The following is a 72,089-nucleotide window of genomic DNA, read 5'->3' as shown; positions in this document are numbered from 1 at the left end:
CTGGAGCAACCCACCTGGTATAAGTCAAACCGAAGAGAGCAATCCGTCTGATCGTTACCATGAGAAGCAGACAGCCAGAGCCATAAAAGGAAGGTCAATCTCGGAGGTCTTGAAGAAACAAGTAGAAGGTGGAAGAAGGAACTGGAAGGATCGAATGAATGGGAAAGGTTAACTAAGCTTGCAGCTGGACGCCACCTTCAATCAGGATCAATCAAAGATCAAGCTAATTAAGGAAAGAAGATCCCGGCGAAGATTTGGAACCGGCGCAGCTAGGGTTAGGCCTCTACCATCCGGCAGTATAAAAGACTAATGTGGTGCAGCGTGAAGAACTTCTTGGCACCTTGAAACTCTTATTTTTACTTTTAGTATTCAATTAAGTTCGCCGTGTGTGGCATCCAAAACAATTTACATTTTCGTGCTTTTCCGTTCCCCGTTGTGTTTCTACTTTTGAACAAGTTCGAAGGCTTGAAGCCTAGGTACTATTTATCTATTCCAGTATTTCTTTTCGTTCTATAATGTGTTTAATCCCTTTTGCATTTATGAATTGCGTCATGTGTGAGTAATTCCCTTGGTGAGGTTTTAGGGGTGGAAATAATTGTTATTAACATGTAAACATTCGTGAGGCACTTGTTCTTTCGGTTGAGTCTCGTGGTTCCAGACGGATTTGTGCCAAACCATGGACAGTAGGGGCCTAACGGGTGATCTCCGTTCGGTAAAACGCTGTTCGTGTTAAGTAAAGGCCAGGGCATACCAGGGTGTGACAACCGGTATACCCACGACCGAGTAGCTGAGCAGCGTCAACAAAAGGCGTTGTAGATCCGGAAGGTGGGGAAAGGATTGATGGGATACACTGTCCTTCCTCAGTCTTGGGCTTCTCTAGAGACTATCCATCAACTGTGACGAGGCATAAAGCCATGGTTATCAAACGAGGAAAGCAATCTCGGCGCCGTAGCATGTCTATGACTGGTCGGCTGACAAAGCCGGAAATAGTTGAGTCCAGGAGGCATGTGTCACTAAAAGCGTGGAGTTGGGGACCTCGGGAGAGAAGGTTGTTGAGGGTCATACTTGGTGAGTAACGGGTATGACTACTATCTACGGAGGAGTGAAGCACTGCCTTGTGACCGGGGATTGTGTGACCTTCGGACCAAGTGACCACAATGAGAATCAACCATCCTATATGTGAAGTATAACCCCTTGAAACGCCCCAATGTCTTTGGGCCACGCCTTGGGCTTGTACGGATCGTAGAAGGATCATCAGTGTGCCTATGACCGAAACGAATGTTAACAACAGTTATGACCTAACCGAATAACCTCACCCCTTTGTTATTATTGATCTTGTTTATTTCTTGTGCAGAGTATACAGATTGAGAATTGTGACACCTCAGTTTGTCGTAGGAGAACAAAGTGGTTCCTCACTCCCTGTGGGATTCGACCCTACACTTACCGCTAAGGCTAAGTTCTTATTGCGAGAAGTAGGAGCGTGTATTGTCTGTACTGGGCATACACAGGTATTTTGTCCGCACCGCACGACGGGTGTGTGTCAGTCATGCTGTTGCACCGTCTCAATTATTTGCCTAGCTTTTATGGCACTCTCTAACTTTTGCTGTTGCTTGTCAATTGCCTCTTGAACCTCGGAAGCACCAGATTCCCTGTATAGAGAAGCAGCGCTCTTCCCCTCATCCAAATCGACCTCCTCAACCTCATTCAACTGGTTGTTGTTCTTCCCATCCATGTCTTCATCCTGCATGTTCTCCTCAGCCGTCTCGAGATTATCCTCTGCCGTCTCCTGATCAACTTCAGTAATCGGAACAGTTATGAGCTGAAGGATGTCAGGCCCCGAAAGAACTCTCTCTCCCTCAAAAATCTGGGAATTCTCTTGAACCGAAGTTTCTTTTTCACGTTCCTCCTCTTCCACCACATTCGGCGTCTGAATGATCTCATTAGCCTCTTCTTCATGCTCAAGGGCCGCGAAAGAGTTTTCCATGCGAATAGGAATCTTGGTATGTTCCACCGCCTTATTTCTTCCACCACCCAACTTTTGCGTCCAATTCTTATTCATCGGAGCTTTAGTCGTCCCATGATGATAAATCTCCTTACCCTTAGTAACCAGATTTTGTTGTGCCTCGCCCTCCTTATTATTGCCTTTCTGTTTAATTTTGTTGCACTTATCAATGGAATGTCCCGTAATTTTACACTTCGTGCAGTACGCCGGAATTTGTTCAAAGTCGAATTCCACATAAAATGAGCGCTCATCACCATCCACTAAAAGAGTTTCAGGAAGCGGTCTTGACAGATCAATCTCTAGAAGAATACGCGCATAATTCCCCATAGCTCCATGTGTCGAGGCTCCATCAACCCTAATGGGAGTGCCTAATGCTCGTCCAATACCAGTGATAACGTCAAGAGTCCAAAATTCTAACGGAAGATGATAGATTCGCATCCAAACTTCACAAAGGGAGGAGATTTCCATATAGGGATCGAAAAATCTAACCCACTGCCGAAGACGAATCGTGCCAAACGAAAGATCCCAAGCAGTGTTAGTTTGAGCCGCCGCCGTATCCTCCGCAGTAGCAAATTTGATCGTGTAGAAACTTTTTCCCATGGGAATAAGCTGCCATTCTTTCTCAACTTTCCATATCTCATTCAATTCTCTTTTGAGATCCAGCAGAAGACGTGGTTTCTCGCCCTTTCCCACAAGAACACGACCTATCAAAGCATGTTCAAATTGACTGATCTTGTTTTGTCTTTCGGGACACGAAGCGTAGGGATTTCACCAGAAAAATCAGGTTGGAGGGCTGTGAATCTATGAACGAGCACGTTAGGTTTTCGTTCAATCTGCTTATTTCTTAAGGAAGACGCGTAAGTAGTGTGCTTCGGCCGGTTAGGCTCCGTCGCCGAAGTTCCTACAGCAGTTGTCGTAGTATCCTGAGAAACCCTAGCCATCGAGTTCTTGTTGGAATCCTTAGCAGTTATATCTGGTGCCCCGACTGGAGAAATCCCTTGATCTGTCAAACTATTCCCCGTAGAATTCAGCAATCCATTGATCTGTCAAACTATTCTCCGACTGGAGAAATCCCTTGATCTGTCAAACTATGTTATTATAATTCTATGTTATGCTTTATTATATAAAGTTAAAAAAGTTCAAATGATTTAGTTTTGTTATTTCTTATAAAATTAAATCAACCAACTTCAGTATCAATTATTACTAATTTTTTCAAAACCAAAAACAGTACTTGGTTTACTTTGTCCGAAAGCTGCAATGGTTTGTGACTTTATTTTGAGCTGGCTTGGAGTTACAACGGTCAGATCGAGGGATATTGTCCAGCATTATACTTCGTTTTGCCATCTCGGACGAGGAAGGACTAGTAAGAAGATTCTCAAGGCATTATGGACATGTACTATTTGGCTTTTGTGGAAAAAAATGAATGAGAGTAGATTTGATGGAAAAGCTTGGGATGTTAAAAAAATGGTGTCGGAGGTGACAGGAAGGTTGTGGAGTTGGAATAAAACTTTTAATATTTTTGACGTTGACGTTAGTTTTGATATTTGGTGCTCCCGTGAATTTTCGATTTCGTCTTGTATTAAGTTCTAGGTACCTCTGGTACCGGTGAAGTGGTTAATAAAATTTCTTTTCTGATCCAAAAAAAAAAAAGATTAACCAATAATCGGATTAAAAAATTCAATTATTTGATGTTGGCTCGAAGGGATGTGAAAACTCTAAATTTAAGTTATCTAATTAAATTTTAAAAAATAACGAGTTTACCACGGTACCAACATTGAGAAAGTTGGAAATTCTAATTGTCTGGTAAGCAAAAGATGATTTTCTAAACACTAATATTTATATATATAAAAAATTAAAATATAATAAAATTTGGATTAATATATTTAAAACTAATTCATATTGACATGTCTTCATAAGTTTTTAATTGGTTTAACGTGACAAAATTATTTATCGTATTAAATTAATGACAATACAAATTGACCAATTAATTGATAAGCATCTCTGCAAGGTATATGCTTCTTTATAACTCAAGACAAGATAATTCTTAAAATTCACTTTTGGCGTTTCAAACTCCATTCGAGATAAACATTCAGACGTGGTCTATCAAGCTCCATGCGAGATGTACTTTGGCTCCAAACAATATGATGTTCACAAATTAGAAGTGGTTTGTCAAACTCCAAACGATATTATGATCATAACTTAATTCCGACCTTTTAAGCTACAAATGAGATAATTCTTAACACTCCGCTCCGGTCTTTTAAGCTCCAAATGAGTGATGCTTAGAACTCAACTTCGATCTATCAAACTATAGATGAAAAGACATTCACAATTGCAAGTCAGTTATGACGTTTCAAGCTCCACACGAGATGATGCTCACAAGTCAATTATGGCCTTACGAGCTCCAGATGAGATGCTGCTCACAAATCATTATCTTTCAAGCAGCAGATGAGATGATGCTCAAAAGTTAGTTATATTCTTTCAAGCTCCAGATGGTGACATTCATAAGTCAAATGTCATATTTCAAACTTCAAATAAGATGATACTCAAAAGTCTTGTAAGGTTCGAACCAGATGATATTCACATATAAGATGTGGACTTAAATTTTACCTATCAATTTTAAAAAAAATATACTGCTACAAAATTAGTAAATCTTTTCTATATACGATTAGCAAGAAATATGATGTATCGATCCTCCATCATATCCTATATTAAATCATATACTCCATCCGTCTACAAAAAATAGTCCTAATAAAGGACGACACGGGTTTTAATAAAAATGATTATTGTATTAATGCGAGTGGAAAAATGATCCCACTTAGAAAGTAGTGTTTATAATGATAATTAATTGTATTGTGAGTGGAGAATAAGGCCCACCATGTGATAGAAGTTTCCAAAAATAGAAAGGAACTAATTTTTGTGGACATCCCAAAATGGCAAAAAGAGACTATTTGTTGGGAACTTAATGAAATATCTTAATCCTAGTTTTGATGATACCAAAATCCTTAGGTTTTCCTTGTAATAGACTAGAATTGTTCGAACTCAAGTGTTAGAGTTCTTTTTCTAGTTTAGATACTGTTCTGAAAACTGAAGACTGAAGATGCCGACTGATGTAACGAATTAAGGCAGAGTCAAATACTGATATTTGATTGATCAGTCCAAGAATCAGTTACGACTGATCACTTAATGCAGGCCACGTGGATTCAGCGAACTGATACTAAAGTCAAGTATCAGTTAATATTCTTCCTCGGACTGAACCTCCAAAGCATAAAGGAAGCCACGCACTCCTAGAGTACAGCCGCATTAAATGCAGAGATTTCAAGGATCGTCCTTTCTCTGCAAAGCCTTTCTTTTTTGTGATTACCTTTTTCAGAGATGTCATATCTCCTGCTCCTTAGTAGCCGTTCTCACCAAACAAGGAACCTCGAAGATTGAAGCCTCAGCAAAGTTCAAATCTATCTCCAACGGATGAATTCTTGAAGACCTTCTCCGCCAACGGATCTATTCAAGACCTCTCCTATAAATAGAGCTCGAGGATCACTTCAATCTTCACCGATTCAAATACATAAGCTGAAACACTGCCGAATTCGTCACTCAGCAAATCAAAGTCATTCCAAAGTTTGAATCGAAGAAGAGAATCACAAAGCCAAAAATCAGTCTCTACTGATTACAAACATTCTCTTAGAACTTAGGCAAATATTGTATATCCAAAGTCTATGTATAACTGATTACAGAGAGCCTGCTCTTTGTAATCTAGTTGGCAAGTTTTCGAACCTCATTTCAATCGACCGAAATGAGTGTTTGAGCCGAAAGGAGTTCAGACCAGTGTTCTGACTCCGTGAGATCTTAGTCTTTGCGGAAAGGCATAGTTTTGTCTCAGTGAAGCTAAGAGTGAGAAATCCAACCCAGATTGTTGGTACCAAAGATTGGATCTTTGGTTGTTTAGGTTTGCTGTGCACTCGTAAGCATAAGCCCAGTGAAGTTTGTCAGTGTGATCAACTGACCGTGGATGTGGGAATTGGATTCTGAACCACGTAAAAATCCCTTTGTTATTTATCGCTTTCAGTATTTATCTTTCTTATCTGTGCACAAACCTTTTGTAAACTGAAACTGATTAACAGCAAAGTGAAACATAAATCTTGATAACGTGCTTAATCACTAAGGCTATTTCTAAAGAAAAAAAAATTCGCTGCCAGTATTATTAGTCTAACGGATAAATCTTCGGATAGTCAGTAAGATTCATAACACTCCTCTGTTTTACAAACCCGACTGAAGCCTAACGTGTATCGGTTAAAGTCTTTGACTTAACTGATAACTCTTTACTGAAGAGATATTCAGTATCAGTCGTCAACCTAAGTTTTGTCAAACTCTTTTAACTGAAAAGGTTGTGTTGGTTTGTTTCAGTTTCGTTTAAAATAGCCTATAGGTGTATTCCCCCCACCCATACACCTATTCGAGACCTTTCGGGACCCAACATTATTTTTTGTGGACGGGGGAAGTATTTGTTTCTTCTTATTTTTCTAAAATCTTAAAGCCACCTCAATTTTTTTATGAAATTTCATCAAATAAAAATTTATATAAAAGGACAATCTATTATATCTCTCAACAAAAAAATAACATATAACTGGCAAAGATTATTGAAGTTATTATATTTTGAATTGTACCACCAATTTAATTTTGGTCAATAAAATTAAATAAAAATAATTTATATAAAGGTATTTCATATGTTATGACTATAAACAATATACAATGATAATTATGATGTAAAATGATTCTTCGTCGAATTTCAACACGTTGAACGCTATTAGTTTATATATAATTGGGTTCCATCAATTCTCTAGCAATTGGCTGTATCTGCATGTGCAATTGTAAATTTGTAAATCATATATTCGTGTTTTTTCCAGAGAAATGTTATCAATGTTAATGTTAGAGTTTAAAGGATGTATGTATAATATTAGAGGATTGTCGTTGTATTTATGTTTTATAGGAGCATTATTGATGAGTATTATCAAATAACTTCATACCTTACATTTTTAGGCCGTTCACCCAAATAAATTTATATCCATTTTGGGACACTACCCCACCACTAATAATGCCTCATTTATTCTAACTTTTCACCTTTTCACCACTCTCAGTACTAATTATAACATTTTTTTTAACACTTTCAATGCTAATTATAACACATTTTCATCACTTTCAATACACTCAACAACTTTTTCTTAAAACATGTGTCCCTCCCTCCTATGAAGTTATTTGAGGGACGGAGGGAATATATTTTAATTTTAATATTTATAAATTGTTATTATTGTTATTAATTTCATAAATTATCTAAAAATCAAATATAGATTTTTATATAATTGTTGGGGTGTCGGAGGCATTATTCATGGTTGATCGAAAGGAGTTAAAAGGTTGTCGTAATAACTTTTCTCTTGGTAAGCGCATCCTTAATGGGCCTTCTCCCACTACGAGAGAGTGACCACTGTATTGAACTACAACCGAGGGCAAGTCCAATCTTGATGAGCTCATATTGCTATAACTATCTCCAAAAAAATTAGATGGAGTGTTTAGTGGAGGAGATGTTAGTTGTGGACAATATTCAGCCAATCATCGGTCCCTATTCTAGTCTCGTTCTGTTGGTACTGAAGAATGATGGTTAGGATGATTCTTGGCGATTCTACATCGATTATCATGAGCTTAATAAGCTCACCGTTCCTGATAAGTATCTGATCCCGGTCATTTAAGAATTGTTGGACAAGCTGCATGGTGCTCAACATTATAGTAAACTGGATTTGCGGCCAGGTCATCATCAGATACGAGTCGCGAGTGCAATCTTACAAATGCCCTAACCACTTTCATAGCTTGATGAATGACATCTTCCGTCTCTTCCTGTGAAAGTTTGTTTTGGTATTTTTTGATGACATACTGATATATAGTCGCACGTTGAGCGATCATTTGCATTATCTTCGTTAGGTTTTACAAGTGCTTCACAATCATGCACTCGTGATAAACCCTAAGAAATGTCTCATAGGCAAAATAAAGGTGACTATGTTGGACATATTGTTTTAGGCCAAGGAGTCAGAATGGATCCCACCAAAATCTCAGTCGTTATGCGGTGGCCCACACCGATGTCAGCCTGTGGTCTCCGATGATTTATAAGTCTGGCAGATTATTATTGATGATTTATCCAAGATTATGGAAAATCGTTGCCCCACTTACTACTTTCTTGATACTCCACGTCCTTGGACGTGGACAACTAAGGCAGAGGAGGCGTTCCAAGCCCTCAAAGGTGCTCTAACCTCGACTTCTTTGTTGCGTATGCTCGATTTTACCAAAGACTTTGTTGTAGAATGTGACACATCGGGCTGGGGAATTGGGTAATTTTGATGCCGAATAAGCAACCTATTACTTATTAAGTAAAAGTTTATCCACCAATTTATTAACCAAGTTAGCATATGAGAAGGAAATTATGGTCTTCGTTTTAGCTGTGCAACATTGGCGTCCCTATGTTTTAGGTCATCGATTTATCATACGAAATGATCAACGCAGTCTGCGCCATTTATTGACTCAGCCCATGACCACGCTGGCACAACAAAATTGGGCGGCTAAACTATTGGTGTTTGACTTCACTATCCTTTTGCAAAGAATGAAACCTCAATAGAGCAGCTGACCCGTTGTCAAGTCGTGAGGAGGAGGTTGAACTAGCGGAGGTTTTCCTGCCCCAATGAGTGGAGTGGTCAGCGTTACAACGTGACGTTCGGGCCAATCATAGACTAGGAGTGATAAGGAGTGAAATATACATGAACATTGATAATACTCTTTTATAGAGAATAATCGATTATATTTCTTTCTTGTATATAGATAAGTCTTAGAAAGGGAAAATGTCCACGCTGACTATCTTCTAGCGAGTGAAAATGCCCACGCTAGCTTATCTCTAGCAAAGGAAAAAGCCAACGCTAGCTGACTCTAGCAATGGTGAAAACGCCCACACTGACTATCCTCTAGCGAGGGAAAATGCCCACGATAGCTTATCTCTAGCAAAGGAAAAAGCCAACGCTGGCTGACTCTATCAAGAGTGAAAAGCCAACGTTGGCTGACTCTAACAAGGGTGAAAACGCCCACGCTGGCCATTCTCTAGCAAGGGAAAATGTCCACGCTGGCCATTTTCTAGTAAGGGAAAACACCCACGCTGACTATCCTCTAGCGAGGGAAAACACCCACGCTAGCTTATCTCTAGCAAAGAAAAAAACCAACGCTGGCTGACTCTAGCAAGGGTGAAAATGCCTACGCTGGCCATTCTCTAGCAAGGGAAAACTCCCACGCTGACTATCCTCTAGCGAGGGAAAAAAAGGCCACGCTGGCTATCTTCTAGCAAGGGAAAAATGCCCACGCTGGCTATCTTTTAGCAAGGAAATGCCCACGCTGACTATCTTCTAGCAAGGGAAAAAAGACCCACGCTGACTATTTTCTAGCAAGGAAAAAAATGCCCATGTTGGCCATACTATAGGGGAAAACGCCTATGCTTGCTTAATCTATAGTGTTGGAAAGAAGCTCCGCGCTAGCTCACTTCTAGCAATGGAAAAAGTCCATGATAGCCAACTCTAGCAAAGGAAAAATTCGTGTTGGTCGACATTAGTAAAGGAGAAGGTCCACGCCGTCTGACCGTTTGTAGGAAGATGAAGACCCAATGTGGAAGTCCGGAGCCAGATCGCACCAACTCTAGATCGCAACAAAGATAACGACACCCGACAAAAAGCTGATTATTTGGTTCTATTTAGTGCTCCTGAAGAATGTAGTTAGTTAGAGGTCATGCAGTGTACGTGAATGTTCATAAAATTACTGTTATACCCTTTGTATGTTTCATATAAATAACGCATTGTACTTACTTCAGAGAATATACAACTTTTACTTGGAGAGAAAGACTTCACAATGTGTTCTTATTTTTCAGTGCTTTAAGTTCTTCATCATTTTTCGATTTACTTTTGATCATACATACTCAGGTTAAAACTTTATTTTCTTTAATAATTATAAATTTGTTTGATAAACACTCATCAACTGGCGCCGTCTGTTGGAAAAATGAGTTAAGGCGTGATTATGCTTTGAGTTCTTTACTGTGTTGTTCTTCCCTATTCTATTTTTGAAATTTTTGTTGTTGTCACCCATGAGATTCATGTTTTATGTTCATCGGTACATATGCCAGTACATGGGTTTAGTTTTTCTCATGTTTTGTTGAAGTTTGCAGGATTCATGTTTTATGTTCATCGGTATATGTGCCAGTACATTGATTTGGCTTTTCTCATATTTTGTCAAAGTTTGCGAGATTCATGTTTTATGTTCACCGGTATGTGTGCCAGCACATGGATTTGATCTTGTTGTGTTTCGTGATATCTATGATGATATGCCATGAGAATTTAAGAAGGAAGAATTAGTGAATTGTTCATGTTTTGTGTGTTCTTGTTAGATTTTTGTGCTCTGTTTTGCGATATTGCAGGGATTATAAATATGGTAATATGATCTCTTGCAAAGTTGTCCGTTAAATACAACAATTTATGGTCCGCAGTTCATTATGCGGATACTCGGTGTTGAAATCACTCATGAATATGCGAAATTCTTGATCGGAATTCTTCTCAACCGTTGAGGATTATTGTGGTTTATTTTATCCGTTTTCTGGGTTTATTTCCCAGAAAATGGCTTATCTCCTTGAAGGATGTTTTTGAAGGGAATCTTTATTTGACTTTTCAAACTGGTCAGTCCGTACATTTAATCTATATTTGGTATAAGGCTTTTCTGTTCACGGATTTTACATTAAGCACGTTAAGGGAATTTCCGAAACGACAAGGGAGTAGGCAAGGTCGACATGCATCAGCTTACTTTTCTTTTTTGCAGGGAACTACTATGGATACCAATAACACTAATCAGGACCTAAGTAAGGACCTTGAAGAGGAGGCATAAACTTTGTCCAACCTCAAATGTTAAGACTTTCACGTCTTTACTTTCAGCAGGGCTGACTTCTACGCCGACTAGAACTATTCCTACTATCACCGAGACAAGCGCTCTAGGCACGGGCATGCAGGGAAGAGGGTTAGTCAGTGTGACCATGCCAGAGTCAATGTTAACCATGTTAAATTATGTCGTTCTACGCCAAATGATAGGAACTCCGTTCACTCCTGCACCACTGAAGGTCCCAAGAATTGATCAACTCATGCATAACTCAGCGTCGCCGGGACTCACAAAATCTCCAGAGGGCCCAACCATGAAAGTTGTGGCTGAACCAAGGGATCAAGCTAAGCTAACGACCTTTACTAAAAATGAAGGGAGGCAAGTTGGGAAGGGAGTTTTCGTGACCAATAGTGTGGAACTGATGGAAGATGTGGGTGATTCAACAAGTCAAACTACACCAGCAGAACACCCAAGTGATCAAGGTAAGGCTGCTAAGCTGCAAGATAATGTCTCCTTTTTGCGAGATCAGCTAAGGGGTCTCGAATCTGTTCTCGAAGAAAAAGCTCAGGCTACAGAGAATCTTTTAGTAAAAAGTGAGGAATCGTTGTCTGAGAAAACAACAAAGGGATGCAAAACAGAGGATCATTTAAAAACATCTAGACGAAAGTTTGGCGAAGCTCCCAAAAGAGGGAAATTCACAGTCCTAACTGAACCCGTGCGAGTGCGCCAAAGCCCATTCTCTGAGAAAATACTATCTGATGTGCTTCTAAGAAATTTCAAGCCTATCAATCTCGATTATGACGGGATAAAAGACTCTGAGGCGCACATGGATGTGCGAATAGCACCAGTCACAAGCTATCTGGAACATGTAGATCTTGTTGGATTTGTATACTGAAAGCAAGAACGTTTTATGCTTGTATACAATGATTCCTGTGTTCACTATTTAATTTCCTATCTGATTGGGTTCATGATTGCATATGTATGTTCTTTATCTCTATATAAGTAGATTATATGGTGTGTTGTAGATCACAGAAGACCATATAATTGGATTAACCTTAAGAGATATAATATGATCACAGCCGAAATAACTCTAGGACAAGTTATTGGTTTAGGTTGCAGTATAGATGGAAGTAGTTTGTCTTGACTACTTATCTATACTGGTACGTTATACGTATTGATAGGACCACAGTGAGATATATTCTTCTATCTGACTTAAGTGAAGAATTAGAGATCTCGGTGACTTATAAGATCTTAATACTAATAAGATGTCAGATATATATGTTGATTCGTTTATCACTTTGACTTACTATGAGCAAGAGTTATATAGTAACTTGTGTACTCTGTATCTTGGGTGATAGCGGTCAATATATGATATCTGATTATCTGTATTAGTAATCGTATCCAGTATAGGATAATGACATCCCCTTAAGGAGTTCAATAATGTTTATTGCGCTAAACCCGGCAGGTTGATTAAGTTCAGGCGCAATAATAAGGTTTGAGTGGTACTACTTAAGGATTACAAAGAGATTAATTAATTTAGGCTGTCAGAGCTCTAATTAATTAATGGATGTCGGATATTTTAAATACGAGGATTTAATAAGTCTAAATACAAGCCCCGACTCATCACCGGCAATAAAGGGGTAAGTCAATATTGGTTCTCTAGTGGAATGAACTGATATTTATAAATTAATTATGGTCTGGGCTGACCATTGATAAATTAATTTATTTGAGGCCCATCTTTATTCCTTGTATCTGGTCCCTGGACTGGCCCAATGTCTCCTAGCCCAAGTAGGGCTAGAAATCGCCCCCTACACCAGAACTGGCGTTTCCCCCTCTTTTCTGTATTATATAATACAGCTGTCAGCTCTCAGGAAATACACACTCATAATTATTAGGGTTTGAGAACTGAGAAGGGGCGCAGGAAACGTTGGGGATTTCTAGCTTGGGATTTCTCACAGTTCGTTGTCCATCCAACGGTGAGACTTGAGCGGGATACAGTCGAGAAGATCAGAACTGGAGTCTTTCGACACGATCATCAACCATCTGTGCATCCGATTTACAAGTAAGTAATTCCTAACACCTATGTGCAGCTGTTAAATTCATATGAGCATGTTAGGATTAATCGTTGTATGATAAATTAATAATAACCAAGAAACGATCATTGGGCAAAGCGGAACGTTAATTCAGTTTAATATTCCTTCAGATCTAGATCGAGTTGCTTGGAATTTCGTGAACCGGGCCTGATTTTTTCAGATCTCCTTTGACGGCGATTGCTTTGGGGGTGAGATTGGGGGTTTGTCGGCTATGAACAATGGTTTCTGGTGGTTTTTTAGAAAATCTCTTATGAGCTTAAGACGAAATGCTAATTTCTCGGGGAAGATCCTCTACCCACTTCTTGAATCTGCTGAGAAGGCCTGGCACCATCTTAGGTCATCACTGGGAAGGACCCTTGCGTTTTACATATTCGATGTTTGCTGCCAGCAGTGTTGGATTTGTATACTGTAAAGCAAGAACGTTTTATGCTTGTATACAATGTTTCCTGTTACCACTATTTAGTCTCCTATCTGATTGTGTTCATGATTGCACATGTATGTTCCTTATCTCTTTATAAGTAGATTATATGGTGTGTTGTAGATCACAGAAGATCATATAATTGGAATAACCTTAAGAGATATAAAATGATCACAGCCGAGATGACTTTAGGACGAGTCATTGGTTTAGGCTCCGGTATAGATGGAAGTAGTTTGTCTTGACTACTTGTCTATACTGGTACGTCATAACGTATTGATAGGACCACAGTGAGATGTATTCTCCTGTCTGACTTATGTGAAGAATCAAAGATCTCGGTGACTTAATAGAATCTTAATACTAATAAGATTTCAAATATATATGTTGATTCGTATATCACTTTGACTTACTATGGGTGAGAGTTATATAGTAACTTGAGTACTCTGTATCTTGGGTGATAGCGGTCAATATATGATATTTGGTTATCTGTATTAGTACCCGTATCCGGTATAGGATAATGACATCCCCTTAAGGAGCTCAATAAGGTTTATTGCGTTAAACCCTGCAGGTTGATTAAGTTCAGGCGCAATAATAAGGTTTGAGTGGTACTGCTTAAGGATTATAAAGAGATTAATTAATTTAAGCTGTCAGAGCTGTAATTAATTAATGGATGTCGGATATTTTAAATACGAAGATTTAATAAGTCTAAATACAAGCCCTGACTCATCACCGACAATAAAGGGGTAAGTCAGTATTGGTTCTCTAGTGGAATGAACTAATATTTATAAGTTAATTATGGTCTGGGCTGACCATGGAGAATTAATTTATTTGAGGCCCATCTTTATTCCTTGTATCTGGTCCCTGGACTGGCCCAAAGTCTCCTTGCCCTAGCAGAGGGAGAAATCGCCTAGCACTAAGAAACTGGCGCCCCACACGTATTTATTTATTTAAATACAGCTGTCTGCTCTCAGGAAATACACACTAATTAATTAGGGTTTTGTGAGAGAGCATAGAGGCGCCAGACGTGTAAGCAGTTTCTCTCTTGGGACTTTCATAGCTCGTTGTCCATCCAACGGTGAAAGCTGAGCGGGATACAGGTCAGAAGGTCAAAGCTGGAGTCGTTCGATTCTGCCATCAACAGCCTTTGCGTACAGTTTACAAGTAAGTAATTCTAACTCCAACGTGCAGCAATTAAATTCATAGGAGCATGTTAGGATTAATCGTTGTATGGTAAATTAAGATATCCAAGAAATAATCCCGTTGGGGCTAATAATCCTTCAAGCAGCACGACGACTACCTAAGTTAAGGGACGACATAACTGACTAGGCAACTGTTGTGAAGAAAGGCGCAAAGCATTATTCTCAGCACTGCTTGCGGATGCAAGTACCATAATTGTAAAGGTTAAATAGTTGACGGCAAAGCTGTTAGCTCTGGGGTCGATTGACAGACTTGTGCACTGCCACTCTAGCTGGCATTGGATGTGTCATCGTGACTTAAGTTCCAGAGTGACCTGCTTCTCAAGAAAATTTTACAAGAGTAGAGGTGATGTTGGGGTTAGGGTTCAATTGGGACAATATGCAACATGATAATCAGTGATGACAGAGCTAGTAAAATATGAGGGATATCAGGGCAGTGCTGCCGAACACAATCCACATGGCTATTATTCGGCCATGAAGGCTAGACTTGGGAGCCGAGTTGCGCGGTCATTGCCAGCGCTGCCGAACATAGTCAATAAGATGGAAGGTTATTGCTCAGCTATGAGGGCTAGACTTGGGAGCCGAGCTACGCGATCGTTGCCAGCGCTGCCTACAATTGTGGGGAAAAGAATAAAGGGAAGTACATTCAGAGCTGATGTTCAAGAAAAAAATTCGCAACCTTTACCACACCTTGAACGTGGAGAAAACGTTGAGCGCTTTCAAATCCAGCATTAGCTCTGCCAATCTTGGGCACATAATTTACTAAAAAAATAATTACGGGGTTGCTAAAACCTGATTCTCTCGTCTGCAGCGTTGTGAAGATAATGTAGGAGATATTCCATGGGAGATGTTCATTGCTTCATATAAGAGACTCTAAATTATGAAAGGGTCCGATGCCATTGGATTAGCTCCCAGGGCTGTGGAGAAATCTAAGGACCGACACTAAAACTTAATAAGGATGGTTACTTTTTGTTGGCATTATTAGGAATCACTTCGAGGACGAGCAAAATCACATCGAGTTTCTCATGATTTAGGGAGTGATGTACCAGAATATGGTTTGTCAGCTCTGGCATATTTTTCACAAGCAAGCACTTACGCATGCACGACATGTTTATTTAAGTCATGCACATGTCACCAGGGGGAGTGAGATATATACCCTCATATGCCTATGAGAAAAACTTTTTTCATGAACACGAGGGCAGAGCTGATAGAATTTTTAAGAATAGTTGGTGCGGGCATAGTATAAGCTGCTTAAGTCGTGAGCTATGCAAGCTACCTTAATTGCGAGCTACGAGTAGGGAATAAGCTGCTTAAGTCGTGAACTAGACAAGCTACCTTAACCGCAAGCTACAAGTAGAATCAAGGCTGCTTAAGTCGTGAGCTAGACAAACTACCTTAACCGCGAGCTACTAGCTAGTAGGAATAAAGTTGCTTAAGCCGTGAGCTAGACAAGCTACCTTAACCGCGAGCTACTAGTGGAAACAAAGTCGCTTAAGTTGTGAGCTGGATAAGCTACCTTAATCGAGAGCAAGAAAAGGGAAACAAACTGCTTGGGACGTGAGCCATGCTAGCTACCCTAATCGTGAGTTATAATCATTAAACAAATTGATCAAATTGTGAGCTGCAAGCCATAAATAGGGTTTGAATCATTTCAAATATATTCTAGACTAAAAACGACTAAGTCTAAACCAAGGGTTGTCAACGCTGAGGGGACAATCATGCCAATGCTAAGAATTGCCAACGCTAATAGGACAACTAAAGCCAATGCCAAGGATTGTCAATGCTGATAGGACAACCAAGCCAATGCTAAGAATAGCCAACACTGGCAGGACAACTAAAGTCAATACCAAGAATTGTCAACGCTGACAGGTGACAACGCGGATCAATGAATATGGAGTATAGGGAGAAATTCGATGCTCTCACGAATAATACTAACAGAACAAATCATTGGTGCATGATTCAATCAATCACAAGTTTCGATAATCATACCAAGTATGATAAAATTACTAGAAAATAAGAACCCATGAATAAGGGGAATCACAGTCGAGTTGGCTGGAATGAAGTTTTCCAACGCTGATGCAGCAACAACGTTGAAGGGTATGTGGGGGAAAAAGAGTCAGACTTGATAATAGGAAATTATTAGACAAGAAAGTCAAAACACTTGAGTATGCCTGGACGACAGCCTTATTAAGGTCATCCCTGACCGATCAGATTTGCCAAGGTCACCTTTGATGGGGCATGACTGAAAGAATTCTTAAAGAATAATCAACAGGGGTCTAAGCTGCTCAAATCGCTAGCTATAAGCTGCCTTGACAGCGAACTATAAGTTATCTTTGACATATCCTAAGCTGCTCAAACCGCGAGCTATAAGCTACTCTAACCGCGAGTTATCGGTCACTTCTTAGTGTGCTCTAAGCTGCTTTAACCGTGAGCTCTAGGTCACTTTTAGGTGTACTCTATGTCACTTCTTAGTGTGCATTCGCTTAATTCCCGGCAAGGGTTATTTCACAACACTTCTTAGTGTTCACTCGTTTTTCAACGATGGTAACTTCACGACATTTCTTAGTCTGCATTCGTTTCTCAACGATGGTTATCTTAAGCCACTTATTCTCAGTGTGCTATTCTCTAAATCACCCAGCGGTGATGGTTATGTATTGTTCTTCTCAAGCATGGGCTTTCTTTTGCACTCAAAGAAACGATAGTTGATCATCTTTGACAACATTCAAGAATCCAAAGAGAAATCAAGTTCGTGACCACGACTCTAAAATTAAGAAAAAATCTTATCTTTATTTTTTACACCGCTGATGATAAAAGAAAACACTAAGACAAAATTTCGTTGTAACAACTCATTTTTATCACCAGGGGAGGAGTAGCTGATGAGGAGTGAAATATACATGAATATTGATAATACTCTTTTATAGAGAATAATCGATTATATTTCTTTCTTGTATATACATAAGTCTTAGCAAGGGAAAATGCCCACGCAGACTATCCTCTAGCGAGGGAAAACGCCCCCACTAGCTTATCTCTAGCAAAGGAAAAAGCCAACACTGGCTGACTCTAGCAAAGGTGAAAAGCAAATGCTGGCTAACTGTAGCAAGGGTGAAAATGCCCACGATGGCCATTCTTTAGCAAGGGAAAACGCCCACGCTGACTATCCTCTAGCGAGGGAAAATGCCCATGCTAGCTTATCTCTAGCAAAGGAAAAAGCCAACACTGGCTGACTCTAGCAAGGGTGAAAATACCCACGATGGCCATTCTCTAGCAAGGGAAAACGCCCACGCTGACTATCCTCTAGCGAGGGAAAATGCCCATGCTAGCTTATCTCTAGCAAAGGAAAAAACCAACACTGGCTGACTCTAGCAAGGGTGAAAATACCCACACTGGCCATTCTCTAGCAAGGAAAAAGGCCCACGCTGACTATCCTCTAGCGAGGGAAAACGGCCACGCTAGCTTATCTCTAGCAAAGGAAAAAACCAACGCTGACTGGCTCTAGCAAGGGTGAAAAGCCAACGCTGGCTGACTCTAGCAAGCGTGAAAACGCTCACGTTGGCCATTCTCTAGTAAGGGAAAACGCCCACGCTGACTATCCTCTAGCGAGGGAAAAATTGCCCACGCTAGCTATCTTCTAGCAAGGGAAAAATGCCCATGCTGACTATCTTCTAGCAAGAAAAAAAAGACCCACGCTGACTATCTTCTAGCAAGGGAAAAAATGCCCATGCTGGCCATACTCTAGGGGAAAATGCTTATGCTAGCTTAATCTACAGTGTTGGAAAGAATCTCCGCGCTAGCTCACTTCTAGCAATGGAAAAAGTCCATGATAGCCAATTCTAGCAAAGGAAAAATCCGTGTTGGTTGACATTAGTAAATGAGAAGGTCCACGCCGTCTGACCGTTTGTAGGAAGATGAAGATCCAATGTGGAAGTCTGGAGCCAGATCGCACCAACTTTAGATCGCAGCAAAGATAACGACAACCGACAAAAAAGCTAATTAATTGGTTCTATTTAGTGCTCCTGAAGAATGTAGTTAGTTAGAGGTCATGCAGTGTACGTGAATGTTCGTAAAATTACTGTCATATAAATAACGCATCGTACTTATTTTTAAAAGATCAGAGAATATAGAACTTTTACTTGGAGAGAATATATAACTTTTACTTGGAGAGAAAGATTTCACAATGTGTTCTTATTTTCCTGCGCTTTAAGTTCTTCATCATTTTTCGATTTACTTTCGATCATACATACTCAGTTTAAAACTCTATTTTGCTTTAATAATTATAAATTTGTTTGATGAGCACTCATCAAGGAGCAACCGTAGCAATATCAGAGGGGGGACAACCCACCCCAAAACAGTATTCCTGAGTGCATGAAACATTGTTCTATAAGGGTTTTCTCGTGATTCCTACTCAATCTCCGTGGATTTCTAAATTCATCATTGAATTCCATGCGACATTAACGGACGGCCATGCAGGGGTGTACAAAACTTATCAGTGTTTGGCTGCTAACGTCTATTGGCCCCTATATGATGAGGCATGTTACTCCATTTGTAGCCTCATGTGTGGTCTAACAGAAGAACAAATATAAGACTATGTTGCCAACGAGGTTATTTACACCATTGTCGATTTCTTCTCGTATTTGGAAAGATATCAGTCTTGATTTTATTTTACGATTACCGCACTCGAGAGGGATGGATTGTGTATTGGTCATAATGGATCACCTTTTAAGGTATGGTCACTTTTTGGCCCTAAAGCCCTTTTTACGACTAAGACAATATCTGAAGTTTTTTCACTCGCAAAGTGGTGAGATTGCATGGTATTCTGAGCTCGATTTATCTCATCAAGATCTTATACTTGGCTCTTTTTGCTAGGAACTATGTCGTACGAGCAACACTACTTTGAAAATGAGCTCAGCATATCATCCTGAAAGTGTCTAGCATACGGAGGTAGTTACTCATTGTTTTACGACTTATCTTCGTTGCTTCACTTCTGAATGACCTAAACATTGGAGTAAATTGTTGGCTTTGGCGGAGTACTACACCTTTTAAGGCGACTTATGGTCGCTCCCTGCCAATTTTGTGTTGTTTCTTACTAGGTGAAGTTCGAGTCTAGACTTTGGCGGATTCCTTATGTTCTCGTGATGATATATTGGCTCATCTGCATTTTCATCTTAAATGTGCCCAATGATGTATGATTCGCGAGGTCAACAAGCATCCTCGGGATTGGTGTTTGATATCGGCGATCTAGTCAATCTAAAATTTTGGCCATATCGTCAAATATCTTTATTCTTTACAGCAAATCACAAGTTGGTACCCCATTTCCTTGGCCCTTTTGATGTAGAGGCCTGAGTGGGCAACATGGCCTATCGTTTGTAGTTGTCGCCGAACTCTCAGTGCATACTGTTTTTCATATTTCATTGTTAAAGAAGGCTATTGGGGTTGCAACAACTAATTTGACTCTTTCGACTGACTTATTGTTAGTTGATCCTCCCTTCTTGCCTGAGCGCGTGTTGGAGCAATGGACGGTGAGTCGTGTGGGTCAGCACGTTGACCATGTCTTGATTTAATAGCGTGGGTTGAGTTTAGAAGAGGCATCTTGGATAGATGTTATCGATGTTCTTGCTCAGTTTTTGTATTTTCGCCTTAAGGACAATGCTATTTCGGGTAGGGGGCAATTGATAGGGTGCAACGGCCGTGGATTATCTATGTTTGTGACAGGCGTGGAGTTGTTAATTATTGAATTAGTTACTACTCCTTCTGTCCCACTTCACTTGGCCTAATTTTCTTTCAGGTTGTCCCACCTAACTTGGCCTATCTCCATTTTTAGTAATAAATTTGCACTACAAAAAATATGGGCCCACATACTTTACTTTACACTACAATCTTACTCTCCTTAATAACTATGTCGAAAAGAACTAGGCCAAGTGAAGTGGGACGGAGAGTATATTTATTATTTCCCTATTCCAACGTGTGTGCATGGGCTTTATTTGGGTAAAGTTTAATATTTATAGCTGGTAGTTGAGTATTTTATTTATCTTAAGGGAATAACTGAATTTAGACGACTTGTTGTATGCCTTGTTTGAGGATTTCGTAATGTAATATCAGTTCTTGTTTCTCTACACAACTTTACCCTATCAAAAGATGAATTGAAATTTTGAAATATTACAAAATCCTTGATAATATATATAATTTGAGCTAACTTGTTTAATTTATATCTACACAACTTTACCCTATCAAAAGATGAATTGAAATTTTAAAATATTACAAAACCCTTGATAATATATATAATTTGAGCTAACTTGTTTAATTTATATCCAATTAAAATGTATAGAAATAAAGAAATTAAAATAATTGAATATAAATATATTTAATGATATATATATATAGTAATTATAAAAAATTAATGTCTCATACTCGAATTAGGTTGATGAGAACGAAAATTGTAAATTAACTAAGTTTTCCATTATTCAATCTTAAATGTCATAAAATACCATAATAGATAATGGGGTTAATGCCTCTATATACCCTAACTATTTTTGTTTCGCATTTTGCATTTGTTTCAAAATTTATTCCCCAGTATACTTGAACTATGTTACTTATCTAATTTTACACCCGACGTTAAATTGCCCCCAAGTTCAAGATGACTTGGCAGTTGGAATAGTCGATGTGTCAGCATCGGCCGATGAAGCGAACAACGATGTATTCTTTAAAATAAAACGTCGATGTTTTATCTTAATTTAAAGTGTTCATTTAGAATTAGGGTCCTTATGCCCTTAATTGATTTAGGGATTTAGAGTTCATTCAAATTAGTATATAGGTTATCTTCTTCGTTCTCAACGAGAAAATGAATAATTTTAATAGGAAAATGGTATGCGATTACAAGACTTCACACATGGAGAAGAATCCAGAACGTAGGTTGTAATATTATCATGTTCCTCAGGTAAGGTTTATTACTCCCTCCGTCCCATTGGGCTTGTTCCATTTGGTTTCGGCACAGTTATTAAGGAGAGTATTATTAGTGATTTAAGTGTGTAGGTAATAAAAGTATAAAGTTTTTTCTTTTAACCAACTTCTCTCACTTCTAACCAACTTCTCCCATTATTCTATAAATTTAACCAACTTCTCTCACTTCTAACCAACTCACCGTCTCTCTCTATATATATATATTTTTCTTTTTCTTTTTTTCTTTGCAAGTTTTCAATTTTTATTTTCTTTTCTTTAATTTTTTTTACATTTAGAATTTTTATTTTTCCTAAAATTTATACAGTTAAATTAATTAAAAATTTAATACGCATATCAAATTAAATATCATGACATGAGCTTTAATTTAATTTATAAAAGCATATTAAAAAACATTAAAATAAAAAGAAGATATTCAAATTAAATTTTTTAAAATTAATCTCTTTCTCTCTCTTATTTTATAAAGGAAGTTAGTTTTTCATCTTTTTTGTTGTTGGGAACTTAATGTAATATCATAGCCCTTGTTTTGATGATACCAAAATCCTTAGGTTTTCTTTGTAATAGACTAGAACCTTTCGAACTCAAGTGTTGGAGTTCTCCTTCTAGTTTGTTTAGTGTTCTAAAGACTGAAGATTGAAGACCGGAGGACTGAAGACTGAAGACTGATGAACTCTACTGAAGTTGCAATGAAAGGCCAAGTCAAATACGGATGTTTGACTGAACGAGTTTGTCAACTGAAGAATCAGTCATAAATGATTCATCAATGCAGGCTACGTGGATTTAGCGGACTGATACTAAAGTCAAGTATCAGTTGACATTCTTCCTCGGATTGAATCTCTAAAAGTCTAAAGGAAGCCACACACTCCAAGTACAGCCGCATTAAATGCAAAGATACAGAGGATCGTCTTTTCTCTGCAGAGCATTCCTTTTTGGTGATTACTTTTCAGAGGCGCCTTACCTCCTGTACCCGAGACGCCGTTTCTCACCAAACAAGGAACCTCGAAGATTAAAGCCTCAGCCCAAATTCAAATTACTCTCACAACGAATGAATTCTTGAAGACCATCTCCGCGAACGGATCTATTCAAGACCTCTCCTATAAATAGAGCTCGAGGATCGCTTCAATCCTCACCGATTCAAAAGCATAAGCTGAAGCGCTGCCAAAATTGCAACTCAGCCATTCAAAGCCATCAAAGTTTGAATTGAAGAAGAGAATACACAAAGCCAAAATCAGACTACTGATTTCCTACATTCTCTTAGATCCTTAGGCAAATACACTGTATATCCAAAGCCTAAGTTCCGATTACAGATAGCCTGTTCTCTGTGATCTAGTTGGTATTTCGTACCTCCTTTCAACTGAGCGAAAAGAGTGTTTGAGTAGAGCGGAGTTCAAACCAGTGTTCTGACTCCAAGAGATCTTAGCCAGCGCTAGCAAAGGCTTTGTGGTGTCTTAGCGTGCTAAGAGTGAGCGAGAAATCCAACCCAGTGTGTTGGTACTGAAAATTTGATTTTCAATTGTAAGGTTTGTTGTGCACCCATAAGCACAAGCCCAGAGGACGTAGGAAATTATTCCGAACCACGTAAAAATTCCTTTGTCTTTTATCGCTTTTAGTTCTTACTTTCTTATTTGTGCTCAAACTTGTTCTTAATTGAAACTGATTAATCACAAAGTGAAACCTTAACCTGACAACGTGATAATCACAAGGCTATTTCAAAAGAAAAGTTTTCCGCTGCCAGTGTTATTAGGCTAACTGATAAATCTTTAGATAGTCAGTAAGATTCATAACACTCCTCTGTTTTACAATAAGACTGAAGCCTCACTTATATTAGTTAAAGCCTTGCGCCTAACTGATATCTCTTTACTGAAGACAGATCCAGTATCAGTCTTCAACCTTTGTAACTAAAGTTTTCTTTAACTCTTTCAACAGTCAAAAGGTTGTACTGTTTTGTTTTGAAAAATAGCCTATAGGTGTATCCCCCTCCCCCATACACCTATCCTGACCTTCCGGGACCTAACATTTGTTATTTGCATAAAATATTTTATGAAATCATGAAAATTATGTACATTTTATTATGCAAGACTGCAATTATTTTTAGGGTTAAATGCATGTAATATCACGAACTTAGGCCGAATTCCAAATTTAGCACGACTTTTAAAAGTTTCAAATAATATGGCCACCTTTTCTTTGTGTTCAATTTTAGCATCGATTTGTTTTCCGGCAGAACCACGTGGCAATGACGTGTCTTCCGGCGGACACGTCATACTTTTGTTCTCCAGAGAGATAGAGTGTGTCTGGTGGCGCTTGTCTCCTCTCCTCCGCCAACATCGCCCAAAAATCGAAGAAGAAGAAGAAGAAGAAGAAGAAGAAAGTGGAGACGGCGCGCGGTGGAGGAGGCAGCGCGGTGGAGGAGACAGCGCAGTGGAGGAGTTAGGGTTTGACAGCGCGGCGGTGTCTTGAATTGGGGGTCGGATTTGTAGAGGCGGTGAGTTTGGGGAGTTAGGGCTCTGATTGGCTGCGGTGCTTGTCTCGTCTCCTCCGCCAACATCAACCCAAAAATCGAAGAAGAAAAAGAAGAAAGTGGAGACGGCGCGCGGTGGAGGAGGCAGCGCGGAGGAGGAGGCAGCGCAGTGGTGGAGTTAGGGTTTGACAGCTTGGTGGTGTCTTGAATTGGGGGTCGGGTTTGTAGAGGCGGTGAGTTTAGGGAGTTAGGGCTCTGATTGGCTGCGGCCCCTTTGTCGTTCGGAATTGGAGCAGAAACACGGTGGCGGGGTGTTGTCGTCGAAGGTCGCGAAATGAGCCGCTGTTGTCGCCGGAAATCGGAGGGAAGAGAGATGACAGATGGGGGAGGTGTGAGGGCGGCGGCGGGTTCTGTGAGCAGAGGGCGTTGCTCGTCACCGTTGAAAGAGGAGGAGGTGAAGGCGGAAGAGAGAGAGAGAGGTGGGGCCGCCGACCGGAAGATGAAAGCAGGGCGGTGGAAGAGGTGGGGGTGGAGCTGGCGGAAGAGAGAGAGAGAGGTGGGGCTGCCGATCGAAAGATGAAGGCAGGGCGGTGGAAGAGGTGGGGGTGGAGCTGGTGGAAGAGAGAGAGAGAGGTGGGGCCGCCGACCGGAAGCTTGTGCCGGCAAGCCACGTCAATGACACGTAGGATCGAAGCGTGTGCCGGCAAGCCACGTCAAAAAACGGTGCTAAAATTGAACACGGAGCAAAGATAGCCATATTAATTGAAACTTTTTAAAGTCGTGCTAAATTTGGAATTCGGCCTAAGTTCATGATATTACATGCATTTAACCCTTATTTTTATTACTCTTTTATTTCAAGTTTATATTTTATTTTTTCACTATATTCATGTTTTAAACTTTCATAATTTCTTTTTGTGTTATACTTATGTTTTTTTTTTTATTGTTATTAGTGTAGAGAGATACGGATCATAGTGCATTTAATTATTTTTATATGTTTTTTCTTATGTTTGGATTGCTTCAATAAATTATTTCGTATTGGTTGTATATAAAAATATGAAATTTAATGATATATAATTGAGTTTTACATGAGTTGTAATTTTAATATTTTTTTTAAACCCAACTTGGTGTAGGAATTTATATTGGTTTATTTTAGAATTCTTTAATCTAATAGAAAAAAAAAGAGATAAATTCATAGATCTGTAATTTATTTTTCATGTAAAAAAAGTAGAATTGAACATATGATTTATATTTATTTAATCTAACAATAATTTTTTTTGTAATATATATTTCTTAAATGCAATAACTTTATAAATTCAATACAATATTCTCACATTCTTACGAAAATTATTATTTTCACAATAACCAATCCATATATAAACTAGGCGCATGTAAATAATTTTCATACAATATTTGAATCCCCTACATTATGAAGAATGTGTATTAAAAGATTTTTCATAAAATTATGTGTATTAAAAGATTTTTCATAAAATTTAAGGATATTTTTATTTAAAATTTACCAACCTTCTTAAATTTTATAGTCTGAATACCTCTTAATTTCGATGTCCATCGTGCATCGCACAAATGGGCGTATACTAGTTTTTAAAAGGGTTAAATAGCATATACAACCTCAAGGTTTGCCCGTGTTTTTCAATTTTGTCCCTCACGTAACGTAAGTGGCATGACAAACCTTATTGTATTGTTTTTTAAAATTTTCCGTCCACGTCTCAGACGTCCGTTAACGGTCCGTCCAATAATTCATTTTTTTATTTCAAACGGGCCCTATTAACTGTTTAAACCCCGGGAGAAGCAATATGTCTTCAATGCAGAACAACACACCAAAAAGAACCCTTACGATTTCTCATCTTCTCCACTTCGTTGCCCCTGAATCTCGTTGGAGTTTAGGGTTTTTTACATGCAATGGCCGGCAAAGATAAGGAAAACAAAGGTAAGATATAAAGTTCTTGTTCCCTGTTTACGTCTGTTCTAGAGTCTTTATGTGTTTTCATTGATCATTATGAACAACTCGATATAGAATGGCACAACGCTTATGATTTTATCTTATTTTTTATGGTAACAGTATGATTGATGCGAAGGAATTTAATTTTCATTTTGGTGTCAATTGGGAGAAGAAAGATAAATGGCTATTTGAAACTTATGAGTTGGAGAAGGTAGTTTCTTGTGTAGAGGACATGTCATTTGAGCGTATCCGAAATCAGTTTAGTGAACTAGGATTTTCAAATCCCAAAGGCATATACATTTGGGATCCTGATAGAGAAGTTGAAGAGGGTATGTTTTTCTTGAAGGATAAAGTTTATTGTAGGAGGGTGATTCAATATCTAGATGCCCTTGGTTTCAATGAAATAGATATGTTCGTTGATGATGATGAAACCCCCATGCCTACATGTTTTACTAGAGCTCTATTGCCGACAGAGAATGAAACTGAAAGAGAGAATGGTAGATAAGCCACTACTTTACCAGACAATGAAACTGTCAATGTCAATGTTGAGAGGGCTACTAGTGTTGAGAATGAGGGTGGAGCTGATGTTGATGGTATTGTGAGGGATGAAGGTGTTGTGACAAAGGAAACTAAGATGCTTGAGAGAGTGGTGGCAGAGGGAAGTGAGAGGGATGAGGTAGTTGCGACAGAGGGTATTGAAAGAGATAATGGTTTTGGGGCAGAGGGTATTGAGAGAGATGATGGCTTTGGGGCCGAAGGTATTGAGGGAGATGATGGGTTTGGGGCAGAAGGTAATGTGAGTAATGAGGGAGAGGGCATGGAAACAGGATATGTGAATCCAATTGGATATGTGAGTGAGGAAGATGAAGATGAACAAAGTGAGGATGGTGAAGAAGATGAAGCTCCTGTACAGATTAATGAGGATGAAACAGCCGAGCAACTTGAAGAGAATTTAAGGAATGAAGGCAATGGTGATGGAACATTCCATTTAGGGCAGTCATTTGCAAATGTAATTGAAGCAAGACAAGCCCTAAATGACTATGGTGTGAAATATGGATATAAGTTGAAGTTTGTGAAAAATGAGACAACAAGACTTAGAGTTATTTGCAGGAATGATGAGAATTGCCCGTTCAAGATGCTAGTTTCTAAGGATGGTGAGAATGGTGGACTAACTATCAAGACCTTGTTCATAGAGCATAGCTGTTTCAGATAAAGAGAAGTTCCAAGTCTCAACCAATCTTATCTTGCTAACTACTTCAAGGACCAAATCTACAAAAATCCAAAATTCACAACCAAGGATATGCAAAGTGAGGTGAAGAAGCATTTGAAGTTGAATGTCAGTCATTACAAGTGCATAAGGGCAAAGCACATAGTGGTTACACATCTGAAGGGCAGCTTCAAGCAAGAGTTTGCTAATCTACCTGCCTACATTCAAGTGGTCAAGAGCAGTAATCCAGGATCAATGTGTGAGGTGCAGTTGAGTGAAGAAGGGACAGAAAATGGGATTAGAGTGTTTAAGAGAATATTTGTACTATTTGAAGCTTGTAGGAGGAATTGGATATAGGGTTGTAGGCCTATTATAAGCTTAGATGGGTGCCATTTGAAAGGTGTTTGTCAAGGAATACTACTCACTGCAGTTGGGAGAGATGGAAACGATGGTGTAGTGCCTATAGCTTGGGGAGTTGTCAGCAAAGAGAATAAGAACAATTGGAATTGGTTTCTTTGTTGGTTAAGACAAGAGTTGAATCTTAGTGATGGTGCTACTGTAACCATCGTTTCTGACATGCAAAAGGTAAATAGATAGGCATCTAATTTTTGTTTAATTCATATCTTACAACGCATCTAATTACTCATTTGTTTATTTACAGGGCATAATAGATGCAGTGTAATCTATTCTACCTAATGCCGAGCATATATGGTGCGCTAGGCACATCTATGCAAACTGGTCAAAGAAATGGAGAGGGACTGAGCTCAAGAAGCAGTTTTGGATTTGTGCGTGGAGCACATTTGAGGAAGAATTCAAGGAAAATTTGAAAAAGCTAGGTGACATCAAGAAAGAAGCCGTAGAGGACTTGATGAAGTATCCTATCCAAACATGGTGCAGAGCTTACCAAAGTTCCAGGTCTTGCACTTATATGGTAGATAACAACATTAGTGAAAGTTTTAATGCTATATTGTTAGATGCTAAACATAAGCCTATTATAAGCATGCTTGAAGACATTAGAACTGTGGTAATGAGTAGGATTAGAGATAGAAGGAAGTTATCTGATGCTTGGATTGGGGAGTGGTCTCCATCTTGTATGAAGTTGTTTCAGGATGCTAAGTTAGCTTCTATAGGTTGTAAGGTCTTATGGAAATGGTGATGAAGGGTATGAAATTGGGGATGGGGAGGATAAGCATACTGTTATTGAAGAAAAAAGACTTTGCACTTGTAGGATTTGGGAGCTTACATGAATTCCTTGTAGTCATGTTGTTGCTGCTATGGACCATTCGAAGCTAGATCCAATGTCCTTCATAGCTCGTTGGTAACATAAATCCACATACATGAAGTCTTATGAATTATCCATTCTACCTGTCCCTGGAGTAAAATTCTACAAAACAGCCAACATCAATCCAATAGAGTCACCCCCGGTTGAGAAGCAGGCTGGTAGGCCCAGGAAGAAGAGGATTAGAGCCTCAAATGAGCCTTCTTCTTCAACTCATCTCTCCAGGAAAGGCCAAGTACAAATATGTGGGCGTTGTAAGAGTATTGGCCATAAAAAGACAGCTTGCAAAGCCAACACCTCTGAGGTAATTCAACTTATTTTCTATCTTCAAATTTTACTGAAATTACATGCTAACTCTTGTGATTGTTAGGAGCCTCAATCTAATGTGAATGAAACACAAGCTTCCCAATCAACAATCAATGCTACTGAAGCCTCCCAACTAACTGTCGATGCAACTCTGCCATCCCAAACATCTGTGAATGCAAGAGAAGCCACTGGACCAACTAATGTAAGGCCTCAAACTGCAGAAGGAAAAAGGCAAACTAGAAGAGCCTCAAAAGGCCTGACTGGAATCGGTGTTCATGTGAACACAACCACTGGACAAACAACTGTTAATGTAAGAGCTCTTAACTTGCTTTATTTCATCTCATCATTCATGGATTAATTTCAGAAATTGTTGTGCAGCCTGGTATGAACTATGAAAGGATTGTAGTGCCCCCTCAAGAAGTGATTTCACATGAAGTTGATCCCAATGTTAGATTCCCCATTCCAAATAAAAGAGAAATAAGGAAGAGTACAAGAACAGGGCGCCAAATTCAATTCAATGGAGAAGGCACTTAAGTTAGAATGCCAACTCAATTGCCATTCAAAGCTCCGGGATTAAAGTGGAAGGGAAAGAGATCAGTGATCACACAACAACTAATCGATGAAAGCATATCAAAGAGAACAAGAAGTGGAGGGGGGACGAATGCAACTACATCCTTACAAACTGCATCCACAACTACGCAGGGCCTTTGAACTTGAATTGGCTATTTTTCTTTGTGAATCAGTGTTTTGAACTTGAAACAAGATAGTCCACTAGACGATGCCTTGTTAAGGCTTTGTTTTGCATTTGAAATTAATGGTGTTTTTTGTGATAGCAGTTGAACTCATTTGAGAGTCATATCAGTTTGTTTGATTTTGGAGAAACAATATAATGTTATGTTGTCATTTTGTTTTGTTTATGAAGAATGAATATATTAGTTTCACAATCTTGTTTTGCACTACATTTTTCAATCTTTTTTTGCAATTCCATGTTGATAAAAGCAAATCCTTTTATTGCATTCAAAATATAGGCTACAAGAACAGGGCCTAACACTAATAACAAAAGAAATACATGAAGATCAACCAAGAAGAAATTGCAAAAACATATGCTAGTCTAATCTTCTTTTTTCCTTAAATTTTTGGATGATATTCAATAGCTCTTCCATTTCTTCCTCCAATGCAGAACTCAAATTTTTCTTTGCCTCATTCAACTCATTCACCAACTTCTTGTTTTCATTCCTCAATGCAATGATAAAATCGTTGCCTCTTGAACCCTATGGTTCATCATGCCATTCAAAATAGCCGTAATTCTTAGTCTGAAAATGGAACAATTCAACATACAAAATAGCCGCAATTCTTACCATCATCAAACATGTCAAACATACGAGGAGTAGAATACCTTCCAGTTTCGACAGCCGTAGAACCTCTGGCCGGGATTATCATCGGTCCACGATGTCATTCTAGGGGCTTTTAACCTCTGACCTTCGAATACGCATTCACAATACCTTGATTCTTCATAGTTTATATCCATCTTCGAGCTCTTACTCCTACTTGCCGAACTGCCCCGCGAATTGCAAGACATATTGGAACTCATGTTATGCGTCAACTACAGGAAAAGAAACCCCAAGCTCAATCGTTAAATTTTTTCACGATTGATCGTCTGATTCTTCGAAAATTGAGGAATGAAAAAAACTAGGGTTCATGTATATAAGATTGGGGATTGGGGATTGAGGATTGAGGATGACTAATCTGCTATTAAGGGTTGCAACAGTAAGGTGGGCCCGTTTTCACGTTTGAAATATAAAAAATAAAAAATTTAATTACTAGACGGATGGTTAACAAGCGTTTGAGACGTGGACGGAAAATATTAAAAACTAATACAATAAGGTCTGTCGTGCCACTAACGATTCGTGGGGGTTGTTTTTTAAAAATACGAGCAAACCTTGAGGGTTTAATTGCTATTTAATCATTTTTAAAAAGTGAAAAATTAGTTTTGATTATTTTCAATGAAAAAGCGTTGTGTGTGAGCGAGTTAGATTAATGAGGCCGCACGACAAAATTAAACGTGATTTCCCCAAGAAAGAAAATCCATGGATCCCAACTTGGAGCGGAACAAGCAAATCTGCTGACCGCGGTTAAATCGGTAGCTGCAAAAGAGTTTCCCCTCTCTAACTGTGCGCACGCTTCCAATACTGTCGCATTGTCACTCTCCGATCTCCACTCACTCATGCTCTTCGCAGATCGCCGAAGATATGGCCAGTTTTTTACCTCAGTTTCAGAGTATTAAATCATCATTCGATCACATCGTTCTCTCCGGTAACGCCATATTTTATTTTACTTTCCTGTCGCTGCTGCCCAGTGTTTTCTATTCTCGTTTTTTTGTTTGTTATTGGGTTTTTTTTTTTTTTTTTAATCTTTATGCTTAATTACGACTTTGTTTAAGTTAATTTGCCCGCTCATTGTCGGATATACTGATTGCATTGATCTCTGTATGCGAATATAGCATTTTGGTCCACTTGAAGAAGAATTTAATTGAATGCTAGATATTTATGTGTTTTCCTTTCCTGAGGTTGTTTTTTGCTGTTACGATGGATCATTTTAGTTCGAATAGTTAATGGTATAATTGAACTAGCGAAAATAACAGCATAAATTTTAACTATCAGAATGAGCCATTGCACAGTAGTATCAAATGTTTTGGTTGTAGAAAGCTAACAGACTCCATGCTGTAGTTGGTATATTTCGTTGTATAGACCATAGATTGTGAGTATTTGTCATATAAAGCTATATTACGCATTTCATCAGTTGTGCATTTGATATGACAGAAAAAGAGAGATAAATTATGGAAATTTTGGGCAATCGTTGAAGGTAGTTTACAAGCATTGATTTATTTTGTTTTAGTTGAGGATGTAAGTGATTTGTGGCCTACCGTCAAGAAGGGCTTTGAAGAGAGGTTGCCCTTCAAAAGGGCTTCTCTGAACAACAAGACCCGCAATCCTGTGCTTGTTGATGAACTACCTGCTGAATTTATACTGACAACGGATGCAAGACTACGTAGTCGGTTTCCTCAAGAGCAATCACTGTTTTGGTTCCGGGAGCCGTATGCAACTATTGTTCTTGTTACTTGTGAGGTAGGAATTTCTGTCTCTCGAGATATGTTCAAGTTAATCACTTTATCACCTCACTTGCTTAGACTTCTATTCTCTGTAGCTAACTATTTTCATCTATCTCCTTATTCATTTGTAATTTCTCTGTTCATTATGTGTAATTTTTCCTGTATGTGTAGGATCTTGACGAGTTCAAGAACATTCTTAAACCACGACTCAAACTAATAGTTCAAAATGAAGAACGAGAATGGTTTATTGTTTTTGTTTCTAAAGCGCCAGCTCACAATGATCAGGCCAGCAAGATGGCGAAAAAAGTATATGCCAAACTTGAAGTTGATTTCAGCTCTAAAAAGAGGGAAAGGTTAGACTTCCATTGGAAGCATGTTGTTCTAAGCTTTATGCTGGTATACAGTCAAATGTTATGAAGTGCTCTGTTTTATTGACTGATAGTGGAATTAGAACTGTCAACATACTTATATCTTTTTTCTCGTGCTGGTTACAATCTCGTTAGAAGAAAAGATTTAATCAAGTGAATATAAATCAAAATTTCTTACAGTCACAGGCAGGCAATCCTAATTTGATACTCTCAATCGCTTCATATAGGTGCTGCAAATTGGATATTCATGGACCTGATCCAAATTTCTGGGAAGATTTGGAGGCTAAAGTTATGGAATGCATCAGAAATACACTTGATAAACGTATTCAGTTTTATGAAGAAGAAATTCGAAAGCTCAGTGAACAGAGATTCATGCCAGTTTGGAACTTTTGCAATTTTTTCATTCTGAAGGTACTTTTCTTGTTATGGAACTTTTTTGAAAATATTTTGTAAATCCATTAAAAGCTCATTCAAGCAAATATAGTGTATAGGCCTTCTGTCTTGTACTACTTAGCATTATCAATTGTAGAAAATACCTATACATAAGGATTTTCCTAGAAAATGTAGCTGTATATGCTTACTTGCAAACCGCTAACAACATCAGGTACAAGCCCAGCAGGAACAAAAGAAAAGCAAATACCTTATTTCCTAGTCACAAGATTAGAGAGTAACCTCAGATCTTCTATCTGACTCAGGGCATTACATTGGGCACATGCCTTATGATGGCTAAAAGGGATATTTTAGCTGATGATAATACTGGACAGGTAGTTAGAGTGAAGCTGCATAACTGAATTGCTGATATAAACAAATGAGGTCCTGCACAACTTGCTAATTAACAATTGCTCAAAGTTGCAATCCAATCTAATATGCTGCTAAATTGGTGAGGGAGAAAGAACTTCTGTATTTCATTCCTTGAAGTAAAAAGTATACTTAGCACAGATGAGGAGCTTTTTGTTTTATAGGAAAGAATGCAAAAAATGCATTGTGGGGTAAGGGAACACTGACATCTAATCTTACAGGAAGAGATAATTGAATTAGGATAATGATACAGAGGAGCCTGCTTCTTGAGTCCAGTCTTTAGTTTCTAAAAGAATCGCATGAATGTTTTCAGAAACAGCATTATGTTAGTTTAACTGCAACATGATTGAAATGTGCAAGGAAGGTTGTTGAGCGAAGTATCAGCATGAAGCCCTCATAGGGAATGTTGATTTTGCTGAACAACTTATTTATCCAATTCAGTGTCTTTTTTGCAAATGTTGAAAATTTCGCACCTCACTTTCTTTCTTATCCTGTCACAAAGTGCCACAAAATTAAAATGCTTCTGGATTCTGCAATCTTGACTATACATTGATTATTTTTCTAAAGATGTGTACAAATTTCTGATACCTTTGGCCCTTCTCAGATCAACTTATTTCAATCCTATAAACTTTGTGGGCAGTGTTGTCATATACTCATGATATTCCCTTCTATGACAGGAAAGTTTGGCTTTTATGTTCGAAATTGCTCATCTCCATGAAGATGCTTTACGTGAATATGATGAGCTTGAACTCTGTTATTTGGAAACAGGTGCTTCATGCATGTCCTAACTTACTTTTCATTGTTTTTGGAAATGCAAGTTGATTTGGAAAAGAAAATAATCAGATTATAATTGTATAATTGATACTCATCACTGTTCTTTTGCTTTTTGAATGAAACAATTCAGTTTTTATTTTATTTTTATAGTAAAAATGAAACTGTCGATTTATTTCAAGGAAAAAGGGGGCTTTTTTTTGGGGGGGGGGGGGGGGTGTAGTTGTATTCGCATTTTGCATGATTTCTCTGCCTTTAACCTTTTCTAGGGTGGAGGAAAAGATGATGCTGCTTTCTCTAATTTTCGGACCTCACTAGATTTTTATATTAGGGGTCCAGATGTACAACCTAACCTCATTGCAATTTGTCATGTATTCCAGTTAATATGGCAGGAAAGCAGAGGGACTTTGGAGGAGTGGAGAAGGGAGATGATCAGGCTACACTGCTTGATCCTGGGAAAAAAACATTAGCTCAGATTGTTCAAGATGACTCTTTTAGGGAGTTTGAGTTCAGGCAGTATTTATTTGCCTGTCAAGCTAAGGTATGAAAGTTATCGTAAACATACTTAGGTTTGTTTCGCAATATGTGTCATGTATGCCATGATGCTCTGTCATAATACAGGCTTCCCTTTCTATTATTATGTTTTTCTACTACGAGACTTTTACATTAAGAATTATGTTGTGGACATCTCAATGAATTGGCTGTTCTATGTGACATTCTTTTTTGCCTTTCTCTAAAAAAAATTATTGCTGCTTTCATTATCTTTTGTTTGACCTTCACACATGCTCTAAAAGGGGTTCTGTGACTTCAGCTTCTCTTTAAATTAAAACGTCCATTTGAGGTTGCATCAAGGGGTTATTCGTTCATAATCAGCTTCTCAGGGGCATTGGCTTTGCATGAGGTATTAGCATTGAGTTCTGATGGTTTCTTATCTTAATTACATTGTGTTGAATTTTTCACCTTTTATGTGTTGGGTTCTCTCAGAGTATGTTGCCATTTTGTATGCGTGAAGTCTGGGTAATCACAGCTTGCTTGGCATTAATCGGTGCAACTGCTTCTAACTATGAAGATGGATTAGCAGCACCTGATGTTGAAAAGGAGTTTTACCGGGTTCAAGGGGAGTTATATACTTTGTGCCATACAAAGGTAATAATGCGATTTCATAAGAGTAGTTTTAGAAAACTGAAAGTGTATAGCATCTCTCTGTTTCCCTTGCTAATACAAGTGCAGAGAATGTACATTTGCCTGGAGATTGGTCATGAATGCTGATATTTGCTAGCATACTGTTTTAATTTTGTTTCAGATTTTGGTTTCAACATTATTACCCCCCTCCCTCCTTTCTTTGTCAGGAGAGGGACAAATCATATTCTTTTCCCAGTTTTTAATTCCAGTTGACATAATTATGTATTTGTGGCAGTTTATGCGGCTAGGGTATTTAGTTGGCTATGGATCAGATATTGAAAGAAGTCCTGTTAACAGGTATGTGTTCAATTTTACTATAATCTTGTATTGGTTCTTTGTATTCCTCCCCAGAAAAACTAGCTCTATTTTGTTCTTATTCTGTGAATTATCTACTCTTGAATTTGATTTTTTACAGAAATGATATAGTTGATAATGTTGTCAAAAGGAAAGTTGTTAGTCATGCCAGGAAAACCAAGTCGAACTGTTAATCACGATAAAGAATTCTACATTTTCCTGCACCCTGCTATAACTCTTGTATTTTCCATGTAGTGCCTCACTCAGCATGCTGCCTTGGCCTAAGCCAGCAGTTTGGCCATCACTTCCACCCGATGCTTCATCTGAGGTGCTTGCAAAAGAAAAGGTCAGTCTGAAGAATAGCATGGAACATTTCACATCAAAACATAGTCAAAAATATGAAACAAAATATTTTCAATATATATCTTTTGAATAGCTTAATCGGAGGTTAATTTTAAAGAGACATTATCTGATATGATAATCATGTCACCTAATGGCTTTGCTTTAATAAGGACTGATTATATGATTTTCTATTTTCAACTTTCAAACTATCCACAGAACTGAATTCCCAATTTCATTGCAAAATGTCTTAGTCTTTTTTTCCTTTCCACTATTTGCTTTTGCTTCATAATTGGAGATATTGCATGCATATTCATCTTCAAGATGTGTGCAATAATATTATTGGTACATATTGATTGATATCATCCTAAAATGCATATATAACTATATTCTACACTGGTTGTGCAGATGATTCTCCAAGAATCACCACGCCTTAAGCACTTTGGCATTCAGAGGAAGCCGCTACCTTTGGAACCATCTGTTCTTTTGCGTGAGGCAAATCGTCGTAGAGCATCTCTTTCAGCTGGAAATATGTCTGAATTGTTTGATGGCCGTCCTAGTTCTGGTGATGGGTAATGAAACTTTCCAGTTTGCATAGATTTATCATTTATCTACACACATTTGACTAAAAACAAAGTCTTGCCTTATGACCTTATTGTCTGAGCTATTTGACTAAAAACAATCAAATACTCCCTTTGTCCACAAAAAATTTGCCACAGTATGGACGGCACGGGTTTTAATAAAATGTGAGTGGAGTTGTTAGTGGAATAAGGGTCCCACTTTAAATGTGAGTGGAGTTGTGTGGACCTTACTACTATAAATGGAAGTGGCAAATTTTTCGTGCACCAAGGGAGTAGTGAATACCAGTACTTCTACCCATTTTCATCTGATCAAGTTACTTTACAAACAAGAAATGACCAACACAGATAAATGAATAATCAAAAGCCTAAGAATGGAGCATGATTTCTGTTAAAGAGCTTCTTTCCTGGAAAATTTTTGAATTGATCATCTTTGGATCTGTGTTTCATACAGTCAAAATAGAAAATCAAAATATCGGCTAACACCAAAAGATCCTAATTTAGTTACAATGGAAAAAAGTATCGAATGTACCTACACTATCTGTTTGGAGATACTCATGATATGGCTATGACTTATGAATAATGGAGAAGTTTTAAAGGTCTTGAAGGATATGGAGATGATTCATGACTAGAAAATCATGGATAGATAGACGACGAACACTTGAGTTATTGCATTGTACTTGGGACTTTACAGTCTTGGGTTTTTGGTGACCTAGTTCATTCTTCTTCTTTTCTTTTGTATTAACTTCTAACTATGATATGGAAGGATTTCATTTATTAGAGGATTTACTTTAGTAAATATGTATTGAATTAGCGAAAGACCCTTTTTTTGTATATATATAATTGAATTAGCAAAAAACCTTGACTTTCTGAGTTCTTATATTCTGCTTCTACAGTTGTCCTGTCAGGTAAGCTGAATTTCTGCAAAATACTATGGGCAGTATGTTATCAATATCTTGTTTTCGAGTTGTATATGGATCTGTGTGCATATAACTACTTTAAGATGGAAAATTTTGTCGACTCCTCTCAGACCTCTGTTAGTGACAGTTCAGGAACTCCGTCTGCAGTGCAAAAAGTGAGCAATGTTTCCATGTCAAGGACCCTATCCTCGCCTGGGAACTTTGATGGTTCAATTGACCGGCCTATGAGACTTGCAGAGATATATGTTGCTGCTGAGCATGCTTTGAGGAATACAATATCTGATGCAGATTTGTGGAAAAGTTTATCCTCTGTTGAGGAATTTGAGGTAATTGGCTTTCAGGCCTCTACATATATCCCGCACATCTACTCCTTGTCAATTGCGAACCTCCTCTGTAGGTCTCGTTAATAACCTTGTCAATTTGATACATGGAACAAAATTGTAATTGAATAGGCTTATTTTTGGTTTGAACTTCAGCCTTGTAAGGGCATTTAAGATAGTATTACCATAATTTTAGAGCTTACTATTGTTTTATAAAGCTTATTAGCTCTTTCTAAGAGTAGCGCAGTTGAAGTATGATAGAGTGAAGGGATTGAGATAAGCAGAGAGCTAGAGAACTGAAAGAAATAAATTGAAATAAATACTGAACAAAGAAAACCAGAGAGTAACCCTCCTCTTGCGAGGCCTACAGCGAGAACTCTGTCCCGAATTCCTCTTGCGAGGCCTACAATGGAAGCTGTCCAGAATAATACTGCAACCATAATTCTAACCCTAACTCACTAATAACTATTTAATGACCTACGGAAACTTGAGGCCCAAGAAATAGCTTGGAGCCCACACAAAAGCCTGACTCATTACTTTATTCTAGCCCTAAATAACTAAATAAATTAAAGAAACAAAATATAACTATAACTAAATAATTATATGTATCAAAGTACCTGTTAGAAACCTATCCTAAGCTCTGTGAGCTATTTTATCTGAATTAGTTGAGAGATTATTTGTAAGAAGTCTATATAGTATATCCCATATGATTTTGGAACTTACAATTGTTTTATAAAACTTAGGTAAATGACCTCTAAATGAACTTTGGAAGCACTGGTATCTAAAGTAATTGGGATTGTATGGTTGGTACCTCTTCTTAGAGCATAATCATTCTTTAATTTCTCAATGCAGAATTGTTAAAGTTTTAACCCTTTAATGACATTTGTTAAGTTACCTCTACTGTGTTATTATCATTTTATCAAATATCTGTAGTTCGATTTTTATTTTCCAGCAAAAATATCTAGATCTGTCGAAGGGTGCTGCAAATAATTACCATCGTTCTTGGTGGAAGAGGCATGGTGTTGTCCTTGATGGTGAAATTGCAGCTGTCTACCATAAGCACGAAAATTATGATTTTGCAGCAAATTTGTATGAGAAAGTTTGTGCTCTTTATGCGGGTGAAGGATGGGAGAATCTGCTGGCAGAAGTTCTTCCAAATTTGGCTGAGTGTCAAAAGATATTGAATGATCAAGCTGGCTACTTATCTTCTTGTGTGAAATTGTTGTCCTTAGATAAAGGATTGTTCTTACACAAGGAACGACAAGCATTTCAGTCTGAAGTTGTCCGTCTTGCTCATAGTGAAATGGAGCATCCTGTACCCCTAGATGTCTCCTCCTTAGTAACATTTTCCAGCAATCAGGGACCTCCTCTAGAGCTTTGCGATGGGGACCCTGGCACACTCACCGTTGCTCTATGGAGTGGATTTCCAGATGACATTACTCTTGAATCACTTAGTGTTATGCTTACAGCTACCAATAGTACTGATGAGGGTGCTAAGGTACACTTTTCTTGTGATCGTCAAACTTCCTTGATGCCATGTTTCCACACCTGCATCGTTTGCATGCAAAGGGTAACTCAAGCTTCTTATGTATTCAGGCGATAAAGAGTTCTGAAGCTATTGTGCTAAGGCCCGGCAGGAATAATATTACAGTTTCTTTGCCCCCACAGAAACCAGGTTCCTATGTGTTGGGGGCTCTCACTGGACAGATTGGTCAATTAAGATTTAGATCACATAGTTTCTCGAAAGGTGGGCCCGCAGATACTGATGATTTTATGAGTTTTGAAAAGCCAACAAGACCCGTCCTGAAGGTACTATTTGTGTAGTTTTTTTCCCATGAGTTGACCCACACATTTTGCTGAGTTGGCGATGTAGAATTGTACATATGATGATGGCACATTAATCATATCATGCTGTGTTATGCTTAGTAAGTAATAGAGGTTTCTAACCTTATAATTTTATCTAGGTGGCTAGACCAAGGTCTCTGGTTGATCTTGCTGCTGCTGTTTCATCCGCTTTACTGATGAATGAAACTCAGTGGGTTGGGATAATTGTTAAACCAATAAACTATCCCCTTAAGGGTGCTGTACTGCACATAGACACCGGCCCTGGCTTGAGCATTGAGGCGAAACATGAAATTGAAATTGAGAAACATGAATTTGGGGCAAATAACATGGACGACTCGGATAATCCACCTAACAATCGTTCCCCAGTATCTGCTGATGTTAAGCAATTGAGCCTAGAAGATGGCAAGATCAATTTGCCTGACTGGACTAGCAATATTACTTCAGTCTTATGGATTCCATTAAAGGCTATTAGTCATGGTTTAGCTGAGGGGACTCCTGCTGGTTGGTATCTCATAAATATTGATAGTTCTAACTTTTAAAATTGTATATCTCAATGCTTCAAGTAACTATTTGTTTGTGTTCTCTTCAGGTACAGTTCCTCAGAGACAAAGTGTTGTGGATGGTTTGAGGACGATTGCTCTGAGACTTGATTTTGGAGTTTCTCATAACCAGACATTTGAGAAGTACCAGCTTTTTGTTTATGCTTTCAATTTTGTTTCCTTTCCAACCCTACTTCTAATAGTAACTCAAGACTGAAATAACTAGGATTACATCACAGGACAGTAGCTGTGCATTTTACGGATCCTTTCCATGTGACTACACGTGTTGCAGATAAATGCAGTGATGGTACTTTGCTATTGCAGGTATATATGCTGCAATTTCCTTGTGCAACTTCAGAATTCATGCTCTTCAAATTATCCTACGCTTGTCTTTCTTTTCACTTTTTAGTGTAACGAATAGTAGTCCTTTAAGATTTGACGCTATATTATTACTTTACATAGTTTTCATGTTTCATAAATTTACAGGCTGATCATTCTATATGCAGTCCTTCCACATGCATAATGTTGTTTTATTTGTCCCTGTCTGTTCCCCCAAACAAAAACTAACTAGAACCAGTAAATGTGAAAAATAATGTACATGTTGATGTTTTCATGAAGCTTTACTCTAAATCTTAATGAAAGATTGACCAACCCAATCAGTGTGAATTGGTGAGTGCCTACTAATTGTTGGCTCCCTTTTCCTTCCATCTTCTTTCTCAGGTAATTTTGCAGTCACAGGTGAAAGCGTCTCTGGCCATCTCCGATGCTTGGATAGATCTTCAGGATGGCTTTGCTCATACTGGAAAAGGTGACGGGAGACCGGTGTCTAAGTTCTTTCCTCTTATTGTTTCTTCTAAATCAAGAGCTGGAATTTTGTTTAGCATCTGCGTGGTAGATACACCAGCCAAAGGTAGGCCCAGCTTTCTGGTTGATTTCTCACATGTTCTTTCTCGCCCTTTCATATCTACCTCCACACTTGGATAAATTCATGACATATCAATGCAATTAATATGAGACGAGCACTCGTAGGCCTATTCAACATCAGGTTTATGCAAAATTATTTGCTGCCATGTATCATGTATGTCCCTACTAATACCAGAAATGTAAGTTGCAATGCACAATAAAAGTTGAAGTTAATTGAAGTGGGTACCTCACAACCTACAAAGTTGAGATGATCTAATATCTTTGCATAATATTCTCCATAGAATGATAGAGTAGTTATGCTCCTAGTTTTAACTTGTGCATTCTTCATCTCCTCTTTCGCTATATTTTTTAGCAGAAAAATGTGCTGTTTCTATCTAATTAGTTAATCTTACTTTTGCAGATGAAGGAAAGGAATTGGATCCAATCAGTATATTGAATATCAGATATACAATATCTGGTGACAGAAATCTCGGAGCTCATAGCCCTGTAATTAAGGAACATACTGGACCTGAAAATGAAACAGACCCTTTGACATTTAGGAGTGCTCTTGCTTTACAGAGGCCAGTACTTGACCCTTGCTTTGCAGTTGGTTTCCTTCCTCTCCCTTCAAGTGGTCTCCGAGTTGGGCAACTTGTCACCATGAACTGGAGAGTTGAAAGGTTGAAGGACTCGGCCAAGGACGTGGCTTCTGATGACCTTGTACGCAATTTTACTTGCTGTTCTATATTTCAATCTTCTATCAGTCCAAAATACATATTCACAAGTTCGGAAGGACGATTAGAGTTGTCCTTCACTATTGCTGAATGACTCATCCCTAAGAAATTTGACACAGGAATTGGATGTAGATGGTTAGCCAGTATCATGTTTGCACTGTTTCAAAGCATATATTATAGTGTCATCAACCATTGACTGCACACTGTTGCATAGATAGTTTTCACCAGAAAGTTTTAAAAGCTTCTAAACACAGTAAAGTAAACACAACATCATGTACATAATAGTATACATTATCACATTGCATTCATACTGGGGTAAATAATTATTTTTCTTTTGTGACAGGATGAAGTGTTGTATGAAGTCAACGTTAACTCAGAAAACTGGATGGTAGCTGGAAGAAAAAGGGGATACACATCACTGCCCACCAAACAAGGTATTGAACGCCCTCACCATTAGACTCTTCCTGCTGATCGTCGTTACCATCTCCTAGTAAGATATGGATTCTGTGGCACTTAACAATCCATTCCATGCTATTGTAACAGGTTCCAGAATAGTGATCTCAATATTATGCCTTCCACTGGTTGCTGGATATGTCCGGCCGCCTCAACTTGGATTGCCAGACGTCGACAAGGCAAATATAAGTTGCAACCCACCGGGGCCGCATTTGGTATGTGTCTTACCTCCAGCCTTCAGCTCGTCTTACTGTGTACCAGCAGCCTGATCTCTTGCTGCATCTATATGTACCTTCACAGTAATTTGTTGCTGATTTTGTTCGAATATGAAATTTTTGTAGGAGTGACTTTTATTTTTTTTCTTTTTCATTATTATTATGATTTCATTAGTCAGGTGACTTCATTTGTTGAGGATATGGTTTTGAGTTTTTGAGATTCATGTATAGTCTTCTGGGACTTGTTTAATTTTACATCAACACATGGCCATGATGTATATGTTATGCTTAGCGAAAAAATATATTTTTGTGCTCCGTCTATTAAAAGCACGTCCATTTCATAATGACAGATTGGTTGAATGTGTTGTGAAGAAAATAAAAGTTTTATTTTTTGTTGTAGTTTTAAATTGATTAATTCGATTGAGTGATGGGTCATCTGAATGACAATATTGGTAAATAAAGAATAATATTGAGGGTTATAATTAAGTGGGTTGTGTGGATGGAATAATGGTTTCGCTCTTATATAATTTAAAATTAATTAATTTTATTGAATGGTGGGTTCAATAATTATAATATTGGTAAATGAGTAATATCGAGGATTATAATTAGCGTGATGCAGTTATAAAAAAAAAGGAAATATAGATTTTGTACAATACGACTATATCTGAAACGTGTAACATGAACATTTGATTAGGTATTATATCAAACCCTCTTTGATTTCTCTTATTTAGTATTTCTCACATCTATTTAATTTTTGGAAAAAAGGGGCCACCTAACTATTTTCAATAGACATTTTGACACTTCAACTCTACATTGCATAGCGTTGAAAAACTAGGATCCATCTAATTAATTTCATTATTGTGGCTAAAAGTGATGTCTAAGTTAATAATTACTGGTTCCTCAAAATCTAGTTATAATCACAACTCTTGGTCTTCAATGTTTAGGTAGATTTTGTCATGTTACTACAACTTAAGATTATGGCATCTTATTGAGATCTCACTCTCCTGTAATTTGTGTTTTCTTTTTTATTTTTTTAACAGGTTTCCTTTTTTAATTATTAGAGGAGAGCGTAGTGGGGATTAAGTTCAATATTTCCCTTACACGTAGGGAGGTCTACTGGCTTGGTGTCATCGGAGGAATAAAGTTATAGTACTATATTGTAGGACTTATATAGCCACTATGAAAAAAAGGTAAGTTTTATATCCAAAATTTAATGGAAAGACTAAAGTTACCCTTAATATTTGTTACACTGTTAAACATATCGTACACAGTTGATTATTGTTGCACAATTGAACATATCGTACACAGTCGATTATTGTTACACAGTTGAACATGTCGTACGCAATTTATATATATCGTACACAGTTAATTATTGTTATATAGTTGAGGTATATCGTACACAATTGATTATTGTTAACACATTTTATTGATTTTGTGTAGCTTACGATTTAGCCAATGATACATACTCATCGGAGGAAGCCCAGGAGTTCTTTTTTAGTTTGGAAACTGATGGACGGATGGAGGTAACTTTTCAACCCTCAAAAAGGCATGCCACGAAGAAAATGCTCATGGATGAAGATGTAGAGATTATTGAGGAGGTTGAACGACAACATAACAGGAAGGCGAAAGGGCAGCCATGTCGGATGACAGAGTAAGCATTCCCCAACAATCATTCTGAGTTGCGTGCAGCTGTTGGGAAGCGACAGAGAAGGCATTCCCTGTCGCCTGCAGAGCTGCCATCAACTACTTGCTGCTTGCACGCGTTACCATACCAGCACGTAGAGGGGTCGATGATACTGTGGTAGTGTGTTCCACTGGGCATAAGTTGGACCATTTAGGAAGCATCACGATTCAAGTCTGGAGGAATGGTAAGAGATACCACTGAGATTGATGTTTGCGGCTGATCAATTCTGTCAGATGGACTTTGTTAGTTGCAGGCCCTTCTCCACCATGACATTTGATCGTCTCGTGACGAGAGGAGAGCATCACTAAAGGGTTGTCGACGAGAAGTATTTGGCCTATTATAGGCACCATGTCGGTCGTAGGATTTTTTCTCTCACGATTTGATATGGATTCGGATGTTAAAAAATTATGTTAATTATCTTTAGGTTGGATGTTAAACTATGATGCGGATGTTCCTTTTTTTTTGGAAGTCAGATGTTAAACATGTTGGGTATTTTGAAAAAATATATCGAGTGTACACTTTATTAACTGTGTAAGTATTTTTGAATTATGTATTATTGTTAACTGTGTACATAACAATTTTTTTAGAAAAATAAGAAACTTAATTAATAAATAACTAACTATTAAGTTAAATTTTTTCAAATACATTACTCACTCACTCAAATTTGAGGAAAAGATGGTAAATGAACAGCCTAAATTGGAAAGGCCTGCATAGACGAATCTCGCACTGGAGAGGCCTACACAGCTCCACCAACTAAAGATGGAGTAGATACTGACTGCATGGACTCAGAAGCTGTCTCCACAGCTCCCCCAACCTGTTCAGCTTGTTGAGCCGCCTGCAAACGCTTAAACTTGGCCCTTTGTTGCCAATCCATATCTGTCAAAAGAGGAACAAATCAAAAATCAGTACAAGTCAACCCTGCAGAGACAAAATTAGAAGCAATATCAAAAATTTACCAATTAGATGCATGGGATAATGATCAAACAGCCCTGAGGAGGCCAAAGCAGAGTTGTCTTGACAAATTATCTTTAAATTAAAAGACTTGGAATGCTCAAGACTATTTATTTGATCAAAGAGAGTTCGAACATGAAGGGGAAGTTCGGTATCAGCAGTAGGATGGGAATGTTTCACAGAGTGCTAACGAGTAGACCTCAAACCAAAAACATGGCCCCAATCACTGGAGTAGACCTCAACGAAGAAATATTGACACTTGAAATCTCGGTCATAAGTATTAAAACAATGCATGAAGTTTATACAATATTTGGGGAGAGAGGAAAAAATGTAAAAATTATTGGTCTTTTTCAGAATTTGGATATCACAAAAGATGCGGGCAGTGTTCTCAATACTATAAAAATGGAGGACTATGTGAAAGGCAAGAGCTCCGCGAATAACAGAATGAGCAAGTTGGAATAAAGAAATACCAAAATAATTAGAAACTTCTACCAGGAATTTGGGCGGGGCAAACGCAGCCTAGCAGTGAGCTGAGTCTCCCAAATGGGAATTATACTAGGGCAAAGCTCATCGTTATCAGGTTTCTCGAAAGAACGCGACTGTGTGTTTAAGGTCAACTCGTGGATAGGAAAGTGAAGGATTTTCCTCTAATCATCTAAGTCTTTCTCATAAACTGCAGAAGGAGGAAGGTTCCTATAGTCCATCCTACAATCGGGTTCTTTAGGTGCCATTCTAGTAGCTAGCAAACGAAATTGGAATAAGAGGTAAAGCTAGTACTTGACGATGGGGAGGAAACCGGAAGAACGAGGAAACAGTCGGAAACACGAGTAGCCGGAAATGGTAGAATCACCGGAGGAAAGTAGCAAAAGTAACAAAGGCAAAGTGAAAGGTAATTAAAGGAATACCTCGGTATAATCAACGGCTTAGATGATGGTGATCGCGACTAGAACATGGGCAACTACAAAAATAAAGCGTGTGAGAAAATTGAAAGTGTTTATATGCGCGGAAACGTGGCGAGGTATGCGTAAAGTGGAGAACGTGGGTTGACCACATTAAATAAGACTGTTTTTAAGAACATGTCTCTCAACCCTGTACAGAACTCTAGATGAAAACCAAAGTTGTTCCACATAAATCAGCCTTGTATGTTCGAGATTGCACTTTGAGGAGAGTTATTTCTCAAAAAGCCTAAGCACCAGAAAGGATCGACAATGTTGTTACGCCGAATTCAGCCTTGCCACTTGAAGTTCTTTACTCTAGCCAAAACATTAGAGTTGCCGTGTTTTAACTAGACTAGGGGGGAGAAATTGATGAGGACAAAAAAATGCTTCCCTTAAAGATCGAAAGATTAAAGCAAATCTGGCTCGAATTCACGGTAACAACGCTGTTGACTGACAAACAGCCCTGATTTCTCGGGTTTGACCCTACCCAAAAGAGTCTTATGCGTCTCAACTCAAGCAAGATCAAGGCAAAATACGAGATAATCATGAAAAATTAGAGTCCAATCATAAGTCTAAAAGGAGTCCTATTCCTACTAGAAATTTGTGGTATTTAGCCTATAAATACATGTAAAACCCTATTCTAAAATCAACATTCACAATCTCTCAATTACTTTCAAGTCTTACGCTATATTTTAATACAAAATTTCTCTATATTTTTGCAGTCTTCACGCGTTCTTTTAACTTTCTGTTAAAAGCGATATTTTTGGGCACAACATACACAATTAATTAATTTTTATTAAAACTTGTGTCATCCACCCTTAGGTAGAAGTTTCAGGGACGAAGGGAGTATATTATTTATAAAAAAATATACATTAAAAAATTGTTATAAGTTCATATCATACGCAGGGTTAACCTTTTTTCATGAATGACAGGGCAAAAGCTTAGAGGCCCCAAATTTGAGGGTGCCTCAACTTTTATGAATAGTTCTATTAATTATAAACTTTTATTTATTAATCTTAAATTGATTAAAAAATACTCCCTCCGTCCGCCAAAAGTGGACCATTTTTACTATATCGGGCGTCCGCAAAGAATATACCACTTTCCTTTTATAGAAATAGTCCCACCATCCACTTTAATCTTTTATTCTTACAAACACTATTTATTTACAAAAAAACCACCTCAAATTCAATCTCAACCACACATCTCATAAAGTGGTGGGACCCTTTCTCCACTACATCAAAATTATCACCAATTTTATTAAATCCCGTGCCCAACCAAAATGGTCCACTTTTAGCGGAAGTTCTATTGTAAGTTCTATTATGTTTAGAATAAAGTCGAGAGCTGAAGTTTTTAAGTTTGTTAAAATTTTGTATTGTGTTTTAATGTTTTCATTGCATATAAAATATTGTTAATATACTAATTATGAGAGCGCTTTTAAAACAGTCATTTTGAAGAAGAAAATACAATATTTAGCCACTAATTGAAAAAACACAAAATCTGACCATTTTTTACGCTTTAAGACTATTTTGCCCTTAATTAGGACGGATCAGATTCGGGTTTGTGCGTAGGTTAGGCACATATGACACTATTAGTGCCAAAAGTACCAACCGAAAAAAAAAATCTAAGTAAATTGGTACTTTTGGCACTATTAGTGCCAATAGTGCCATGCACGAATGGTACTAGTGACCATAAGAGAGATTATATGGCACTAATGGCACTAATATGGCCATAAGTACTATTCGTGCAGCACTACATAAGATAGAGTATATGGCACTAATGACACTAATATGGCCATAAGCATCATTCGTGCAGCACCATAAATGGAGAATCTAAATCCTAAATGGGGAATCTAAACCCTAACTGATAATCTAAACCAAATGGATAATCTAAACCCTACAGGGAAGTGTTCAAAATGGTCATATAACTGTACTCATCTATATAGGACAAGACAGTGTATCAGCATAAGTATATGACACTGTTGGCACTAATATAGTCACTAGTATCATTCGTGCATGGCACTATTGGCACTAATAGTGCCAAATGTATCAATTTACTTGATTTTTTTTTTCTGTTAGTACTTTTGGAACTAATAGTGCCATGTGTGCCTAACTTGCGCGCAAACCTGAATCCGGTCCGCCCTAATTAAGGGCAAAACAGTCATAAAACGTAAAGATGATGAAGCGCAATACGTTGGCGAGATACTTTTTTTTTTCAATTAATAAATCGAGGGTTCGAGTCACCTAAAGATTTACAGTGTGAATGTATTTTTCTTTCTTTGAGTAATAACATTTTTTAAAAATCAATAAAATTAAGTACAAATAAGATGAGATAAATTAAAAATGCTATCGACGCAAAGAAACAATGTATTGTATTGTATATATAGCTTTAAATTTAGTAAAGCTACTTTTAGGTTTTCTTTTTTCTTTTCCCCACGATAAGTCCACTAATGTGAAGAGTACTAACTGTTAATTAATGCTTAATCATGGTAGTTACACGTTAATTAGGTATAAAACAAAAGTTCCAAATTTTCCTAATAGTACTCTCTTCTTTCATCAGAGCATCCGCATTGGGGGTTCCTTGATAGCCTACTTGATAGTGTTTGTGTTATTAAGTAGGTAGTATTGCATTGGGGTTCCTTGATAGCCTACTTGATAATATTAGTTTTGATTTTATGTTTTTCATTTAAATTTTATTGCATAATTTAAATTGCATATTTAAATACTGGATTAAACATAAAATTTAAAATTACTTAAAACATAAAAAAAATACATAAAAATTTAAAAACACCTAAAAAAAAATACATAAAAATTACACCAAATTCAAATTCTGCAAAAAGCCTCAATCTTCATCGCACATTCAGATCAAGAGAAAATCCCAAAAATTCAACCCAAAAAGCCTCCGCCCCGCAGCAGCGCCGCCTCCCCACCGCCCCCTTCCAGCCCCCCGGATCCTCCAACCCCGGCATCCCCTTCCTCTCCTTCGACGTCAACTTCGCCGCCGCCTCCACCTCCTTCTCCGCCGCGCCGCACTTCCCCTCCTCCTCCGCCGCCTTCGACGACGAGCCGCCGCTCCTCGAGGAGCTCGGCATCAACACCAAGCAGATCTACCAGAAGACCATCTCCATCCTCAACCCCTTTTCGAATTTTTCCTTTTTTTTTTTTTTAAATTGGGCGCGTGCATTGCACGCGCCATCTCCTCCGCCCTTCGAGCATACTCGATAACTCGAGGAGTCCTCGAGGAGCTCCACGCCGCATCGCCCTCCTAGACGCCCTCCCTCTCCTCGAGGAGCTCCTCGAGTACCCGCGATGCGGGTGCTCTCAATACAACGCCAATATATAAATGGAGATGACAATGATAATAATGGAGTATCTTTTCAAATTTCATATATTTAAAAGTAGCCAGTAAAAGCTAGCAACTAAATTAGTTAGTGGAAAAAATGCAAAAGTAGGGAACCTCCATTTACATTTGCATACTTTCAATGGATTAATACCTGCAAATTATCAAAACTTGGCAAAATTCTAATTTTTCACGCTTTAAAAACATTCGGCACATAATTATATTTTTAATAAATTCTAACTTTACGACTGAAATTGACTTACTCCAAATTAAAATGAGAAAAATCATATATAGTCAAAACGATTTAGACTCACTTTAGATAATTCATATTCACAATGCAAAAAGTTGGGTGAGACCAACCTCACTTAAGACACACGCGGATCAGATTAGAGTTGGGGCTCAGATCGGGAGGGGCTGGGGCACGGGCAGGGCAGAGTCGGAGAGTCTGAGCGTAGGTCGCGGGTCACAGTTGGTTGAAAAATACGGATAATTCAAAGTAATTATTATTGTAATAAAAAGTAATAAATTGATATGAAGAAAAAAAGTAATGTTTTTCAAACGTTACTTTTCTTCACGATAATTGTTATTTTTACTCACGAGGACTTGTACTTTTCGTTTATTTGATCAAGTAATTATTGTTGTAAAAAAAATAATCATTGATATAAAGAAAAGTAATGTTTCTGTAGATATCATAATGCTAAAAAATAGCAAAAAATCATCGTTGTTCATGGGAATCAAATCAACGACCTTAGAGATGGTCGGAAAAAAGCATACCACAGAGATGGTAGGGAAAGAAGCATATATAGCATATATACCACTAGGCTAGCAAGTCTTACTTGTATAAGATCATATAGTTTTTATTTATGCATTCATACTGGGAGTCAAAAATCAAATAAAAAGCGTTGCTCCTGGGAATCAAACCCATGCGCTATAAAAACGCGAAGGACAATACCACTGGGCTAGCATCTATTGTTTGTAGAATAGCAAATATATTTTATTTATACGCTACTGTGAGAACCGGTCTCATGGATGAGAGCGGTCTCACAGAAGACCACTCTATTAACATAAAAAAGAAGAGAACATAAATTGTGAGTATTGAAATTCGTCAATTTTTTTTTAACTCGAACAAAGAGAGTATGGATTTCATCAGAAGATAGCTTCGATTAGGCCTTAGATTTCTTTGTGAGTGACAAGAGCCCGAACAAGTTTTGAATTTGAATGGAACAGTGAATTTGAATGATAATGGTAATATAAATTTAACACCATGAAGCTTAAAGTTTTGGATTCGTGTATTGATTTTTACAGCAATTTTTTACAAAGAGAAAATGTGGTTTACAATGAGGCATTTTCCGTGTTATAGGTTATTCTATGTGGAGGGCAATTTCATCATTTTGACTCTAAAAAATGGATGAGTATTTTCACCCTTTCATGTATGTTCTTCTTGAGCCCAAGGGGCAACTTCGCCTCTTCACTTCTTCGGATGCCACGTCAACTAACAACAAATATTTGATGGTCCTTTCTTCAGCTCTAAAGTGGTGGCATCAATGTTGATAGATCTTCTATTCAATCATCATATCTCTTCAGATCATCCTCTTTATCTTCTCTTGGTTCACCTTCAATTTTGTATGTTAAGCTCTGGTGGCGGATCTGGACATCTCTATTCTGCTGAGTCTTTAGAAGATTCGTTGTGAACTGGCTTTCTTCGTTTTTGTTGGGCCTATTCTTGGGTATTTGGGCTAACTTTAAACTCCCTATGTCCCTGAAACATCTTCCTTTATTTATTTTTTTGTCGTGTTCAAAATATATTCTTAATCCATTTTTGGAAACAATTTCACTAACTATATATTAACCTTAAAATTCTCACATATTTACACTAATTGCCACACATAGACCCACCACTTTTTCATTTTAATTGTTTCATTAATTATTATCATCATTTTTTATATCATCATTTTTTTCTAATTTGTCGAAGTCATTCTCCACTCATAATGTACACAACTAACTTTTATTAAAACTCGTGTCGCATCCCCTTAGGAAGGTATTTCAGGGACGGAGTGAGCAATAAATAAAGTGAGCTCAATATCATCCTCATCTAGCACTTAATTTCTAATTTCTAGATACTATTATATTCACTCTGCCATAAAAAATTGTCCTAATTTTTCATTTTGAAACGTCCATAAAAAATAGTCTTGTTCCATCTATTGATACTACCCTCAATATATTAATTCATTTCCCTATTTGACCATATATGGCTCACCATTTTAATTTAACCTAAAGCACATTATTCATTAAGATGAGTTTTTTTATTCACTTTAACATTCAGTTGAGATCCAGTGTCTCATTAGGGATAACGAGGGTTTTAGTTAAGATTATTTTTGAGTGTGAACCTTCTGCAACCCTTCGTTATCCTAATAACGAGGGTTTTAGTTAAGATATTTTTTTTAAAGGGGTTTTAGTTAAGATTATTAAGATTAGATTAAACTTTAATTATAGTTTAATTAATGTCCTTACTGTGCGAACTTCCGAGTCCAGTCGAAACCAAAATATCAACATTCATTCAATTTAGGGGTGATAAAACGGTTCCGGTTATTCGGTTATAACCGTAACCGAACCGAAAAATCAATTAATCGATAATCGAAATTTTTCGGTTCGATTCGGTTATTGGTGTTGGATGTGTCTGTTAACCGGTTAATCGGTTTAACCAATAACCGACCGGTTAAACCAAATTAATCGGTTTAGCGTTTTATTATATAATTAAATAATTTATATTTTGTTAATTTATGTAATTAAATAAATGAAAATAGGGCTTTCAGTTCCGGCCTTCCCCTTCCCCTAGCTGCGATGCGAGTCTGGACCTGTCAGGGTTGTGAGATGTTTGTTATCTGAAATCACAAACTCATTTATATTTCAGCAAACATCTGTTTTCAAGGATATATCCAATCTCAATTTTTTCAAACCAAAAATACAAAAAACCTTGTATATCTTTTCTTTAAAAAAAGAAAAGAAAAAAAAAGAAGACCCTGTATATCTCTGTTTCCAAGTAATAAATAAAAATAAAAACAGTAACATGATTTGAAGGCACTCCCATATTCCGGTTATGCTACTGAAAATTTGGTGAATGTTCAATAAATTCAAAAAATCTTTAATGGCATATAACTGTATTGTCTTTCTCAATCTGTACTAGTACCACTATATTATCCATAGATAGATACACGATTGCGACTAGATAATGACTTTCTTATTTTATATTTTTACAATAAATTGTCAAAACCAAGGAAAGTATTGCGCATGGGTCCAAAAGTTTCATTAACTTTTGCCGTTGAAATAGTTGTGGCAGATTTCCCCTCAAAAAAATTAGTTGTTGCAGATTTTAATATATAGAAAAGAAAAGCGAAAAATTGAATAGTCTAAGTTATTAGACACTGTTATTCAATAATTAGAACAAAGCCTATTGACTATTGTCAATAATTAGAACAAAGCCTGTGAGGCTATAATATTTTTTTGAATACCTCAAAAAAGTACTCTCTCCATCCCACGATTCTTGACACGTATTTCTTTTTGGGCTGTCCCACAAATCTTGATAAATTTCTAAATAAGATAATAATTATTACATTCTCCCTCCTACTTAATCACTTTTATTACCTTCTATTTCATACTTTATTACTTTTATACTTTATTACCTACACACTTAAAACACTAATCTACAATTCTTTATTCTCGTGCCGAAACTAAACGTGTCAAGATTCGTGAAACGGAGGGAGTAACTAAAACATTGCATATGAGGCTATAAGGTTTTAGTTTTCTATTCATAGAAAACTAATTGTAAGTTCTTCATATCAGAACTAATTTTTTCATAATTTTATAAGCAACAATTATTTAACAAAAATAATTCTACTATGATTTGTTACTTTCATCGTATATCCTTCCGATTTCATTTATTTTCAATTTTCTCTCTCTCCAACTCAAAATTCTTTTTTTGAGCTTATAAGTTCAATTTATCCAAATACTTTGACAATCTTTAAGCTCTTAATATATTACTATATTTTATACTCTTAGTTAAAACATAAGTTATTGAAACTTATAATTTTTTAAAAAACTTAACCAAACACTCTCTTATTAATTTACTAGTTATTTTATTTTGGAGGAAACAAATAATACATTTGAAAAAAATATAATGAAAAAACAACAGAACACAAAGTTGTTTTTGTTGTGTTGAAATCTATAATCTATAATATATTAAAAAGGAAGTTTTCAATTTGAAATCAATTTCAAATTAATTTCAAAATTGAGTGACAATTTTGTAATTATAATAAAATTGAAGATTTATGTTTAAACTATATATTTTTCCTTTTATTTTCATTTTCTTTAACTTCTTATTTGTTGTTACATTTATTTCCAAAATTGTGAAATTCGATTAATTATAAAATATTTAATATGCATATCAAATTAAAGAGCACGATAAGAGCTTTAATATGATATATTTTATGAAAATATTTGATTTAAAATGTAAAAATTAAATTTGTTTAAATATAAAAGTTTTATAATTTCTCTCTCCTCTCTCATCTTTTTTTGAATAAATATATTTTTAATTCATTTTAATTAGTATTTTCTTTTTAATTGTTTAACTTAATTTTTTTTGTTTTTGTTTTTCATAATATCAAATTTTAGCAAATTTTCAATATTCAATTCAAATATATTCAATTAAAATTAATTTTTTTTATAATATTTTAAGTATAATAATTGAATTAGTATTAATTTATATAAATATAAAAATTAAAAATATTTTTCCGTGCATTGCACGGGATGCAAATGCTAGTCTTCATAAAACACGAAGTCCTTCCAAAATAAAATTGAGCCCAATAGATATCACATTCAATCCGATAATGTCAATAAGTACTAATATCATGGAAAAGGTTCAAACAAAAACTCTTTTTTATAATATGAATGTGAGAATTATTTTTAGTCTTCAAATCGTCAAGATCTATAGTAAATGCATCTCCTTGATTGATTAATGCAATACCAGAGTTCGAATTCATAAGGGACAATTTTTTAAAAAAAATATAGTGCAATTAATTTCACAATGAATGCAATAATTTTAAACATTCTCTGCAATGTTCTCAGTTCTCAGGATAAAATATTATTTTTACGTTAATCAACCCCTAGTAGGATACCACTTATCTAATATGATAAATATTAAAGATAGAACCTATCTATATGGATAAAAATATAAAAATAATAGCATTTTTTATGTTAAAATGATTTTAATACTATTATTAATAGGGTTATTAGCACCTAAATACACTAAATTTTGGGGGTAGTTTGGTTTTTAACATGAACTTTAAAAGGTGTAAATTAATACATGAACTTTTAAGTTTGTTAAAATTTGATATCATCCAAGTTTTGAATATTCAAAAAATGACCCCATTTTAAAATTTATTACGCAAATACCCCAATTATTCTTTAAATTGCTTAATACCTTGTTAATGAATTCTTTATTATTATTTAACACCCACGCTCGCCAAAATGGTATTAGATCGGATTTTTATAGAGGATTATATTATATTTAATTTATTTCATAATTAACCTATGTGGGAGGAGACTCCATTAAAAATTATGGATTCGGACGAGTGTCCGAGATGTATTGTATACAGGAATTCTCTTTAAAATTTGGAGAAAGAAACTACTCGTCTTTTGGACGAACTCAACTGGAATAATCGAGCTCTTGTGACGAACATTCGTCGCGGAGAAGACGGAGAGATTATTCGTGATATCATCACGGGAATTCAATCCTACCATGAACATCTTATAGGGATCGTCAAGACCATAGCGGCGATTGAACGAACAAGAGATGACGCCCATCAGTCCCACAACTAATGGAGCAGAAGGACAAAGCTGGAACAGCCTATCCAGCTTATCAAAAGATCGAGCCAAACTCTTCCGACAATGTCAACTTGCGGGAGATCCAAAGAACGGTGGAATATTATGGCAACAAACTCTATGATCTACTGATAAACATAAGCCAAATATCACTCAAACAAGAGGAAATCTTAAAACTCTTGTGTGATATTCAGAAAAAGGTGGAGGATATTGAAAAAAGGAAACCATGTTCCGGAAAAATTCGGAATACATGGTCCAAAGACCCAACCTATCCGCTACCACTTAATGCAGCACCCAAGGAACTGCATCCGGAGGACATAATCCGAATTGTGAAAGGGAAAAACCATGAATAACCCTAATCGAATTGGATTAGAAGATCTACAAGAGTTAGCAGAATCATTTGCTAACCAATATGGTTGATCTAAAGATGAACCATGGAAGGGAGGTGCCCAAAATAGAGCACCCACAAGAAGAATCATCCAGGAGAGAAAAGGCTCGCGGAGAATCGAGCCATTATCAACGATCCATTAAAAATTATGGATCCGAACGAGTGTCCGATATGTAATATATACAGGAATTATCTTTAAAATTTGGAGAGAGAAACTACTCGTCTTTTGGACGAACTCAACTGGAATAATCGAGCTCTCGTGACGAACATTCGTGGCGGAGAAGACGGAGAGATTATTCGTGATATCATCACGGGAATTCAATCCTACCATGAACATCTTATAGGGATCGTCGAGACCAGAGCGGCGATTGAACGAACAAGAGATGACGCCCATCAGTCCCACGACTAATGGAGCAGAAGGACAAAGCTGGAACAGCCTATCCAGCTTATCAAAAGATCGAGCCAAACTCTTCCGACAATGTCAATTTGCGGGAGATCCAAAGAACGGTGGAATATTATGGCAACAAGCTATATGATCTACTGATAAAGATGAGCCAAATATCACTCAAACAAGAGGAAATCTTAAAACTCTTGTGTGATATTCAGAAAAAGGTGGAGGATATTGAAAGGAGGAAACCATGTTCCGAAAAAATTCGGAATACATGGTCCAAAGACCCAACCTATCCGCTACCACTTAATGCAGCACCCAAGGAACTGCAGCCGGAGGACATAATCCGAATTGTGAAAGGGAAAAACCATGAATAACCCTAATCGAATTGGATTAGAAGATCTACAAAAGTTAGCAGAATCATTTGCTAACCAATATGGTTGATCTAAGGATGAACCATGGAAGGGAGGTGCCCAAAACAGAGCACCCACAAGAAGAATCATCTAGGAGAGGAGAGGCTCGTGGAGAATCGAGCCATTATCAACGAACCAGAAGACGCCGACCCAAGATGCAGGACACTCCTGTAGGGAAGGTCACACTTGAACCAATCCACCCATATGGATTGATTCTCAACCTCGATGAAGCCAGCATTAAAGATTGGGAAGTTCTCATCGATGACTGGGCTTCAGTCATGAAGGTCGTGATTACCACGATAGAATATGATAAAAATGAATTTATCAAAATCTTCGAGGCAAGTATGTATCACCAGGAGATTATCCACTTGATAGTGCATCAAGAAGGATGTTATATGTTCACAAGAAGTTGTCCGAACGGTGCCAGAAGGCGGCGGACCAGAGAAATCTCAGGAAATTGAGGAGGCTCAATAAAGAATCTCCATTGATGTGCAACAATCTTGACCTTCCAACAGAAATTGGGGTTGAGTTGCTATATCAACAGAGGAGAAAGAAGAAACATAGGTATCAACCCTATGAAAGAAGACTAAGAACATGGCGGAGTTCTTGGAAACCAAGAACTATGTGGACAAGACAGAAGGCCCGTTCCTACAATCGGCTCAACGAAGCGGACCATCGAGAAGCCAGTTTTCATCTCAAAAGCGAATCATGGCAAGAAAAACTTTCAGGCGTACCCAAGCCAAAACTAATGAGAGTTTCAAAGATTGCAACTGCTGGACGTGCGGTGCAAAAGGGTATATTTCTACCAATTTCTCGGACAACGAGAAAAGAGGGATAAGGAAATTCGAATCCACTCCGGATATCGAAGACGCCCTCTATAACCAAGAACTGATACCGGTATATCAGTTCGAAGACATATCCTCCGATGAGAGTATATACGAGCAAGAAGAAGTCTTTAGATCTGAAGATTCAGAGATGACTGATGGATCATCTGGAGACGAGTTAGACTAAGGAGGACGAGGTTATCCACTTTCAAAAGGAGGATCAGGAAGGATTTACCAGCCATTCCCTGATTCCACAAGAAAAGGTGGTGGAAAAACTCGTGACAAAACTCAAGAACAAAACCATGGATATACAGACACTCCAAGGGTTTTCAAGAGGAAGATTGGATCAAGTTATACAAAGCTTGAGTCCATTCAAAAGGAAGCATCATGTCTTCTTCGGCACAATGAGTCGAGAGCTAGCGCTTCCAATAGAGATAACAAACAACCAGGTAGAGATCCAATTAATTCCAGCCGAAGATGTGTGGAGGGTTCTCTCAAAAATGAAGCCAAAAGTCGCTAGAACGATGAAATGGATTCATATTGGATCACTTCAGTTGGTAATCAAGTATGCACTTTCACCAGGGACAGGTACACCAATTGATGTTGCAATTTGCGACAAGAGGATTACAAATTCAAGAGATGCAGTGCTGGGAGCCTTCTCAGGCAATCTCTACGCCAAGAAGATTGTAACCGAATTGTACCCACAGATCACTTATAATCTTCAGGATTCATCCTTCAGTCGAGCCCTGACACTCTACCAGGACTACAAGAGGAAGGATCTATTGACGGGAGGAAATAGGCCATACTCGATTACATATCAAGTATCATATGCCCTATCAAATTCCCAACACGCGGATTTATTTCCGGGAAAGAATTTTATTGAAGTCCCAGAAATATTCAAAGAAGTAACCAAGGCAGTTAGCCCGGACCGAGTGGAAATTCCCCAAATAAGGGAAATTGACATCCAAGTGGGAGATAAGCAGGTGCTAAAACACAATCAAAGTCTCAGATTGGGAGCACCGAGGCTATCATTTCAAGGAGATAGGCTGACCTCAAGGCCTCTTGAAAGTAGTCTCTCTCATTCCTATGAGAGAAGGGCGATCCAGGAAACACCAGTTCAAGGCATAAGAGTGAAACTCAAATGCCCCGAATGGTGGAGAAGTGTTTCCACAAAGATTGATACAACCGAAAGGAAAAATTAATTTCCTTGCAACACGTTGTACTATTTGGCGAATCCAGAAAGCAATCGATATATCGGAATTTTGGAGATTGGAGGCTTTGAGATCCAAGTCGAAGGCAAAGCCGGACAAAAAGCTGACGTCCTGATCTTAGGACGAAATTTCCTTGACAATTATCAACCATGGTAAAGGAAAGTAAGTGGAGTGGAAATCACAATTGGCGAAAAGTGGTTGCTGATCCAATGACGAGTCCATTCTCGATCTACATCTCTGTGGGGATGTTATACGAGAAGTTCAAAGCAGAATATTTTGCTGCTTATCTTGATTCAGGAGCAGGAATCTATACAGCAAAACGACGAGTCTTTCCAACAGAAGAGGAAGAAGAACTGCCTCGAATTGCGGGAAGGGATTTCTCAAAAACGATTTTGCTCTTATCAAAAGGAGTAAAACACACAGAAATATTGATCGGCAGAGCAGGACAAACACCTTGGTACAAGGTTCAAACTCCACCTATATATTTCCATGATATAGGAGCATATATTTTGTTCGGAAATAATTTTCTGCAAACCTTCAAAAAGTACACACAGGACAATGAAGCCAGAAGGTTTGTGTTCACAACCAATTGTGACCACAAAATCATTGTGCAAAGGCTCGAAGGAGCTTTTAATTGTTCAATGCCAGTCAAATTTCGCAGCAAGCGTGGTGATGATGGCAGACCCCGGAGACCACAAATGAAGGATCAACGGAGATTCAGAGATATTATGCTCAAATGCAGAGTCGAGGAATTTCCAGATCTCTCCGAGGAAGATACACAAATCCTCAAAGTTTCCTTAATATCACACAAAGATATTAGGGGAAGAAGAACAGGTGTCCATAGCTGACGTCAAAAGGAGAATCCAAAAGTGTTATCACGAGGATCCTTTGGCATGGTGTGTAATCCATGTCAAACAAGTTGGAAGGATATAGTCGATTGATGAAGCCAAAGTGTCTGACCACATACAAGAATGTCTTAAGAAGATGATAAATCTTCATGAGGCAATCCACAAGCCGCTCTTGCGCGGGATCAGGGCTCCCCTGATCGAAGCAGGCATTACCGTACCGGCTGAATTACCGGTAGCAGGGGATTCAAGTACCCCTAGCACAAGTTCTGAGGCTAAGGTGTCAAAACCGGATCCTCAAGAAAAAGATGTTGCTAAGGCTTTACCGCCCAAACCAACATGTCAACCCTCCACCTCTGGATTAAAGAGGGAGAGATCAACCTTAGGCCAATGACGGGCAAATCTAAGGTAGAAACTTATCTTCTTGAAGTATCTCCAATTTGGCAGGTTTACTAGTCCAGATGGGAGAAACTAAATACAAGAAAGGGCATTAATCCGGGAAACACTCGGGTTGATGTCGGGGGAAAATATCCTCGAGTGTGGATGACTACCGGAGCCAATCCACAAGATGTAAAGGAATGGTATGAATTTGGGGCATTGGCTTCAGTTTATACTATCTCCTCGGCGTTCAACGAAATCAAGGGTTTACCAAGGTGGATCCAAGAAACCGCCTACGACGCCTGGGAAAACAACGAGTCCCTCAAACGAGGGGATGTTTTGGAACTGTATTTCTTTAGTGCAGCACCAGAACCTGCAGGAAAGGGCAACCATGAGGCTTTCCATTTCATAAAGCTTCGACGGCCCAACAATCAAGCCTTGAACCGAATCAAAGCTCCTGACCATCAGCCCTCTATTGTCGCCACATTTACGGAACAGATTTCCACAAGGCGAGAATGGGGATTGTGGGTCTGTTTCACAGAGATGGACAAAGTTAAGTCAAGATTCAAGTTCTCTCAGAACTCAAATTTGGGATCATTCCTGTTAAACACCATGACAGAAACTACTACCAAGTACGCCGAAAAGGCCTTTGAAGAAAAAAGGCTAACACTTTGGCAAAACAAGATCGCGGGGAGCAAAGAGGTTCGTCGCAAGTTCTGTAATATGGTTTACTTGGGCCATTGGAATGAGCACGTCTGCATGGAATGTCCCACGCATCAAGAACCGGAGTTTTCCAAGGGTTTCCATCCAAAACCCAATAAAAAGAAATTCCGGTCCGACGAATATGAAGAACACAAGACTCCGCGTGGACGAACACCTCGGGCACCAAAAAAATAAGAAGCCCGACAAAGAAAAGAGAGTCATGTGACTCAGGACAAGAGGACCACCCACTAAAAGGAAAGCAACAAAAGTGGGTTGAAAATAAGGCAGATTGATTACCCATTAGCAAAAATGGGTAATTCTACAGGAGATCCACCCATCAAAAAGAAGACAAGTTAGGTGGAAAAGCAGCAGGCCCCTTCCACAGCATTATCAGCTGAATAATAGAGCGAGGGACCACGGATACATGTGAAGGCACAGCTGGTGTGGGCAATTACTGCCGACCAAAGAAGGTGGCAGTCACCATCCAAATTAGCTGGCCACAAGGAAAGGAATCCGAGGCCAACTACCAAGCCATTATGGAGGGTATCAGACCTCTATATAAAAGAAGCTCTGGAGAGGGAAAGATTATCGAAAAATCATCACAGCTTCACACAACACACTCTCTCTCTTGAAATCTATCTTTGTAATATTTATTTTTTAGTATTCAAAAGTTTTAGTTTTTAAAGTTTTAGTTCTTTTAATTTTATGTACACAAGTATTAGCTACTAATGAGTAGCTGAACAAGTTTGCCTCCTCCCTGAGGGAGATTTTATGAAATAAATTAAATATTTTATAATTCCTCTTTAAACGCTTTGCTTTGCTCAACTTTCCGGTTTAGTAAAAAATTTCTTTCATTTTCCAACAAAATACTTTACGTCGGAACTTAGTGAAGGAGGAAGGTTGCAACCATCCCTTGCGAGCGTGTGGTTGGACGGAGCCTCGGGGGCAGACGGTCCGTAAAACGCAACAAGAACTGACTCCTGAAGAAGACCATTCAACTAAAGGTATAATGTTGGTTTATGTTTAGAATAATTTTGAATTGTTACGGAAGCATGTTGGGCCATTATCTGAAAATTTATAATAATAAGGAAATTCAATAGGGTATTTCTGTCTTGTAATTTTATTTTGGGGAAATTGTGAACACATGTGCTTATAGAGAGGTTGGTTTCTAATTTTTCAAAATTGGTGTGACAAAATTGCTACAATCATAGAGTTGATGTATTTTTTGGCACCTTTCGAAGTTCATGTTAAAAACCAAAATAGGCTCAAAGTTGGTGTATTTATATACCAATAACCCTTATTAATATAATTACTTTATTTTATTTTATTTTTAAGAAAATAAAATAATAAATGAAAAATAACCAAAAAATAAAAACAAAACTAAGATTTGGGGATGAAACTCATTTACTCACTCACTCTCAACCATTTTCTTCCCCAAATAGCTTGACCATGTCCTTTCCGGTGAACTTCCTCCGGCGACATTTTGGAAGTGCAAATTTCTAGCAAGATTTAGGGTCCAAATTTACGGCGAGCTCCTTTCCCTTTTCCCTTTTAATCTTCTCCGAATTTTCACTTTTTTCCAGTTATTATCTTGAGAATGTTTGAAGGGGAAGTTTATAAAAACTTGAACGTAACAGGACAATAAACTAATCCAAAAAGCTATTAATTCGGTTTGAATGTTCAAATTGGTAGATATATTACATATGCTACTGTATATTTCTGAATTGCATGTTTTAATACGATTATTGAGTTATGATTTGTTATTTTTTCTTCGTTACATAAAAAATATATATACAGACATGAACAATTCGATCATTACACAAAAAATATGAATATACCGGCCTTGACACAACTTATACAAATTTTTTGTGCAGCAGTGTAAATAACATTGTTACACGAATTTAAGTATTCTTCAAAAATCATGTAACAGTGTTACACGATTTTGCTTATACAAATTTTTCCTGTAAATCGTGTAAAGACAAATAGATTCATTTTTTTCGTGTAACCTTAAACCAAAATTATATGCATGCATATTTTTTGTGTAACCAAGAACAAAATACCAAACTCTAACTCAGTAATTTTAATAAAACGTTGGGGGCTGTTGCAATGAACGTTAGGGGTTGCAGTGGTGGCCGAATGTTTAGAAAGGCGGCATAGTTTAGGGGTTGCAAGGGAAAATGTTGGTCATTTGAAGAGGATGAGAAATTTCAGGTTTTAGAGCTTGTAAGTTTGGGGAAGTAAATTCGCGGGTTTGGGTTTAGTAAATTTAGAGTGAAAATTTAAGATGCCCTATTCCTTAAGTTATATGTGAAAAATGTCATCTTTTATAAACATAAGCATTATATGCCATATTCTTTAAATACTTTGATGTTGATGGACACTACAAGAAAATGTGTCGGACACCAACGGAATTACCGACAGAATCATTTCCGTCTTTAATTACCTAGGAATCACCGACGGATTTCCCCATAGTCGGTTCACGTCTAATTTAACGACGGATTGGCGACGGACAATGGCGCGAGCAACTTCCGTGAAATTCTCCGATGGAAATAACGACGGAACAACGACGGAATTTTGTACCGACGGGCGTCGTACGTCGTGGATTCATTTTAAATTTTATTTTTTTTACGGATACCGACGGAATCAAATTCCGTCGTTACTCTTTTTTTAAATTATTAATTATTGAAAAATAATTTAACGATGGAATTAAGGGACCGTCGGTAACAGCGACGGACATATCCGTCGGCATTTCCGTCGGTGGGCCCTAATTACTAGACGAACGCGGGATGAAGAGAAATTCATTCTAATTTTGCCAAAAGATCTCTTTCCCTCAAAGGCGACTCCCACTGCAAATCGGACCCGGCGCCGCTGCTGCAGAAAGCCGTCAATCGGAACCCGCTGTCGATCGGACCCCGCCGCCACTGGAGAACGTCGTCGATTGGACGCCGCCGCTGCTGGAATAGGCCGTCAATCGGTCGCCGCTGGAGAAGGTCCCTCCCACCACCGCCGCTGGACGTCTGCTCCCGTGAAGCTGCTCCAGCACAGCCGCACCGCGCTCGGCCACTGTTCAGGTGATTATTATGTTGTGTTTATGTACTTTGAATACTTGACTATTTCTATTATGTTTTTGAACATTTGAATATTTTCTTATGTATGACTGAATGATACTTTAGAATTTTAATATTTTATTGATCTGGTGTTTTGGAGATTGGGTGTATTGATAATATAGTAGATAAAAGTGTATAACAGGACGTCGATAAATGGGTAGAGCAAAATTATAATTTTTTTTTTATTTTTTAATTTGAAATTAGCGACGGAATTCTAGTCCATCGTTAAATGTGGAGCGGCCAAATAGCGACGGAATCGCAGTCCGTCGCTAAAGTTGACCAGGCTATCACCGACGGAATCATAGTCCGTCGCTATTAGCGACGGAAAATTCCGTCGTTGATTTTAGGCGACGTCTTCGTCGTCGATCGCCGCCGACGACCGCACCGTCATCGTCTCCGTTGGAAAGTTAGCGACGGACGTAGAATTCCGTCGGTATTCGACTTAGCGACCACGATTACGGCGACACATGGGTTCCGTTGGGCATCCGTCGGCGATCTCTTTTAGAGACGGAATTTTGGCCTATAGCGACGGAAAATTCCGTCGCTAATCGCCCAGTTTCTTGTAGTGGGATTTGCTCGATTTTTTGTGAAAGTCTTACACGTCGGACACATGATCTTGCCATCCACCGGTCAGATGAGTTCTTGACTGATAGCTGTCAAATCGTTGACTTTTTATGACTGATAGTTGTCAAATCGGTCAAATGTGTAAGACTTTCATAAAAAATCAAGCAAACCCATCAACATCAAAGGGTAAAATAGGTACTTCACATAATTTGGGCATAAAATGCTTAGGTTTATAAAGTATGACATTTTTCATATACAACATAAAGAATATGACATTTTTGCCTATTAACACATAAATTTAAGGGGAGTTTTGAAGTATGTTGTAAAATGTATGTACTCTTTTTGTCCCTTAAATGTATATTCATATTTCATTTTTGTTCTATTTTTAAAGCAGTTACTCATTTCCTTTTGGATTATTGGCGCTTAAATACACGAACGTAGGGTTCATTTTGATTTTTCCCATGAACTTTGAAAATTGTCAAAAAATACACGAACTTTAATTCATTTTATTTTTTTCCACGGACTTTGAGAATTATCAAAAAAATATAAAAATTTTGGCTCATTTTGCTTTTTTCCCACAAAATATATTGTTATAAAAAATGATCCAAATAATTCTTTTATTTTAAATTTTTTCAAAACAACGCCGTTTTAATTAAAAAATATATTTTAAAAAATAAAATGAGCCAAAGTTATTGTATTTTTTGACAACTTTCAAAATTCGTGAGAAAAATTAAAATGAGTTCAAAGTTCATGTATTTTGGCGCTAATAACCTTTGATGAGGACTAGAATACTCATCAGCGCTGTGCTTGGCAACACAAGAACATTTTACTTGATTACTATTATTGTTATTATTATCAAAGGAACTAACGAGCGCAGGTCTGATTAAAAAGACTTGCTAACAAATGAATACGAAGAGTCAATCAGCCTTGACCAAAGTGCAGAGCTGCGCAGCTAGAGCGGCGCAGACTAGAGCAGAGCAGCGCAGCATAGCTGCGCAGCCAGAGCAGAGCAGCCTAGACCAGAGCAGCGCAACGTAGCTGCGCAGCGCAGCAGAGCTGCGCAGCCAGACCAGAGCAGCGCAGCAGCGCTGCGCAGCCAGAGCAGCGTAGAACAGCAGCGCAGCCGCCTCTTTCCCTCACTAACGCAGCGCCGCCTTGCTAGAGCCAGAGTTATCCGCTTCACCAACGAAGGACAACGCAGATGGGTCAAATTAAGACTAAAGTGTATTAAGGCTTTAAAGGGCCTAAATCCAATTGTTAGAGTTCATGGGCCTAAGGCCTTTAGGGCTCACTCTCACATCTATAAATAGAAGCTTAGCATTAGCATTGAGGAGGATGATTTATTTCTGAGCAACACTTGTAATATGTAAAGACTCTCTCAAAGTATAGTGAAACCAACGAAGAACTCCCGTGGACATAGATCATTTATGATCGAACCACGTACATCTTGTCTCGTTTATCATTTCTTAATTAGGGAAAGATTTCATGCTTCACCAACTGGCGCCGTCTGTGGGAAATTGAGCTAAGGCGTGAGTTTCGAGGAACATTCTTCTCGATTTTCGGAATTTCCAGATTCGGATTTATTGTTCATCGAAAATGAAAGGCTACTGTTCATCGTTTCAATTTCAAAAAAAGAAAAGGGAGGGCTCGGTTCTTGCGGGAACATATTTCCCGATCTGGAAACACGATCTCCAGATCCCCAATCTCTCTGGGGATAAATCTGAGCAATTTGGAATCGGAGGTAGTAAAAAATCTGATTTCAAAATTAGCAAACCTCACCCAATCCCAGCACAGATCGACAGTTCTCTTCTTCGAAGATTCCGCGGCTGCACAGTCTCCAGTCAGGCGAAGCTGGCGACCCTATTTTTCGGCAACACCTACCGCCACCTGAACATCGAAGAACAATCGTTATCTCCAATCAAAATCCCAGAAGACCATCTCCGCTCCGCCGGATATCGAGGAACGTCGAAAGGCTCATGAACCATTCGCTGATTTCACGAGCAATAATGACTCGTCGACCATGGGCAGGGGAAGATCCCCAATTTCTTAACCAATATATATTTCTTAGCAATTTCGTGTAAATTCGAGTGAATCTTGATGATTCGTGTGTTTCTCTGTGTTTCGCAGCAAATTACTGACAATTTTTGTGTCTGGATCCGGCAAATACTAGATTCAAATTCAACTTATTCAGCTCTGGTTTGGGGTCGTCACCATCTCCAAGATGCTTCAGTTCTGATATGGGTTTTCTTCTCGATCTGCGAAGTTTTGGGCGTGACTAAATTTTCCTTCTCGGTTTCTAAACTCAAACCGGGATTGCCTGCAATTCCACTGAATTTCTTGGTTTCGATTCTCTGAATTTGGGTTAAGAACCAAATCTGGAAAAATGTGGCGCAACTCCGTCGATTTCCCTCTGATTTTCTGAAAAATGGTCGCTCCCAACTCTAGAATCATGGGTCAATATCTTCTGCCTCAATAGCTCTCTCGCTGGGTTCTCCAAGAAAATGGAGGGTTTCGAAAACCCCCAATTCACGACTCAGGGGGCAATCATCCAATGAAATCGCCCTTGCCGCTGCTATCAACAGCGCCGCCTCTCAACCAGCGCCATTTCTCTCCTCTGTTGCTGCTCGGCAGCTAGTCAGCGTCGCCTCTCTCCTCTGTTGCTCCTCAGCAGCACCACATCACTGCCTCTCCCTCGTCACGGTTCAGCGGCGCAGCCAGCGCTGCCCTCTCCCTCGCCGCGGTTCAGCGGCGCAGCCAACGCTGCCTCTTGCCCTCGCCGCGGTTCAGCGGCGCAGCCAACACTGCCTCTTGCCCTCGTCACGGTTCAGCGGCGCAGCCAGCGCTGCCTCTTGCCCTCGCCGCGGTTCAGCGGCGCAGCCAACGCTGCCTCTTGCCCTCGCCACGGTTCAGCGGCGTAGCCAACGCTGCATCTTTCCCTCGTCACGGTTCAGCGGCGCAGCCAGCGCTGCATCTTTCCCTCGCCACGGTTCAGCGGCGCAGCCAGCGCTGCCTCTTTCCCTCGCCAGGGTTCAGCGGCGCAGCCAGCGCTGCATCTCTCCCTCACCACGGTTCAGCGGCGCAGCCAGCGCTGCCTTTCTCCCTCGTATTTGGGAGTTCTATCTAGTTGTTGCTCTTTTGCTTTTATCCTCTCATTGTAGAGACTCGATATCTATGTTTGTATACTGTTCTTGAGGATAATTGCTACGCTTCCATATTGATCGAGCAGCTTAAGCTGCAGATTGCGACGGCAGCGGAATCCGAGACTACTCAATCGAAGAACTTGGAATCTGAGCAAAGCGATCTTCTTAAATTGAAAGAGAACTTGTCCAAAACACTCTTGATTGTGGAAGAAGTGAAACAGCAGGTAATGCATAGCAAAGAATCCGAAGTTGAGGCGCAAACGCTCGTTGGAGAAACTCTATTGCAGCTGGAAACGGCGAAGAAGATGGTGGAGACGCTTAGGTCAGAGGGACTGAGAGCCACATAAATGTATAACGCCAGCGCAGCCTCTCTCCCTCATCGCGGTTCAGCAGCACAGCCAGCGCTGACTTCACTCTCGTCTCGGTTCAGCAGCGCATTTCCCTCTCGTCGCGGTTCAGCAGCGCAGCGCCTCAGCTGCGCAGCCAACTCTGGCTCATCCTTATCTTCGTCTACTTGCTTTGGTTATAATCTTTGGTTTCGAATCTGTCTTTGAACTAATTTTGCTCTAGTTTTACTTTGTTCTTTACAAGGGCCATCAAAATGGGTATTTCCACACTTATATTTATTCACGAGAACTCTCGAATTAGCGGGCGGTACGCGACAGCGTTGACCGGAATTTTTGGGGACTACCAGCTCTGCATTTATCCATAAGATGGGAGGGGACGTTGAGCAGCCCCGAAGTCAAGTTAATGGCAGCCCAACTTATCGCTCCTACAGGCACACATCAAGACACCTATATACTTTGGGAATCTCGCTTCGCACTCACGCATTAACTATTGACGGCGATGCTCCGACAGGGGCATTGAGGGGATTTATTATGTTTAAATTTGAATATATATATTCTTCCAGACCTTAGAACTTCAAGATTTTCTGACTATCAGAATAGTGTTGATTTGTTCATTGGTTTCTCTGATTTGCTTGTCGGGTTTCATTTTTATATGATTTATCAGGCAGGTCTTCCATCATATATATCTTTGTCATGAATGAGTTCACAACCCTGTTTAAGGGGCCCTCAAATTTTACTAATACTTTTGCTTAAGAATTCTTACAGCACAGGATAAACATCTTTGGGGAAAGACTTGAACAAATATGGTGAACACCATATACATGAAAAGGTCACCCATTAACAAGTGGTGACTCAGGTACTTCGCAGAACTATAGTCCCTTATTACATGATCTTAGTTATCGAGGCACGTGAGCATGGTTGGGATTTGAAAGACATTCTACTTGAACATTTGGGCATACCAATGATTTATACTATCTTTGATGGGATGTGAGAATTTGATATTAACTAGTATGAAGCTGCACACTTTCTACATATGTGCCTAGACTCGAAATATAAATTGACTAAGTACATAAAGGGACTTGAAACATAATTTAAATAACTTACTTCGGGACCGTAGTCATGTCAGCGCCGCCACTAGCATCACAAGTAAGGACACCAAGCACAAGTATACACATAACATGTTTAGTTGACTCATGCACATGTTACTAAGGGAAGGAGTGGAGTATATGCCACCATATTTGAGCCTTAACGGCAACTCAGCCGCGTAGCGGATATTAAAACCTTAAATGGTAACTTAACCACGATCCAGAACTGTAAGCCTCAGAATATATCTGAGCTTTCTCAGCACAATTAGGACAGGCTATCTCAGCCTGCGCAGCTATCAACCTCAGAATGTATCTGAGCTTTCTCAGCGCAGCCCGTGTGGCTATCTCAGTGCAGCCAGTGTGGCTATCTCAATGCGGCCAGTGTGGCTATCTTAGTGCAGTCAGTGTGGCTATCTCAGTGCAGCCAGTGTGGCTATCTCAATGCGGCCAGTGTGGCTATCTTAGTGCAGTCAGAGTGATTATATCAGCGCAGCCAGTGTGGCTATCTCAATGCGGCCAGTATGGCTATCTTAGTACAGTCAGAGTGATTATATCAGCGCAGCCAGTGTGGCTATCTCAGTGCAGCCAGTGTGGCTATCTTAGTACAGTCAGAGTGATTATATCAGCGCAGCCAGTGTGGCTATCTCAGTGTGGCTATCTTAGTACAGTCAGAGTGATCATGTCAGCGCGACCAGTGTGACTATCTCAGCGTAGTCAGAGCATCTATATCAAGTACAGGGAAAACAGTTATCTCGGTCGGCGCAGAATGTCCGAGTCGTGGTCAGTTCACGGTGTCTATGCTCCGCGCGAAAATATCGTAAGCCGTGAAAGTTAGACAGGGTTCTTTGATCGTCTATGCTCTGCGCGAAAATATCGTAAGCCGCAAAAGTTAGACAGGGTTCTTTGATCGTCTATGCTCCGCGCAAAAATATTGTAAGCCGCGAAAGTTAGACAGGGTTCTTTGATCGTCTATGCTCCGCGCAAAAATATTGTAAGCCGCGAAAGTTAGACAGGGTTCTTTGATCGTCTATGCTCCGCGCGAAAATATCGTAAGCCGCGAAAGTTAGACAGGGGCATTAATTGCATAACTCAAGGCATTAATTGCAAAATTCAAGGCATTAACTGCATAATTCAAGGCATTAACTGCATAACTCAAGGCATTAATTGCAAAATTCAAGGCATTAATTGCGCAACTCAAGGCATTAATTGCACGATGAAGGCCTCAATGTCTATGCTCCGCGCAGAAACATCGTAAGCCGCGAAAGTTAGACTGAGGATGAGCCTTAAGGGGCAATTCAGCCGTTCTCCCGGGTCACTCCTCGGCACCGGCTTTTCAACCCTACTCGGGGGCATTCTCAACTCTTTCAAGTCTTCAACAATCGTGCTTGACTTCTAAAGTACGCGCACGACACTGGGGGGGAGTAGGGGGTGTATGCCCCCATCACCTCTTATATCCTATTTTTTAGGGATAAAAAAATTCAAAACCTAAGGGAAAGGGGCTCGTGCTTGTTCTCTCGCTTGGGGCTGCTCGGCAGCGCCGCCTCTCTCACTTGTTATCTCGCTTGGTGCTGCTCGGCAGCGCCGCCTCTCTCGCTTGTCGCTGCTCGGCAGCGCCGCCTCTCTCACTTGTTATCTCGCTTGGTGCTGCTCGGCAGCGCCGCCTCTCTCGCTTGTCGCTGCTCGGCAGCGCCGCCTCTCTCACTTGTTATCTCGCTTGGTGCTGCTCGGCAGCGCCGCCTCTCTCGCTTGTCGCTGCTCGGCAGCGCCGTCTCTCTCACTTGTTCTCTCGCTTGGTGCTGCTCGGCAGCGCTGCCTCTCTCGCTTGTTGCTGCTCGACAACGCAGCCAGCGCCGCCTCTCTCCTTTGTTGCCGCTCGTGATTAAGATGGGCTGATATTATTGAAGATGCACTCTCAGCTTCAGAGCTCCTTGACATACGAAGATGTCGCCTTTCGAAATCTAAATCACGTCGTCGGCAACTCACACCCACCATTGAGGTGAACTAGCTGGGATGACAAAGTCTCAGTTTTTATGATCACCAAGACAAACAAATTACTCTAGCGTCTCAATTCTATGGGATTTATTGATCTTGATACAACGAAGTTTCCAGCGTTGTAATGTTATGCTTTGCTCTTCACCAGCGCTGCGGCGCATTCTTTGTTCTTCACCAGGTCAATGCCATATACCGGTCCATCTCATCGCCTGCGCTGAATTTCCGGCGTTGATAAACACTAATATAAGAGGAAGTTAAGTTATCTCCTTTCATTATGTTAATTCTTGATGAATTAGTTATTTTCTTGGGTTGTACTTGCTGATTGTTAAGATTGCGCTGATCACGTACTTTGAACTCAATTCATGATTCGGGTGTTGTTGTATCACTTCTTAACTTCCCGAGTTGTTTTTACTTTTATTGGGAACATCATCTTTTGCATGTGCAACTGAACTTTAATGACTATATTGGGGATTATGCTTTTAAGTTTGAGAAGTTTGGGGAATTTCGCCGCCTAAGAAATTTAGAGCTGCCTAAGTACAAAGCTCCCGGAGCTGCCTTAGCATGAGCACAATGATAATAATCAAAAAGCGGCTCAACGAGCACGTTCGAAAGGGAGTTGCTTCACTCTTATTATTCTTGTTGTTATTCTAAATATTTTGACAGAGTTGGGATATTTTTATGTTGACAAATTGGCAGGGATATAATATTCTATCATTGATTATTTTGCAAGCTTACAAGTATTCGATTCGGGATAAGTCACAGGGCTGCAGGGCTAAAAAACACTTGGACCCTACTCGGGTGAGCAGCACAGCGCCGACTCTATATCACGCACCACTGGTTGAACAGAGAAGACACAGTTCAACCAGACTAGGGGGAGTAGCTGATGAGGACTAGAATACTCATCAGCGCTGTGCTTGGCAACACAAGAACATTTTACTTGATTACTATTATTGTTATTATTATCAAAGGAACTAACGAGCGCATGTCTAATTAAAAAGACTTGCTAACAAATGAATCCGAAGAGTCAATCAGCCTTGACCAAAGTGCAGAGCTGCGCAGCTAGAGCGGCGCAGACTAGAGCAGAGCAGCGCAGCATAGCTGCGCAGCTTAGACCAGAGCAGCGCAGCGTAGCTGCGCAGCCAGAGCAGAGCAGCGTAGCTGCGCAGCCAGAGCAGAGCAGCGCAGCAGAGCTGCGTAGCCAGACCAGAGCAGCATAGACCAGAGCAGCGCAGCAGCGCTGCGCAGCCAGAGCAGCGTAGAACAGCAGCGCAGCCGCCTCTTTCCCTCATTAACGCAGCGCCGCCTTGCTAGAGCCAGAGTTATCCGCTTCACCAACGAAGGACAACGCAGATGGGTCAAATTAAGACTAAAGTGTATTAAGGCTTTAAAGGGACTAAATCCAATTGTTAGAGTTCATGGGACTAAGGCCTTTAGGGCTCACTCTCACATCTATAAATAGAAGCTTAGCATTAGCATTGAGGAGGATGATTTATTTTTGAGCAACACTTGTAATATGTAAAGACTCTCTCAAAGTATAGTGAAACCAACGAAGAACTCCCGCGGACGTAGATCATTTATGATCGAACCACGTACATCTTGTCTCGTTTATCGTTTCTTAATTAGGATAAGATTTCATGCTTCACCAACCTTTTCCTTTTTGAATAATTTTACCCTTTCTGTTCCGCTTCAAATGACTCAAAAAAACTTAAGCACAGAGATTAAGAAATATGTGATAAAGGTGTAAAGTGGTGGT

At 38.7% G+C, this 72,089-nt stretch overlaps 2 protein-coding genes across 5 annotated transcripts; one reads left to right on the top strand and one right to left on the bottom strand.

The window, feature by feature from the left end:
- Positions 1–1,540: 1,540 nt before the first annotated feature.
- LOC131008250 (uncharacterized) lies at positions 1,541–2,943 on the bottom strand. The gene is made up of 2 exons (XM_057935140.1): positions 2,775–2,943; positions 1,541–2,706 (listed from the first exon to the last, which is right to left on the bottom strand). Exons 1-2 carry the CDS (start codon positions 2,941–2,943, stop codon positions 1,541–1,543), a joined length of 1,335 nt encoding a protein of 444 aa, XP_057791123.1.
- A 27,841-nt stretch (positions 2,944–30,784) lies between these two features.
- On the top strand, positions 30,785–42,493 carry LOC131013226 (trafficking protein particle complex II-specific subunit 130 homolog). Of its 4 annotated transcripts, none has more exons than XM_057941302.1 (21): positions 30,785–31,111; positions 31,694–31,923; positions 32,079–32,260; positions 32,503–32,686; positions 33,751–33,841; positions 34,225–34,385; positions 34,656–34,745; positions 34,829–34,990; positions 35,262–35,323; positions 35,576–35,666; positions 36,068–36,231; positions 37,285–37,483; positions 38,430–38,975; positions 39,074–39,286; positions 39,442–39,823; positions 39,912–40,005; positions 40,101–40,185; positions 40,582–40,771; positions 41,186–41,484; positions 41,842–41,932; positions 42,042–42,493. In XM_057941302.1, the coding sequence occupies exons 1-21, from the start codon at positions 31,048–31,050 to the stop codon at positions 42,218–42,220; spliced, it is 3,759 nt and encodes a 1,252-aa protein (XP_057797285.1). In that variant the 5' UTR covers positions 30,785–31,047; the 3' UTR covers positions 42,221–42,493. The 4 variants fall into 4 exon arrangements, with proteins under 4 accessions (XP_057797285.1, XP_057797284.1, XP_057797287.1 ...); XM_057941301.1 differs by having other exon boundaries at positions 37,279–37,483; XM_057941304.1 differs by having other exon boundaries at positions 30,817–31,111; positions 34,237–34,385.
- Positions 42,494–72,089: the final 29,596 nt, after the last annotated feature.

This window comes from Salvia miltiorrhiza, chromosome 2 (assembly GCF_028751815.1).
Source record: "Salvia miltiorrhiza cultivar Shanhuang (shh) chromosome 2, IMPLAD_Smil_shh, whole genome shotgun sequence".
Lineage (NCBI taxonomy): Eukaryota > Viridiplantae > Streptophyta > Magnoliopsida > Lamiales > Lamiaceae > Salvia > Salvia miltiorrhiza.
Note: the sequence above shows the minus strand (reverse complement) of the source record. Positions and strands in the feature narration are given on the sequence as shown.

What these genes read in the sequence shown, in the direction of transcription:
- LOC131008250 (XM_057935140.1), bottom strand. Translation starts at nt 2,943, where the DNA reads ATGGCTAGGGTTTCTCAGGATACTACGACAACTGCTGTAGGAACTTCG. An exon ending in CCTCCAACCTGATTTTTCTG is followed by an intron (nt 2,707 to 2,774) that starts GTGAAATCCCTA and finishes ATGCTTTGATAG; the next exon opens with GTCGTGTTCTTGTGGGAAAG.
- LOC131013226 (XM_057941301.1), top strand. Translation starts at nt 31,048, where the DNA reads ATGGCCAGTTTTTTACCTCAGTTTCAGAGTATTAAATCATCATTCGAT. An exon ending in GGGCATTGGCTTTGCATGAG is followed by an intron (nt 34,746 to 34,828) that starts GTATTAGCATTG and finishes GGGTTCTCTCAG; the next exon opens with AGTATGTTGCCATTTTGTAT. An exon ending in CAACAAGACCCGTCCTGAAG is followed by an intron (nt 39,287 to 39,441) that starts GTACTATTTGTG and finishes AATTTTATCTAG; the next exon opens with GTGGCTAGACCAAGGTCTCT.